The following is a 60,948-nucleotide window of genomic DNA, read 5'->3' as shown; positions in this document are numbered from 1 at the left end:
AAAATGAAATTTGCCAGTGAAACACAATAACATGAGAATTGTTCTTTATTGCAAATGAATGAAATGCTGGTTGTTTTCAGCAGGAAAAGACTATTTTCAAATGAATTATTAAGGCATGCTCAGCAAATAATTCACCAAGAAACAATCAAATTCTTTATAGAACACAGCTCTGTCTCTCTGGTGTCTTTTATATTATAGACATTTAATAGCATCATTCATTTCAATTTTGGAATTCCAAGCATTCAGACTACATTTGTGACCAGATGATGCCTTTGGAAGATCAAAACTAGAACACATTCTATGGTTTCCACAGGCAAGTCCAGTAAAAACATGTTTTAAAAATAGCTTTTATTAATAATTTTGCTTCCAAAATGTACTATACATTTTACATCAAGAACAGGTTCAGTGGTTAAAGAATATCCTCTTTTTAAGTAAAGCAAGTTAAACACTCTAATGTGCTGCAATATTCATGTGTTCTTTACCTTTAAAATCTAGTTTTCATAGTAAACTGGGTCTAACACCGTGCCACATTTTAATTACAATTTGTTTTTGAAGTCTGGAGTTAAGAAATATATTTTAACAATAGCATTTTAGCAAACGCTTTCCAATTATAGCAGATGAACCTTTGAAAAAGTGTGACCTTTCACTGCAACTTTGAATACATTTGTTAAAAACAAAAACCTGAACAACATAACTTTCACAACAGATATTAAAAATTTTAAAGCAAGCTTTATATCAAAATAACTTGTTTTGTGATATACTGGAACCACATAACACTTTTGGATAACTTCTAGGGAGTCTATGCATGCAAACGGCCAACATCAAGTCTTTAGAAGACTGCAGTGACATTAGGAGGTTATCATCATTAAAAAGGAGGGATGCCCGAGTGCTGCAGTGAGACATGTGGATTTTGGATTCCCACCAATTGGTTCCACAGAAAAGTAACAATAACTGTTGGATTTATTTGAACCAGAATACCAGGATAAATTAAATGATCCAGGTAGGTGCAGGTAATAGTCACTAACATAGCACAGATCCAAGCAATGCAGAAGAGCTTAAGATAGATGAAGTGTTCATAAGATGTTGGCAGGTTTCTTTCCCTATTTTAGAGAAAAAAGTTAGTAAGGAGTTTAACATAACACAAACAATATTTAATCATTTTAATATAATTTCTGTTTTCTTAAGTTTAGATTCAATCTGCATTCCAAAAAGCCATCTATGGACTTTTTTTGTTATATACATATTTAGAACTGCATGATGTTGTATTTAATATCATCATTATCATCTACTAATCTATAAACTTAACATGCCAACAGCAAATTCCGTCCAAATAATAACTACTAAAGTTATTAGTGATTAAGTTCATAAGATTACAAAACACACATTTCTGAACATGTTAGGAAAATCTGCACTTTGATTGCTGTGATTAAAGTATTTTTTCCACAAAAAAAAACATGTTGATGATGTAGTAGTTAGGGCCTGATAATGCAAAGTCTTCAGGATTTATTACTAGAAAATACACAAGGAGTCCGAGACACACAACACACTATTAGAAATGTCGACTGCTTACTGAAAGTTTAATCAGTTTTAATACATTTTAGATATTCTTATTTTTTAAAGGATAGCTTTAGTAATCACAAAAAGAAAATAAATTGAACTCACACCCCTTAGGGTTTTGAGTACAAAGCCTTTTACATTACATTTTTACATTTACTTATTTGGCTGACACCTTTATACAAGACAACTTACAACATTTATGACATAATTACACAGGTCAACAGGCTATTCTCATTAGAAATGATTTTATGTGGGTTTTGTAGTGTTTGTCATGCTGATTTCAAATCTGTGTTTAGTTTTTCTCTAGCACGTCCAGTTTTTGTGATGAAGCCAATTATATATTGCATAATATTTGTTATAATTAGCCTAAGCATATTACAAGATTAAACAACAATTGTCTGTATTTTTATGTTACAGACGGCATTAACTGCGATTTATTTCAGTCGTATCGATCATCCAGACAGTTTCTGTTATATGTGTGATTCATTCACGATGAAAGCACAACGTCTCCCAATTACCGCAGATTTTAAAAAGATACATAAATTGTACTTCTGCTGTCCACCTGGTGACCAGGATAAATCTTGGACCCACATGTCATCTGTATCAGTTGTACAACAGACTGAGAAACTGACTAAATCGTCAAAAGGCAGTGATACCATCTTCAATCCCAATGGTGTGGAGGGAACCACACCATCTCAACGATTCCTAGTTTTGCTGCGTGAACACATGCGGATTCACAGCTAAAACTAAGCAAAAAATTGTATATCCCAGTCTGTATTCTTCAATCAGTCCTCTCCATATTAAGCTAGGATTGATGAAGAACCTTGTAAGAACTATGGGTAAAGCAAACTCACTGGGTTTTCAGTACCATGTTGAGAAGTTTTCAAAAATAAGCATTGCAAAAACGAAGGAAGGGATAGTATAGGTTCATACATCCAAGTCCGTTTCACAGGATGATGGTTTTAAACAATCCCTCTCAGCAGCTGATCTAGAAGCTTGGGAGGCATTCAAGTGGCACTGTAAAAACTTCCTGGGTAGCCATAAGGAAGGAGTTCAGAATCTGCTTGATTCATACCAGAAACTGAAATGTCGTACGTCATTGAAAATACAATTCTTGAACTCACATCTAGAGTCCTTTCCAGAAAATGTTGGTATGGTGAGTGATGAGCAAGGAGAACATTTTTACCAGGACATTCAATTCATGGAGCATCACTACCAAGGTTTCTGGAATGAGAGTATGATGGCCGACTACTGCTGGATGCTATACACCGAGAATGCAAACACAATGTACACAAGAAAATCCTACTCTAAGTGTTTTTGAAGAAACAGTGGTAGGTAGCTGAGTGACACGGTTCAGTATATCTAAGCCACAGTGTGTATCTATTTGAATTAGCACTAAAGATATTGAAACATTTACTTCATTGGTGCTTACATTTTAGTAAAAACTACATACAAGTACACTGTAAGCTAAAATTACTCATAACTCAAAAAGTTGACATGACTGGAAAAGACTGAAAGCAGATCTGAAATCATCTTGAAAAACTGATATAGAAAATTGTGTTGTGGTCTCTGATGATTTCCAAAAAAACCTTTATTAACTTGTGTTCCATTTCTTTTGGTTTTCCAGTTGGAACACAGGCAGGTCAAGTGACTTGCTCATGGTCACACAAAGTCCAAAGCCTTTACCACTACATTACACTTCCTGTATACTGCACACATGATATATACTAAGGATAAAAATAATGACTGAACAATTTATGGTGACATTGTAAGTATTGTTTTCACTTAATACCCAAGTTTTAAACACTAAAAAACAGCTTTGTTAAAATTTTAACAGGAAAGATGATCAATAAAACAAAGAATGATTTAATCTTTAAACTCAGTTGGAATTGCAAGTCTCAGGCAAAAGCAGACAATTTTACCTTATTTTCTTGCCCAAAAAATGAAATTGAAATGTTATTCTACTTTAGAGATGTTAAATGGCACCTGCCATTCAGAGTAAAAGCCATTTAACTGGAATGATGTACTACTGTATACCAAAGTACTTGGTTATAAGCACAGACAATAATAAATACAACAACTGTCCTACATAGCAATAAACATTTTTTGACTCTGGCACTACACTACATTCATTTCACTCATGTAGGTAAATAGATGTAAATGTTCTAACACTGCCATCAAAGACAAATTAGCTATGTTAAGAATTTTGAGACAATAGGGAGGTACTAATTATGAAATAAAAGCAATTCCCTTTTCAAAGGCATGCAGAAACAACAATGACAAAGTATTTTGAATGAATTATTTAAGAAAAGTTAATTTTTTAAATAAAGACACTGCAATAAGGTATAAATAGACCATAATCTGTGTACTGACTGGTTAAGTAGAATAACCAGGTGTGTATACACGAACTGCTGTGCTACATCTTTAATTGTCATAATCACTGCACTAGCTGACTACATCAAGCTCACTGGAATAATAATTCAGTTAAATTAAACATGCACCCAAATCTGCAATAACTGCAGAGAACTTCAGCAGACTCTGACCTGGAGTTTTTCATATTTATTTTATTTTGCTCCCTTTCTAGTTGAGTTGAATCACCTTGCTCAATTCAGAGGAATTAAAGTACCATACCCTAAGTTTTTACCTACCTTCTGGTAATAAGGTGATTGTGCAGACATGTGCACATTGCAATTGACTTTATGTTTGCAATATTCTCAACTACATGTCAATCAAATTACATGGTAAACACTTCTTTGAGAAATCTGATGTTACACTCTTATCCAGCATTGTCTTAAACACAGATTTATACCCATATCAATGATTGTCACATAAAAAAGAAACTTTGTCATTGTATATGAAAATACAATTGGTAAGTAATTGCCATAAGCACAAGCTTACTTGCTGTAGCATAATGTTAGAATGCTGAAACATAATTTTACATCACTCTAAATTAAATAATTTTTTTGATCAAAACTCTGAGGTCTTTTCAAACAATATTTTACCTACTTGTTCGAAATGCAGTTTGGCAAATTGTATCCAGTTGGTTCTTCTTTGGAGTAAAAATTAATAACCTGCAGGGCATATTCCAGTATCAGTTATAATTGTGTTTAACTTATAGGAATTATTACAGTGAAAATTGTGAAAAAAGATCAAAAACTATTTACTTTCATGTCTCACATAACATATTATCAACATCATCATCACTTTAACTGCCATTTTCACAGTTTTCCCAGATTAGTTGGTTGACCATTAATCTTTTTTCTCCACTGAACATGATTTTTGCCATCCTTTGGGATGAAACTCAGTCTTTAAATATCATTTGACACCACCTCCAACCACGTTTTAGCCTCCCTCTTGACTTCATTACCTCCACTGAATAATCACCTGCCTTTCGCTACACATGCCCAAACCATGTTAAGTCTATTTCTCCTCAGCAATATCCACAACTACAGTAACTCCACAATAGGTTTTTTTCTTAACTCAGCAACTACCTTCTTCTCTCCCCATGACATTCCACACATCTATCTATCATTCTCATCTCTATTTCCAGGTCTACCTCATGTTCTGCTTTCATGGTCCATGCCTAATTACAATTTCTGTGCTCAAGAATTTTCAAATGGCTTTTTTTTTCCCCAAATCAATTTAGTTATGCCCCCTTCCACCATAACGTTTAGCTTGCATTTGATAATGTAGTTAACTGTGGGACAAAACTGCTTCCAGTTCTGAATGATGCATCTTCTCTTCACGTTATGATTTCATTCTGAGTAAAAATTTGAGTTATGTGTGTTGTTTTATTAAAATATTTAACAATGTATATGTTTTTTTCTGTTTTTATGTGTGAACGGGGATTGCGGATTGAGTATTGGGGGCATGTCCAGTGCAGAGTGACTACCAACCTTTCCCCTCTCACTTTGAGACAGCACTGCCTCTGCCTCTGCTGCACATGACACACTGAAAACACCCACCTATTTCATGTATTGCCTTGGTCTTTCCTGCTTTTACCTTAAAGCCTTTCGCTTCCAAACTAGCTTTCCATTTCAGTATCTTCTCTCTCAATTCCCTTTCACAAAAGTTAATAATCAATTAATATGAGATCACTAGCATACAAAATAGCTTGCCATACATGGTGATCTTTTAAACACTACCTTAACACACACAAATGATTATTAAAGAAGTACCCTAATCTGTTAAAATTACTTTCTTAACTATAGTGACAAAGATTATTCCATACACAGCTTGACCCTAAACGATAAAAAAATAGCTTTCATGCCACTGGCTGTATACACAGTAAACAAAGTTAATTTTATACTATTGTCATTTTACTGAGTAGATATAAAATGTCCATACTCAGGTGAAAATCCTTAATTAGTAATTTTTCTAATATTCTAATAACAAATAACCAATTAATAAAACTTTGCCAATCAGGAATAAAATATGCTGTGTGGCATATGGCCGGTCGTTTATCCCGGCCCATACCCCCAGGCCGCCAGATGGAGCCCTCCCTGCAGCATGGAGGTGCCCCGAAGACCAGCAGGGAATCCTGGAAAATGGTTTTTATCCAAAGCCCTGTTGGATACCATGGGGGCCGCAAGAGGACACTGCAGGGAGGAACAAAGACTATTGGCCCTATGCCCTGGAAGTACATCCAAGTCACATGGACAAGGGGAATGAGGTGCTTCCGGTGAAGAAAATGACTTTTGATCTGACCCGGAAGTGATAGGAGACCACATGGACTGGGGATTGGAACACTTTCGGGTCAGGGATAATAAAAGGATTGTGGGAGCTCCCAGGCGGCGAGTTGAGCTGGGTGGAAGGGTGGCAACGCGTCTGGGAGTGGAGGATTGTTTATTAGTGATTTGTATTGTGATATAATGAGTATTGTGGAGAGGAGGGTGCTTTGTGCACTGTGCAATTTGAATAAAGTCTACTTTTGGTTTTTATCTGGTATCTGGCATATTGGACAAGGGTTCAAGGGAGCGACAGCGCCCCCTATCTGTCACAGCTGATATTTCTAATGGAGTGCAATCTGCCTAAAATTAAGAAATCAGGAAAATGAATGTATATACAAAGTCTTCTAAAATGCAAATATGGTCTGGAGTAAAGGTCTTAAAAAGGAAATCCTTCAAAAGTTCTGCAACAGAATATGTAGCAGCAATTCTCCTATGTCCATACTGTATACACATTAATGTATTTAACATGCCATACACCACTTACAAGCAGCAATCCTGCACCTTGCTCACTTCTCCGTTTTTTATATTAATACATAAAAATTAAACATTGATAGCTGAATTAAATTTAAGAAGATTAGGACAAACAATATTGCTCGGGTTTTTTTAAGTAATAACTTCTGATTCATGCTTTTTAATCTATGAGTATGGTGCATTCTATATGAAAAAGAAAAAAAAGAATAATTGATCTGATGCATTTCACATTTTTCAGAAAGTGTCCATTCATACAAAAATTGTTTTACCTTTGTGTCTGCTACACAATCCTCCAATTCTTTCTCAAAGTCACATAATGAATGATCTGTTTGTTGATCATTATCATTTTCTTTTTGCTTCTCCTTCTCCTCTTCCTCAATGCCTCTTATAGTTTGACCATCTTGTTCTGCCTGCACACAGTATGCATACACACAAAACAAGATTATCTATTATCAAAAGTCCAGAATCTTTACAATTCCCATTTTAGTCATGTCACTTAACATGTCAAATCATTAATCAGTTATACTTATATTGGTCATTAAAACTGGAGGCTGGTAATTATTTCATAATATAATCCATCAAATCTTAAAGGTGTACCCCACCCAAAAATCATATTTTTTTTACATATTACTTACCCAATGTAAGTTGTAGTGACGGCTGACAAAAATTTTTAATCTCAAGTTTTCATGGAATATGAAGATAATACGTTTTCTGATAGAATGTGCACATATACACAACAAACCTGAACCACTGCAAACAACACACAAATGTCCATGAAAAAAAAATCTCACATTGCTTGTGTCACATAGTTCAATCATCTACTCATTTTTTGCTGAAATATTGTTTAAAAAATCCTTCTGGAAAACCACAGCAATGCATGCAAAGGAAATGTGTTCACTCACGAGCGAGTTTTTGAATTGAAGACAAGACTTTTGACCAATGAAGGAGCAGAAGAGGCAGGTTGATTAATATATAACAATCAAAACAATAAATAAAAATTTAAATTTACTGGTAACTCTATATTAGTTTTGGGTGATTTAGCTAGCATGTGTTAATAGCAATGAATGATGTCCCATGCAAGATCAATTCATGCCTTGGACCCAATACAGTCAGATAATGCTCTGGCTATAGTAGATTGTAAAACTAGATTACAGTAAGTGAAAACTGAGTATGATCTAGGGCTGCCAGAAATATTAAATGTAATCAACTAAAAATTTCAGTTGAATTGTACTTTCTTAATCTACTAGCTATCCCTGACTCTCCACCACATTGTGTGCTGGCATGCTACAACTCTATTGTTTTTGAGTTGGCTAATCATGGTGGCAGATGTACCATATTCAGTGGAAGAATGTTTCCCCAAACACTGGGAAAAATTATCTTCTGTGTGGTAGTATTTCACCTGAATATCAGAGAAAGTGGTTGTTAGATAATTTTGTGGTGTTCTACAACAGCACTAGCTGAATGCATGGACACCTAAAGAAGAAACATGATAGATACACCATATAACTCAGAGCTCTTTGACAATAGTTCTTTTAATGTTGTGAAGCCAGTTAACTTGAAAAATTCATGTTAGTGACTAGCATCAGGGCAAAAGGTAGACCCACAGAATTTTTTCAGACATAGTAGATAAAATTGTCTGCTAAAATAGGCTTATCAGTTGCCACTATTATTACTCACAAGTGCACTGAAGTAAAATAACAACTCAGTACATAGGTTAGGCAAATACAATAGGCTAGTCTATGAAATACACTTGCTAGCTTTATTTTGGGCAGAGTTGTATTTTCATCATTGCTCATAGATTTATGTAAGGGCTGACAACTTGTCTATATTTAACTTTCATCTCATAAATCCTAAAGAAAACTATTCATCAGAGGCTGTCAAAATTGAACAGAACCAACACCCTATATAAACATAGATCAGCTTTATACAGTTTGTATAGTAATTTTGGGGTATTTTACAGTCATTAAATTGTAATTAAATCACATTCAATAAGCGATCAGGCCGACTCGGTATGATGATTTTTTTTTAATCCAGCACATTTGATCCAAACTGAAAGTTTTTTCGAGCAGCAACATTAAGATTGCAAATGCGCAAACCATACAGCTCCGCAAAATCCTTGTTTTCAGGTTAAAATGGCATGAATATAAGCACATTTCAACTAAAATTGTTCTGGGCTCATTGCACTTTTTCTGCTAAATTGTACTGGACAGGCTGATGAACACCCAGCAGCTTTTAAGTCGCCAGAAAGGAGTGTTCCAGAAGAGCTAAATGCACGTTATCCTATATGCCGCTTACAAAGTGCTGTGAGGTGTAAAGGTTTTAGCCCATTTTTTTCTTCACTTCCTATGTCTGAAACAATATTTTTTTAGCAGTGGATTTTCTGAGTGAATTCACTTCCATATAGAACAGAACCATTTGCACAGGATTTTTGATGGTTTGGTAATACGCACATACTGTAGGTAGCAACCTACAAATTAAGACATCTAGTAGGTTGCTTTTGAAAATGTGAAAAATTGCAGCCTAACGTAATAATGAATTTTAGTTATATACTGTAGAAATTTTTCCATACTCAAAGTGCTCAACATCAAGAATTTAAAATTAAAGACTGGATTTACACACGTATTGTCAGTCCTGCACGTCACTGTTTTAATAAAGTATCACATATTCTTTACAAGCATAATGTATAGCCACTTTATACCAAATATGCCTAGCATCTATATTCATGATACCTATGAATAACATCTATTTCAATATAAGTTGGATTTTTTTTCAAATACATGTAAAAGTCAGAGTAAATCCATTTTAACACTGAATCAAAGAAAAAAAAGCCCGATTATCTGGTCTTGTTTCAAGTTCGACTGCTGACAATAAGATATGTTAAGTCCACGGTTAATCAAATATATCATTTTTTACTTTTAGGCTTTTTTGACTTAAAATATTTTATTAATAACAGTGTTGTCTTATTTGTCTTCTTGTTGAAGTTATTTTGGTTTTGTTTTGCCATATCCTGATTCTTTCAAATTCTACTGCATATATCAAATTATTCAATAAATATTCAAATACAGCACACAATCATAAGCCTCTGAGTTATCTGGGCAACATTAGTAGTTAGATTAACTGATAAAATACTGTAGTTAATGGATTTGTTTACAAAATATAATTTATGGCATCTCTAGATGGCTGACATCTGTGATTCTGCATTGCATGTTTTATAACATTTCAAAAAGTCTGATAACAGTATAACTTAACAAGCTACAATACATGTATTTTAAGCAAATTATAGAAAACAGCACCAACATTAGACAGAAAACATTGTAAAGATTAGTGAAAACTATGTAGCTAAGTTCAAAATCAAACTGTTCAAGTTTAAGATCACTATGCCAGTATTTATTTGTTTACTATAAGAGTGTAGACAAAGTTTTCGAGGTTGTCGATTTTTCATATTGAAATTTAAATATGAATTCAAATTTACAAAGACAATGTATTCTTTAATCTTGGACTGCAACATGTTTTTATTTTTTTAAGTAAACTGATCAGTCTGTTCTGGCAAACACCGGAAGTGTCTCTTTCCTGAACAATGCACAATGTAAAACGTTCTAGGACACTCATAAAAACAGCTAAAATCAAGAATAGAAAACCTTATGATAATGGCATACCTCTTTGATTTCCACTTGCAATGAACTTCCAGTTACCTCAGAGAACTCTGACCCCAATGCCAGGGGAATTTCCTGCAGACTATAGCTAATCAGAAAAAAAAAATATGTGTCTGTTGATCACAAATTCAAAAATACAAGCTGTTGGAATTCATACTACAAAGATGTCAACCTTTCTCTTTTAACTCCCCTGTAATGCACTATAGATTATGTGGGCACAACTAGTATTCATCTCCCCATCTACTGGACTTTTTTATGCAATATTGTTTTAGAGCAACTATTAAATTGATGTAACATAATTGGTTGTACCGATTCCTCCTGTGCCACTAAGCTGTTTAAAATAATTCTAAACAAATACTGTTGTTTTGTCAATTTCTAACTTCTGTAACCTCAAGAACTGCTTCATTTATCCACCACCAATGCCATATTACAAGGTTTTCTTTATGAGGCCATCCAGGCTGACAAACTTTCTAACAAATCTGGGCTTTATGGTAGCAAAATAAAAGTAATTTTAAATCAATTATTTCAGAATTTCTCACTGAAAGAACAGACCTTAATTAAACCAAGAAAATATTTCAAAAGATAAGAAATTTGATAAACACTAGTCGTTTTGACAAAAGGAGTCTAGATGCAGATCAGCTAGTACAGATTTACCCTAAAATATATATAGTTGTAATTTATAGCAAAAGTGCCTGTATCGAAAGTTTGGTTTAGTGTGAATACTTAAAGGATTTATCATTTTGTAAATTTTACTCCTAATTATTTAGAAGAGCCCCTATAATTTTATTTAGTTTGATACTGTAAAGTTTTTGCGTTGTCCATCATGAGAAATTCTGATTAAACATTATAAAATGTGACAATGTAAATGGAAGATTAATAACTTAAATTGCCACTGTATGCCTAGTCTCTTTACTAATTTCTAATAATGACAATTTTAAACAAGGCATGTACACTACTCACACCACCACTTTATGACCAGGAGTATGTGTGTGTGTGTGTGTGGAGGGGGTTGGGTGTCACAGTAAAATATTGATGATAATTGACAGATGCTGAAGACTTTCTGATTCTCTAATTCAAAAACTTTACCCAAGCAAATATATTAATTTATTTTGCTTTGTATTATTATCAGATGTCTCATGAATTGTGGTCAATGGGTTAACAATTATTTAACTTTGGCTAATTCTTCACAACTAAAATAGGAATATCCCAAGAGCTTCCCAAAGGCTACCTTATGTTAGGCATTGGCTAGGTTCTAAAGTGACACTTAAAAACACCACCAACTGAAGGACTTTGCATATTGTAAAGGTTGAGGCAAACTAAGTTTGACCCATTTAATAACACTTCTTATACATAATACAATTCCTTAAAAATAATAGCTGTGTTTCCTTCCAAATTAAAAAATATATAGATTTTTTATCTCACACATCTTTGTCAAAGAATGCATATATATATATATATATATATATATATATATATATATATATATATATATATATATATATATATATATATATTTTGTATATGAGCACAGTCAAAAATAAAAATAAAAGGATATCTAGAATTGTTTACTAGGCCTGGGTAAAAATATCGATTTTCTGATTAATCATTATTTTTCATTTAAATGATTTAATATCGATTATTATAGTCTCAAGGTCAATCTCATGAATCCTTATCCTGCTCTTACCTGGACAGGAGGCCCCGAGGGAACATAAAGGCACCCCTGGTTGGATTTAACACCTTCACTCACCATGAAAAGGGACAAGGAAGGACTGTCCCTGGAGAATGTTCATTCCCCCCACAAGTGAGCAATTGAAGATATGTGTAACATGTAGATTTATAGAAACACACAAGTCTTCCCACTTTATCTTTAATTTTGACTAATTCAAGATCATTTTAAATGTTCAATAGGGAAATAAATTTGGCTAACAGCTTAGATGAAGGGTGTCTACATGACGATTCATAGTACACGAATAGGTTATTGATTAACATTTATTATTTAAGAAGCAATATTTGATTATTTTATAATAAAATTATTTACAAGATGACGTAGAAGTTTTATAAAGTAGATGACATTAGTTTGTATTAAAATAAGAAGCCCCCCTTAATATGTGCGGACTCTGAAGTGACAATTATTTTGAATGAGCGCAGAGGGAGGTCAGAGGAATGGTGAGGGTTCAGGGAGTAAAATTGGTGAAAGTGGATGAGTTTAAATACTTGGAATCAACAATTCAGAGTAACAGGGACTGTGGAAGAGAAGTGAAAAAGAGAGAGCAGGCAGGGTGGAATCGGTGCAGAAGAGTGTCAGGAGTGGTTTGTGACAAGACGGGTATCAGCAAGAGTGGAAGGGAAGATCTATAGGGCAGTAGTGAAACCAGCTATGTTATATGGGTTGGAAACGGTGGCACTGACCAAAAAACAGGAGACAGAGGTGGAGGTGGCAGAGTTAAAGATGCTAAGATTTGCATTGGGTGTGACAAGGATGGACAGGATTAGAAATGAGTACATTAGAGGGTCAGCTCAAGTTGGATGGTTGGGAGACAAAGTCAGAGAGTCGAGATTGCATTGGTTTGGACATGTGCAGAGGAGAGATGCTGGATACAGTGCATCCAGAAAGCATTCATAGTGCATCATTTTTTCCACATTTTGTTAGGTTACAGCCTAATTCCAAAATGGATTAAATTCATTTTTTCCTCAGAATTCCACACACAACACCCCATAATGACAACGTGAAAAAAGTTTACTTGAGATTTTTGCAAATTTATTAAAAATAAAAAAATTGAGAGAGCACAAGTACATAAGTATTCACAGCCTTTGCAATGAAGCTCAAAATTGAGCTCTGGTGCATCCTGTTTCCCCTGATCATCCTTTAGATGTTTCTGCAGCTTAATTAGAGTCCACCTGTGGTAAATTCAGTTGATTGGACATGATTTGGAAAAGCACACACCTGTCTATATAAGGTCCCAAAGTTGACAGTTCATGTCAGAGCACAAACGAAGCATGAAGTCAAAGGAATTGTCTGTAGACCTCCAAGACAGAATTGTCTCGAGGCACAAATCTGGGGAAGGTTACAGAAAAAATTCTGCTGTTTTGAAGGTCCCAATGAGCACAGTGGCCTCCATCATCCGTAAGTGGAAGAAGTTCGAAACCACCAGGACTCTTCCTAGAGCTGGCCGGCAATCTAAACTGAGCAATCAGGGGAGAAGGGCCTTAGTCAGGGAGGTGACCAAGAACCCGATGGTCACTCTGCCAGAGCTCCAGAGGTCCACTGTGGAGAGAGGAGAACCTTCCAGAAGAACAACCTTCTCTGCAGCAATCCACCAATCAGGCCTGTATGGTAGAGTGGCGAGACGGAAGCCACTCCTTAGCAAAAGGCACATGGCAGCCCGCCTGGAATTTGCCAATAGGCACCTGAAGGACTCTCAGACCATGAGAAACAAAATTCTCTGATCTGATGAGACCAAGATTGAACTCTTTGGTGTGAATGCCAGGCGTCACGTTTGGAGGAAACCAGGCACTGCTCATCACCAGGCCAATACCATCCATACAGTGAAGCATGGTGGTGGCAGCATCACACTATGGAGATGTTTTTCAGCAGCAGGAACTGGGAGACTAGTCAAGATAAAGGGAAAGATGACTGCAGCAATGTACAGAGACATCCTGGATGAAAACCTGATTTCTCAGTTTTTTTATTTTTAATAAATTTGCAAAAACGTCAAGTAAACTTTTTTCACGTTGTCATTATGGGGTTTTGTGTGTAGAATTCTGAGGAATAAAATGAATTTAATCCATTTTGGAATTAGGCTGTAACATAACAAAATGTGGAAAAAGTGATGCGCTGTGAATACTTTCTGGATGCACTGTATATTGGGAAAAGGATGTTATTAATAGAGCTGCCAGGTAATAGGACAAGAGGAAGGCCTAAGAGAAGGTTTATGGATGTGGTGAGAGAGGACATGCAGGTGATGGGTGTAACAGAGCAAGATGCAGAATACAGGACAATATAGAAGACGATGATCTACTGTGGCAATCCCTAACAGGAGCTGCTGAAAGAAGAAGAAGAGAAGATATTTTGCTCCACATCTTCCAAATACTGATGTTAACTCTTCTTTACTAATCAAGTATTTCTTCTTAAATGTCATTCAGTGCATATGCATATGTTGTGAAGTCACTTTGCAGACACCCTTCAAATAAAGCGTTACTGTACAAACCTGGTCAGTGAAACCAAATGTGCTAAATTGGCACCAATGCACACATAGTAGTGGTCAGTGGAGAGTGTGGCTATAAAAGTCTGTCAGAGTTTTCAAAGACGCAGAAGCCCTGTTGGGACAGATGCAATGCTGAATCTACGCCAAAAGAAATGCCTAAAGAGCTCCAGAAAAAGGGTATGCAATCATTAAAGACCTCACTGAAGAACTGTAAAACAACTGTATTGTAGCAGTGCTACCGCGGCAAGAACTCCAGGGGATTACCCTCATTGGATGACGGAAGTGGGAGCAGGGGCTGCTGGGGATGAGAAAGGACAGCGGGAAATTTGAAAAGGGGGCCCAGCAGAGCAATGGGAGATCTGTGTTTTTGTGTAACCTGTCTGACATGTCTATTGAAAAGTCAATCATGCCTTGGATCGTTTCCCATTAGGATGAATGGACTGTCTCGTGCCTGCCTGTCGTGTGTACTGTATTGTGGTGCATTAAGGGTTAAGAGGAACAAAAGGGAAAACACAAAAACACTCAGCTGAAGATGCATCACAGTCAGTCAGCAGCAAGGAGAAATGAATAACGCTGCAGCGGTCTGGTGCTACTAAGATTCACACCGTCGAGAAGACGGCAATTTATTTATTTTTATGGTGGAGATTCCAGGGACGAACCCAGCCTTGACCCGACCCACACGCACTCACAAACAGAGACAAAAACAAAGCAATCTAGTAATCAAACAGCAAATAAAGAATGTAATGAAAACAAATGAAATAAATGAAAACAATGATACCACCCCTGATCCCCTTACAGCGATTACACATTAAATACAACAACGCACCAACAAAACACACACAGTAAATCATGAAAAACAGCAACAGATGAAATGTAATGATGAAAATAGATAGTCCAGAGATCTGTACGTTGAATGGGAATGTAAAGATAGTCCTACCGCTAGTTCCTGAATTGGTGAAGACAGGTTCAGAAGCACTACTCCCTTTGCAGGATGGCCATGAATCCACTTACAATCCTCACGTACACAGGCAGATGGCAGACAATGCAGATGCCAAACACGAAACGATCCAGGACAAAACGAATAAGTACAGGTGCAGTGGTAAACATAAACCAAAAATTATACTCCTAGGATAGCCTACTGAAACTATATTAATGATATCTCTACAATTGCTAACTAAGGCTAGTGTAGGAAAGATACAGAAAAAGCCAACAGTTTATTCTGAGGCACAAGGAGGTGACTTAAACAGCTAATTTCTAATTGTTTTAGGCGTCACACGACTTTATTTGGGTACATTTTCTAAGAAGTATTCAGTGATGTCCATATGAAATACAAAACGTATCACATCAGCTAAATCCACACTAAAAATCAAAAGCTACTGTTCAGTCAGATGCCTCTGTTATAGCATAATCAGTCATGCAAAGTATGTAAAATATGACTACCATTCTTATTATTATTAATTCACAGAACTTTACAATTGTATTTATTATAAATTGTTTTGGGTTTAATTTTTAAATGTGTGTACATTACACAATAACATTTCAGGGCCCAAGCTGAAGCTGAAGATATTTCTCCATCTATTGCCGTATTTATCTGACTCCATATTATGTAGAAATACTGATATGCCACATTTGTTTGCTATTCAATATTGCTTTTAGCATATGGTATATACTCACAGTGTTAACACAGAAGTACAATAGGATAACTGGCTATGTAGATGTTCAGCTTCACACTTTAGTTCCTTCAAGGAAAAAAAAACAAGCAGGCATTACATTTTGTATTATAAATGAGACTACAACTTCTGAAGATGTTATGTCCTCGGTCATCACAGAAACTGAAACTATTTCTTAATATGTTCAGAAAAAAGTTGTAAAGAAAAGTTCTTATATTTCAATACAGCAAAATGATTAAACCTTCAATAATGTATTTTTTCTTAGGTCTAACACAAAATATGCAAACATTCAGCTAAATACATACTGTAAATATGTAAAGCTGAGTTTCTCATATATTTGGATTTGTAGTCTTGAAGGAAGAATATATTAGTTAGCAAAAAACCAGTAGGCACAAAATGTACTAGCATTACTTCAACAAATAAACATTTTTCACCGCGATGTGTGCCAACCTAAAGGAAAACGTATCTTAAACCAAATCTAATGAAGAAGAAAAATGCAACTGTATAAAGTAATGGGCTAAATTTTACTTGATCTGTACTGTTTAGTTAACCGTCACCTGTAGTACATCCAGCTAGAAAAAATTTAAAAAGTGGCAAATAAAAACAAGTTACTCCTATTTGCATCAGTCTACATGATTGTAACAATTGTAGTGTAATGCCTGTTATGGCAGTTACGGTAATTTCAAATGAAACATGTACAATAACAGTACAGGTAGTCATCAACTTACAACCACGTTTGGTTCCGACAGACTGTTCAAGAGTCAATCTGGATGTAAGATGGACCAGTATTTGTATTCAAACTTGACCACATGTATAGTACTGTATAATAGGTCATATTGTTTGTTTTATATCCTTTTTATCATCATTATTAGAACATTGTGTCGATTTTCTATGATTTTTTTGTAAATTGCTTTTTTTACTTTATTATTTAGTAAACATTTTCAATAATATGTAAGTTTATAAGAAATTATTTTTAAAAAGTATTTGATGGCGAGAGCATGATTATTAAATTAAATGTGTCACATTGTGTAAAACCATATGTTATTGCGGCAACACCACAAACCTGGTAAAACAAATAGAAGTCAGTCAAGTTGCTAAACACATGGAGTTACAACAGAGGCAATCAGAAGAGAGAACAGACACTCAGACTAAAAAGTCTGGCACGGTTGGCAAAGAGATTTCCAGAAAGGCAGGCAGTGTGCAAGTAATGGTAGTACCATAAACCGATGTAGGGTTGTTGCAAGTATTGAACAGGAAAAAAATCAATGTTTTTAGTGGGGAGTATATTACATTGATGAATGCACATATTTAGTACACATTTTCAAACTTTCTATATTTATTATGTCCATTTTGTAAAAAAAAAAAACTAATTATTACTTGATATTAGCTTTACACAGGTAACATTATTATGCTTGTCTTCCCCCCCTCACCTGTAGGTGTGGCTAGTGATAATGGCATCTTGTAAAATAAGTTTATCAGCTGTCCACAAGTTGCACACTATTGACAGTGATGCGAGTTGTGATGTTGAGGAGCCTCTCATCAGCAGTGATGATGAGGTGAATCTGTCTTCAGGCAGTGCAATTGAAACGGACAGTGAAACTGAAAGTGATTCTGATGAATATAAATGTGCCACTTGCTTGGTATTTACATTGCACTTTTAGTGTTTTGCATGATTCACAGCAGAAAATAAAAATGTCATTTTTTAGCAAAAAAATGCAATGCTTTTTACATGTTTTTTGAAAAAAAATATAACCCTAATGGTTGTTGTTCCACACATTGTTTGCAAGAACTGAACATGTTTAATAACTTCAGCTAATAAACAACCAAAGTCGTCTGACCTTTGGCACTATATACAATTGTCTACTAATACAACATCTTTAATATGTGATTTTTTGATGTCCACATATACTATAAGTTTTCATAGAAGAGTAACCATTTTTGTAAAATGACACTCTGGCTGCATCGGTATTGGTATCAGTTTCAGCAATACTGGCCTCAGCATCACTCGGTATTGGGTGCAAAAGAAAATCAACAGTATCGCCTATCACTACTTCACAAATACTTTCTTTGGCTGTGTTATGTTATGTCATCAATGTGAGCCTCTCCTAGTGTTCCTTGATTTAACCATGAGAGGAGGAATTGTATCGGCAGAGTTTCAGCACCCATATGTTTTCTGTTTTAACATTTCAGCCTGTTAATAATAAACATTAACAGCTAAAGGAGTTTGGTGTGGTTTCATTACTCCTTCATGGCATTTCATACGAAGTGGCACATCAAAGAAGAAGCTCCGGAGGTTAACCGGATTCAAAGCCAGTCCACAGCAATGCAGTGTGCAGTATACACTGGTTGCAATGGGATAACTTAAAGTCACATGTGATCGCATTTGCTTTCTTTCCTCCCTCATACTGCTTAATCACCTTCACTTTTCTTTCCTCTATTTGTAAGACAGAAGACTTGACTATTGAATATAGTCTACACCATTGCAGGTAATAAACTGAGATTGAGATGAATGAGTCATGGCAAACAGAGCTGGCGTGGCGAAGACTGTCATTTGCCTGCCATACATAGTAGCTGATGCATTGGTTGTAAGGTCATAATGTCAATGCATAAGTCAACAACTACCTGTAAAAGTAAAAATTGTTAAGTTCTCCTGAACTTTCATATTTAACTATTTTGCAATTTAAGTCAACTTTCATCAACATAATAAATCATCACATTGAAAATAATTCTAGTATTTAAAATACAAACTGAAAATAATGGACTCAACATATGCTTAACTCCAGTTAATATTTGGTAACGTGAACTTTAAAAGAATTTCCAAGCAGTTTTCAAGAGCAAAAGACCTAAAAAGTTTTTTAATCAAAGGACAGAGCAGTGGGTGGGCATCAAAGGTTCAGCTCTCCAATGGTTTAGGTCCTATCTCTCAGATAGAAGTTTTCTGTCAGCATTGACGACTTTACTTCCACCTCTAATGCCCTCCCTGGGGGGTACCACAGGGCTCCATCCTGGGACCTCTTCTGTTCACCTGGTACTTGCTGCGCTATTTTCCGGAAACACAGTATTTCCTTTCATCTTTATGCAGACGACTATCAGGTTTATTTCCCTCTGAAGCACAAATGTCCATGTTCTGTCCAGCCCCTGCTTGATTGCCTTATTGACATAAGGAATTGGATGGCATTAAATTTTCTAAATTTTAATGAGAACAAGACAGAGTCTTTTTTATAAACACACTTTGACTACCTGGCTTTTAACCCAGTATGATATGTTGGCTATCTGTATAATTTTTGTTATGAATCTCTTCAGCTCTTATGTGTTTCTGTATCTTTTACCCTTTGGTTATTGTATGTTTGATATGTTTGGTCAGCCTTGATGTTGTTTTTAAAGTGCTTTATAAATAAATAAATAAACTATATGCATTTTAAATTCCAGTACTTTTAAGGGATACTGCAGAATTATTTAATATTATGATTATTGTACAGTGTCAAATCATTTCTTATAGTAGAAATTGTTTGTGTGTATTGATAATAACAATGGTTTTCATCTGTTATCTTTTGCTTTTATTTTGTGTCTGTGTAACAATGTCTCATGCTGTATTTCCTTCTGGGATAATAAAAGAAAAAAAATGTATTTTTATGACTTGGCCCTAGAAGCAGTGCACATCTAGCCATAAAACGTTTTGCCTGTTCCTTCTGAAACTAATCACAACCTCTTAAAATGGAGAAGGAATACCAATGAATAATCAGTTGTCATATCTTGACATGTACTTCTCAGTTTCCCATTCATTAACATTTATAATACTCCACTATGGCTATGAATTTCTGTTTAGCTGTCACAATGTGGAAATATCAGTCTTTGATTAAGTTCTAAGATTCTTGCAAATTGCAGCATGGCTTTTCTCCAGAAATGCTGAATCAAATATGCAATTTGAAAATATTCTGTTTTATGTAAACCTAATTTTAAAGATTTCTATACTTTGTCTTTACTTTGACACTAAAGGTTATTTGTTTTTTTTGTGTTGATCAATGGAAAACCTGACATATAATAGAGTAACATGTATAAAAACCAAGGGAGATTCATTTCCTATTATTGAAGTTGGAGCTATCAGTTTTGTTAAGAACAATTACCATGATGTTAAATTATAAAATTGCCCTTTGTGGTCTTCTTTTAATAATCACATTTATAATTAAGCAAGTAATGTGTCATAGTTGCTAAACTGCTGAAGTTTAAGCCTCATTGTTATTGGCTTGCTGTATTTTTGACTGTAAGACTCTTGAGAAAGTAACTCAACCTAGATGAATTGTAACTGTAATAATAAATATACTGTATACACACATATTTGCAAAAGTTCTCAAACCATAGTTATTTCAAAATTAGTTTTAACGTGATTTGGCTTCTTGCTGCTCAGGTTTGTTGGATAATAGTTGTCTGCTGCAATTGTTAAATAGTACCCAGATTTTCAATTGGATTGAGATCTAGACTGTGAGAGGGCCATTTTTGGATATAATTTTTTTTGTTCTGCTATTTTAAGGTTACTTTGGATTGGATTTGGGATCACTGTCAATGTTCCCTCTAAGCTGAGCGCGTGAGCGATCGCACACACGAATTCAGAGCGTCACTCATACTTCCCGCACGATCGCTCATTCCGACGGCGTTGCTCGTACTTATCGCGAAAATTGGTGCTCATAAATTTTTGGCTTAAACAAAATGTCGCTCATAAACAATGTTTTTTGCTCACTATATGCTACTCCTTAGAGGGAACATTGTTCACTGTCCTGCCAAAAGTTTTACTTTTGTTTGTGCTTTATATTTTTGTGAGGCCAAACCAGTTTTATTTTGTGCTTGTATTTACACTATCCATATTTGATTCTTTCCTGCCTATTCCCTGTTAATGAAATTCAGCCAAGCAGTATAATGCTACCATCACCATACTTCACTTCCTGGTGTTTTCTGAAATGTTGCCAATGTTACCACTGTGCAAAGCATATCTATTTGAATAATGGTGTAAGAGCTACAGTATATCTGACCACAAAACCTTCCACACCATCACAACTTGGACTCTCGTATGCTTTTCAGCAAAACTTCCAATATTCTGATGGTAATAAATTACTTTGTGTGACCCAACCAACACAAGTCAGCTGTTGATGTGGAGGAATAAGGATTTTTTTTTTAGGCAATGCCTGGGAGTACTGATGTAGTATTCATTTCCTATTAATTCAACAAACAGTACCCAGTGGCAGCCTCAACCAATGTGATATTGATTTGTACCTTGTTTAAAGAATTCACTGGTAGAGGATAATTGTTAGGAAATTGTCTTAGGCAATTGTTTTAAACATGTGTTATCTTATAGCTGCCATAATACAGTGACTGAATATTTACCCAAACAGCTTATTTCTTTTTCTTCTTATGATTTTTTAACATTATGTCTCATTAAAAAATAATCTTGAGTTTCAGTGCCTTTATATTAAAAATAGCACAGAGAACAAAATTTCAATGTAGGATTGTACACACATTATATTGGAAGCGAAGGTATGTGATACAGTTTACATATTTGTAGCTAGAAAACCACAAAGGAGAGAAAATGAATCACATACATTAAAAGTTTTTTATTCCTATGCTTTTGATTCCTACCAGGAATCATCATCAGAGGAATTAAACTTACAAGAATCCAAGGCAATATATGGCCAATCAGGAGGAGAGGGTGGGTGCATGGAGGGAGGGAATTAAAGTCTTATTTATTATTTGCATGTTCTTTTTTTCAAAGGCTGCATATGCTGGGTTCATGTTAAAATGTCTGGTGTGGATCCCCCAGGACGGAAGAAAATCCCTTACCCGTCCAGTATGCCATAATGGAAGAATGGTGCACTTAAGGACATTACCCAGCTGGGATGCCTTATAATGCGTGTCCTGATTGAGATATCTATAGATTGATAAGGAATACTAGGATTTCTCAAACTAAATAAGGAGAAAACAGACATTTTAGTGATTGAAAAAAATGGATTTAATGAGGTTATTAGAAATACACTTGATCCATTAGGATTAAAAGTCAAGACGGAAGTAAAGAATTTAGAAGTAATTATTGACTCTGACCAGAATTTTAAATCACATATTAATCAGATTACTAGGACAGCATTTTTTCACTTAAGGAATATATCAAAAAATAGATTCCTTATAACTTTGCAAGATGCTGAAAACTGAAGACACATTACTTTAACATGGATTTATCATAGCTTCATTTTAGTTTAATCCTGATGCTCTGTATATTCAATTAATTGTCATTATTATTCATGGTGGCTCTAAAATCCGTACTAACCCCTACTTTCTCTTCTGTTCTTTTTCCGGTTTTCTGTGGTGATGATCTGCGCCGCCACCACCACCTATTCGAAGAAACGTGATGTCCCTACATTGATGGATTAAAGGACAGGGTCTTCATGTATAAATGGTGCATATGCACAAAAATGTTGTGTACCACAATTTCCATGCTCAGATTGTGATGTATAAAACCTAAACTTGGTGTAAAGCCAAGCACATTTTCACTGTAGCTGAAACCCTGGCGTACGCAAGTTCTCCGCTCGGTTTGGCAAACTGGCGCCACTCAGCGTCAAAGCAGTGCTACTGTTCCAGTGTGTTTTCCCTTTCTTTTGACGCGGCTTTATCATATATACTGAAATTAACCACATATTGTTTATTAGTTTAAGGCATCTGATTGTATTTAACCTGTAACAATATAATGGTCCACAGAATGGACAAACTATTCTAAATACCATAGCTGCTTTAGTGTTGCTACTCTCAGTGCACCTTCTTCTTCTTCTTTCAGCTGCTCCCGTTAGAGGTTGCCACAGTGGATCATCTTTTTCCATATTAGGGCTTGTTTATACTTCAGGCTCAGAACGCTTACGCATCCGCATCATGGCTACCACGCATTCCCAGTGTTCATTTGACGCGGCCTCTAAGCAGGTCCTCAGAAATTAACGTGACGTGTGCACGAGTTGCAGTACCAGCAAAAAGTTGGGGGACGCAGTGTGCTAAAAGTTGAAATGTGACATCAGAGTCTCTGATTACTATCTACATGTGACAGAAAGCCGCTTTGCGGATCCTACGAGATTGATGTGCGCGCTTCAATGTTTGGTGAATGGTTCGATGTGGTGAAGCAAAATGAGGACATACAAATGCATTTGTGTTTCTTTTATATTCAAGTGTCACATATTCCCGATCGTAATAACACAATACATTTTAATATTCTCACATACCATCTCATGTGCCGTCTTTTTTTTCTAGGGCTTCCTCCGGACCTGACAGCAGCGGCAAACAGCAATAGATCGCCACACAGAACACATTAAACGTATGATATTCCAGCTCTCTGCAGATTTAGAATCCTAAGATGTATACTTGATATCACTTTCATGATGAAATGCATTAAAGTATGTATGTTACATTTTACAGATAAATCATTAATTTCATTTAAATAATGAATATTGTTGATATTTACACACATGGGGTGACACAGTGGCACAGCGGTAACACTGCTGTCTCGCAGGGAGCCTCGTCTCTGGTATTCTCTGCATGGAGTTTGCATGTTTTCTTTCTGGGTTTCCACAGTGTGCTCCGGTTTTCTTCCAAAGATATGCAGATTTGGTGACTCTAAACTGACGCTAGTGTATGCGACTGCTTGTATTCAGCTTGCGATGAGCTGATGCTTGTCCAGGGATTGTTTCATCCTCGTGCCCAATGCTTGCTGGAAACGACAAATCCCTGGATTGTTGGATTTAATCATTAAACATTCTTTTCAGAGATATTGCGGTAAGGTATCATTGGAATTTAATGGGTGTTCCAGGCAATTTTCAACACAGCGAAACCAAACCTGTTCTCACTGTGATGACATCTCACACTGCCACCTGGTGGATTCCTCTAGATTTCTGTAAAGTACGTGCACAAGTATAAACAGTAAAATGCTTGCATAGCCGGAGCGTCTGTTGCACCATGCGTCACGTTGTGTTAATTACAAACCCAGCCTAACTCTCACTGCACCACTCAGAGTATTTATATCACTGTATCTGAGTGTGGAATCACAGCTCTACAGCATATGTTTGCATTCTTTTAATTGTGAGACGCAACTGTCATCTCTATCTTGTCATGGAGCACAGTTTAAACTTTTGACTAAAGGGTGTTATTTCATGTCTAGAGGGCTCTAATAATGTTAAAAAACATATTTAGAAGTTCGTAAACAAGTTTTCTATGCTTTAACTGCGAAAATATTCGATTTATAAATAAAGAATCCTCTTTGCAGAAATTCCTTTATCGCAGTAGAGTCTGGAACAGATTAACCGCGATAAACGAGGGTTTACTGTATTCATTTAGGTTTTTACTGAAAACATGGATGACAATGGTTTTGATGGCATTTTTTGAAGAAAAAAAAATCTATGATACTATGATAAGCTGCAAGGGGTTACACAAACAGTAAGCAATATACTGTGAGCAGTTCTCTCCCTGCTTCTTTCTGTTTTAATCTGGCTATTATTATTTGTAAAGCAATTTGAGCTACACTTCACACAAATGTGTTGCATAAATATATGTTGTTATCAAATACAACAATGTGGTATATTGTCTAGGTGGCAGGAGATTTACCTGTCAGACTTAATTAATTTCTTTCAAAAGAGTATATTTCAGATTTGTGACCCCTCTTTGCTCACATCCTAATATCGTTTAGGTTTCTAGTGGGCCCAAAAAACCACAGGTTTGCCACTGTCTCCAAAATGGCTTTATAGGGGACATTGCTAGCAGAAGTTGGAAGGTTCCTGATAGATAATTTTAATTAAAAAAATGTATTAATTACTGAGGGGAAACTGTCTTTTCACATGAGCTTTAGGAGTCAGAGCACAGGATAGTCACTGTATGCATGTTCTGTATATAAGATCTACAAAGCAGGGCTGGAATGAGATAGCAATTTGCATAATGAACCCATACTGGTAGGTCTGCTCCAAAAGAACCATGTCTCTAAATAATTTTGTTATATTCAGATGGTTTGTCTTAGATTATTTTTTGTTCTTTCAGTATTCTTATGTTTTTTTACTCAACCAGTAAAAATTGTTATAAAATATCTATTTTGCCTGCTACAATTGCTCATTGTGTCCCTGGGCAACGTTGATTTAAGCAACTGAAATCACTGGCCATGTCACATTTACCAAATACATGCCAGCCGTCCAGCACTGCTGTGCTCGTCCCATTTTCTGACAGTCAATACTGGAATGCCTTAAAGAACCTGTGCTGTATGAAGGGTTAACAAGGTCTTAGCCTTTTTTTCTTTTTTACATTCTGTCATGGAACATAAAATAGAAGACATAAGACATACAAACCTTTCTTTTGCTTGTGAGGACCATAACACCCACCTTCCTTATTCCTCATTGCTGCATTATATGCATTTTACTTCCAAATGAGTATTCTTTGCCAACACTCATGTACACACCGCCCACCCCTACAACCTGTTTGATTTAGTCAGGGTAAGCTGTAAATTAGCTGAAGTGAGTCAATGGGTATGTCACATTATGTGACTGTTTTAACGTATGGTAAATTATTTTGTTAATCATTTTCACTTAGCTGTGAAATCATCCAGACCTAGTATTTTCTATATCTCTAGTAGCATGTGGACATAGCACAACAATCATAACATAAGAAACTATACTGATTAACAATTCTATCTTAACATTATAAGGTGTAGGACAAAGAGAGCATTGGTTCATTTCGCTAGGTCTTGAGCAGCACCCTAATCTGCATTCAAAAAGAAATAATGCTGCAGCTCTACAAATATTTGGCCAGTTTGCTCTCTTCGTTTCATCTGATAACAAAGGTGTTAATAAAGGATGAGCTGACATGTCTGCAAAGACACCTACAGTCAGAGGATACCTAAAGGGCCATTAAAATTAAGTGTGTAACCTCTTGTAACCCAGTCTGAAAAGAATGCAAAGGAAAACATGTATAAATATAAAGATTACATTAATAAATCCATTGTGAAAACCTCAAGTCAGAATTCTTCCACAAAAAAACAAAGTAGAAACCTTGATTAATTGTCTACAGTGGAAAAAATTCAGTTGAAGTGTTTTGAGTGTTACAGCCAGTGAGCACACACATCCGAGACAGTTTTAAGTTCTGGTGGAACAGACAGCACTTTACTGTTCTCCACTTATTTGCCTTGTATGTATTCTGTTATACATGATGAGTCAAGAAAAAAAATAAATGAGAAAATCTAAAGCTCTAGTCTGTATTGACTTTCAAAGTCCAAAGTGATCATGTACAACTGTTAAGCTCATTACCTGAATTAGTAAATTATAATTCTCTAATTTCTCCGTCAGTCTGGCTTCTACATTTTCCTTCTGTGAGAAAATAACAAACTGTAATATTATAGTTTCGTTCACATTGCTCTTTATAGGATTTATGATGCAACAACTTCAGAACATAACAAACTAATTACAGTTCTAAACTGATAATCCTATTAGAAACACATTGTTTTTATCAGTACTGGAGTCTTTTAATAAAATCTCATCAAGATTACTTTTTTCATATACGCTACATTTTCCAAATAATTAAAATAAAAACAGTTTGCAAGTATGCTGAATTTCAACGTGTCCTGTTTTATGCAAAAGAGATGATTTTTTACTAACAAAACCAATATCGTGTACCATTGTTTATGACGTTCTTTTGTTTTTAAATACAATATGGCAAATGTAATAACAAAACATGCAAATATTATCTCAGTTTCCTCATCCAATTCTTCTTCTTCTTTCGGGTGATCCCATTAGGGGTCGCCTCAGCAGATTGTTTCCACATCCATTACAGATCATTATTTAAACCAGATTTTTACACAAAATGGAAGCCTGACTGTACAATTAAGTGAGTACACGAAATAACGGCACAAGACTATACACCGATCAGCCACAATATTAAAACCACACAGGTAAAGTGAATAACATTGATTGCCCCATTACAATGGCTCCTGTCAGGGGCTGAGATATTTTGGGCATCAAATGTACAGTCAGTTCTTGAAGGCGATTTCTTTGAAGTAGGAAAAATAGGCAAGTGTAAGGATCTAAGCAACTCTGACAACAGCCAGACTGTGAAGGCTACACAACTGGGTAAGACGTTCACCAAAATGGAAGGCTTTTCCTGGTATGCAATGGTTAGTACCTAACAAATGTGGTGAAAGGAATGACAACCAGCGAACTGGCAACAGTCATGGGTGCCCACGGTTCACTGATGCACGTGGGAAGAGAAGGCTAGCCCATCTCATCCAATACCACAGAAGATAGCACAAGTTACCGAAAACCTTAATGCTACCCATGAGATAAAGTTGTTAGAACACATAGTGCAACACAGCTTGTTGTGTTATGAGGCTTCATAGCTACAAACTGGTCAGACTGCACATGCTGAACCCCTGTCCAATGTTAAAAGTGCCTACAATGGGCTTGTGAGCATCAGACCTCTATCAGCTGATTAATGCGTTCTTGCCACACTGAAAACATCTTTCAGGAATGGATTGAGAATCATAACAAAGAGATCTAAATTGAGCAAATTTCAATCTGATCGAACAACCGTGAGATGTACTGGAATGACAAATCTGGTACATGGTGGCCTTAAAGATATAAAGGATCTGCTGCTAGTGTTGTGGTTCCAGATAGCAGAGAGCACCTTCAGAGGTCTTGTGCAGTCCATGCCTCGACAGGTTAGTGGTGTTCTGGTGGCATAAGGCGGACCTAAATAATTTTGGACAGGTATTTTTAATGTTTTGGCTAATCAGTGTATATCTTGAATAGTTAATTTAATAAAATTATTATATATTTAATACATTTATTCATTTTCCAATTATGTCAGATTTACCTCAGTAAGTTGTTCTTCCTTACTGGCTAAATTTCTTTGGATGCTCTCCAGAGAAACCTGAGAAGAAATTGTGAACAAAATCCTTTTGCAAAACTGTAAGACAGAATGAGTTCACTTTTTAATTGTGGCTTAAAAACATAGCTTTAAACTTGTTTACTTGGTACATTGTTACTTTTTATATTCCCTTACATATGTTTCTTATTGAACCATTTTGATACTTCTTCTTCACTCATTCTCACAATTACCATGACAGACTCTCTGATGTTGCTGCCACTATTAAATGTTCCTGCTCACTTCAAAATCTTATCGTGCTATTAATAAAATTAATTTTTATGTTTCTGATTTTTTTTATTTCTATAGTACTCCTCCCTCCCTCTGCTAAATACTGGTGTGACGTCAGGTCTTTCCTTTTATATTTCTTATGGATTGGTAAGAGACCATGTCTTAAAATTTTATTTTTTTACACTATTAAAGTGATAGTGTTGGAAAGCGTCTTTATGATTTAGAATTCTATCACTTTGCACCCAGTCTGATCTCGGCTTTGTCCCACCTCCCATTCTCGTGCACAATTCCCCATGGGATACAATATGGTCTCCTCATTACGTTTGTAAGGCTTGTTACCAGTCTCTTTAAAATCAAAATCTTCCAGGCTCTCTAGGATCTATATTATCCTATACTACTGACATATAGTATCATGTTGAAAAACATGTTGCTCCTTAAATGAGCTGGCATATTTGCACTCATATCATTCACATCCCTGAATTTTCCAACTTGGTATTGATTGGGAGCTGGCCTAGATAGCTCTGGTCTTATGATGTTCATGAAGTGCTCTAAAACTTCCTGGTAGACAGCTGCTGTCTTTATAAGCTTGTTTTAACTTTCCTAGTTTAACCTTTCTTTTTTACTTGACTCTCTGGTCAGTGTTCAGGATACAGGGCATTTGTTTATCTAATTCTCATCCTTCCAACCCTTTTTACTTGCTACTTCATTTCTTTTCACCTGAGATGAATCCTGCCTCCACTCTTTGCCATGTGCTTTGCAAATCATTTTATAAACAAATAACCTCTGATTTCACTCTGATTCAATGATCTCTCTCCACTGGCTTACCCCTATCTACTAAGGTAATATATTCAGGAATGTTTGATTTTGCTCCACTGACCTTAACCCTTCCCTCAAAAACACTTTCTAATGAATCTTTCCTCTAATCCCATTTGCTACCTTTGTTCGCTAGGTTTGCCTACCACCTTTTTGTTCTGAGACAGTGACCATTTCTGTTCTGTTTGGGTACAAATTTGTCACTATATTTCCTAATCCCTTTCTGTATATCACTCCAGTGCACAAGACCTCTTTTTGTTGGTGCTCTCTCTGTATTCTCACTTTTGTCCTGGCATTCTTAAAGCAATTTAGCCTTTGACTCATGAAGGAAAACCCCAGAGCTTGTCAATTTTAATAACTGGCATTGCTCATTTTTCAACTTCATCTGCCTTGAACTATACTTATTGAAAATCAATTGGGCTTCCATTAATTCCTTTGAGAACTGGTCTGCCTCAGCTAGGTCAATTACAGAATAATCATCTGGGCTCCACTAACACTTCCTTTGTCATTCTTCTAACCTCCTCAGGCAGTGTAGTTGGTTTCCTATTTCCCTAATGTTATCTTTACCATTATCCATACATCTGTATATGTTGTTTTGTTCCAAGTATCTAACTGGGGTATTTATGGGAATAGGTGGGATTACATTGGAGTTGGCAATGGATGACATGTGGGTTATACCATTCTTTCTTAACTGGCTTGTCTTCGTGTTTCTTGTGAACAACTTTTCTGAATTAATAAAAAACTGACCACAAAGAAGTTCCCTGATATAAATGTTCCAGTTAATGACATCTTTTTGAAGCATAAGCTTAGTATTTTTAAAAAGTTAAGGTTATTTTCACCAATCAATAATTGTTTGCTATCAATTGTTTCCTTTAACAGCTACAATTGCAGCCAATAGGGCAACATTCCAGAAACAAAAGCATTAAAACCTATTAGGTGTACCCACTTTTATACAACAGAATGCTAATTTTTACAATGTTAGAATCTTTCTTATTACTGAATCCATTTCAAGTCATTACTGATTTACATTTGATTCTCTCCTTCTCTTAAAGGTAATAGCTCAGTTCAGACTTATGAAACATTGTAATATGGCTAATCTGAAAACTTAAAGTAACACTACCAAATTTAATTGGGCATCAAGGGAAGAAAATCCATGCAAGCACAGTTACAACATTCAAACTACATATAAACGATAAATGAAAATGTGATTCAAAACCTGGACACTGGGAACTACAAAGCAGCAAGGCTAACAAATGATAATTTGATTATAATACAATCAGTCTTAAATTAGAATGCATAAATTGGAAAAGAAACAAAAACTGAAAAAGTTTCCCGTTGACCAGTCTACACTGATTGACTATATGAGACACGCTCTTTTTAAAATTCCAGATTTTTACACGCTAACTTTGGAATTGATTTAAACTTTAGTTGTTACACTTTATAAATTCAGTTTTATCAGTTCTGGGACTATTAAGACTCATGAAATTAATTGTAATTCCTTAATTTGCAGGTGCTACCTGTGTTCCCCCCAATCAGGATAATGAAACTAGTTTGGAAAGAGTTGAAGTAAGTTTCATAGACATATGACTATTTCCTGGTGACTGTACCAAGGCTTTTGTGATTTTTGCAGAGGTAGAGTTCTTCTTAATGAGATTTTTATTTTTAGTGCAGTGCGATCATTTTAAGGGGAAGCTAAAGATCATGAAAGAGTCAGACATCATCACCATACTAAAATATCTAACAGAACAGGTTCACAGCCTAGATGCAGTGAAGAATATGAACCAGCAATCTCTTACTATGTCTAGACAAGTAAGAATTGAACAAAGCAATAAAACATAAACAGATCACCCTTAAACTATTTGAAGCTGTTTCATAAATGGCTTTTATGTGTTGTTTTTCCAGAATGTTTCAAGAAATGGAAGCATCAAAACAGGTATATATTAGGTAAGCTGATTTGAGTTCAAATTAAATACAATTAAGTTACATAGTCTATTACAGTCTTGTTAAATATAGAACTGCAGGGTGCTCGGACTGGAAGTAAGACTTCCATTGTACTCTGTATATGCAATAATACTGCTGCGCTGCTACTAGTATTACTCCTCTACATTTAATATAAAGGCTATAGCAAGGATAACACTTAAAACCAAGATATTGTTCTCCAGTTCTTAAACCATTACAATGACGTTTAGTATATTTTTGACACATAAATCTCTAAACGACTTAAACTTCCCTATCATACAGAAAAAATTACACCTAAATCCCACTACATAGAGTACACTATGATCATTCAAAATCATGTCAGATTAAAATTTCAAAAGTAAATAGAATTACTGTAACAGACAGTGCCTATATTTATAGAGTAGGTCTTTCAAACTGTGAAATGACCATCAGGCCTTTCAGTTTAAGAACTTAAATCAACTTATTAACGTATTACAGTATAGGCATGTTGGAGCTGAAGCTGAGGCTAATGCACATTGTTTTAATGATTACATCATATGGTCAGTTTGACAGTTAAGCACTTCTTTTTTTTTCCTCCTCTCTATTCTCATTAACATGCAACTGCACATGGTGTACCTTGAAAGAATGAAATGTCTTTGACAAGCAAAATGACATTCATTTAAAAGTTTGGCTAAGGTAGGGCCAATGTAATCTGGGAACAAAGATCTTTTGACACTTAACACAAATTTGTTACTTAATAAAACAATATATATTTCTGGATTTTTTTTTCTTTCTTCCAAAATAACAATTTGTTGTGTACTGCAATTTTGAATATGCTGTATTAGAAATTAAACTGTGGCCTATACACGGAAATGTGCTGTATAACATCAAATGGAAAAGAATGAACACTCTATTCTTTCACTGCTGTGGAACAGGTGCTTTCAAAATGCAGTATATACAATATCTGCTTAAACAAGAGAAATCTGGGCTATGACAATGAGTTAGTTTTAGCAAAGACTAAACTATTGTCTAAATCACTTTTAATAGGAGCGTAATCTTTTTAAGTAAAAACCGAGGAGTATGTCTATCTACTGCGTAAATGTGGGAGTCTGCTGTCAACATATAGTATAAAGTTGTGATTTATAATAAATCTGTGCGTTATTTAAAGTAAGTCCTTAAGTTTCTGATTCGCTATTTCATATATGCTGCTGTAATTAACATCTTCATATATACCTCAGTAATTATTGCTATAGCAGTAACACTTGTATATTAAATGTATATTAATGATTCACCAGTGTTCTTTCGATTATTGGTAGTATTTGTTTACTTCTGAAAGAATTGCTTCAATTAGCAAAGTGTAAAGAAGTTTTAATTACTTAAACAAGTGCTTTACAGTCCTAAATCTGTGTATTTGCTGCTAATATTGTATTACCTTGAGGTCTCGTTTCTCATCACTCAGTTCATCAATCTTATACTTCAGCAGGTCCCTTTCTGTTATCAGTGCACCACTCTTAAAGAAAAATTAGAATTTTTAGACTAGAATGCAATTTTATATTTGCCTCTTAGAAGAAGAAGACAGGAGATTTTACAACTGTAAAAAAAGCATCATTAGACAGCAATTTTACCAAATGATTTGAGCTAAAAGTACATTAAATCAAGTCAAACTTCAATTTGTGATGGGATATAAATAGTTTTTGCAATATAATCCAAACATTTCAAACCTGAATAGAATTCTGGGTTTAACTAATAAAAACAATAATCTCAATATTCAGTACAGTAAATAATAGTAAATATTTGAAAATTACATTACTCACTGATGCAAGGAATCATGCAAATAAATTGTTGTGTAGCATGATAGTGTATACTGTATTTACTGCTGGCCATTAAAATTGTAACACTGGGAAAAATGCATATTGGTCAGACGATTGCAGGATGGAAATTGTCATGGTAGAGTGTGAAAAGTTACAAGCACAGCACATATATAAACAACGTGTGCAAGTTATGCCCCACGGACCTCCCCAGAGTTGATATAAAAGACACCAGCAAAAGGAACCTCAATGAGTGACTGCTATTAGCGAAGAGCATGATAGCCATACTGTACATTCATCTCCTGGACATTAAGCTAGGGACACTGGCACTCACGTTGGAAAGAATCTGAACTCAGTGATGAGAGTATTGCATCAGAGGGTTGAGAAAGTTAGACCTGTCAAAGTAAGTGTTCTGGAGTTTTCCAATGCACAACGAAAGGGGGGGGACAGACATGTTGTGCACAACTCAGTGAAGGACCTAACAGTTCAGATTTGTCACATGTCAGTGGTTGCCTTCACATATTGTCCCATTTGCAGCAGCAGGGCCTCCTCATTCTCTGCCATTGCTTTGGATGCCCATGACCTTCAGCCACAGGCATCTCCGACTATAATGGTGCCAGAACCGTTGAAAACGGCAAGATGTCTGGCTTTGCATTGTATTTTCAGACAAGTCTTGGTTCAATTTGCTGAAACATGAAGGAAGGATCCATGCATGGGGACACTACGGCAAAAGGATTCTGGAGGTGTGTATTTTGAAGAACCATATAGGCCCAGCACAATGTGGTATGGTATGGGGTGCCACTGGGTTCCACTCCTGTTCTCACCTCATACATACTGCCGGTACATTTAGTAGACACCGATACATCACAGAGGCATTGGATGTTGTTGTGGTACTCTTATCTGAAATGACTCCCTGGTTCAGTATTCCTACAGGACAATGTTTGACCACATATTCCTGGATGACTATCATGTGCCATGTTCACTGGATTGTCTCCCACTGAACATTTCTGGGACATTACTGGATGACATCAGGTGTGCATAGGAGTACCATCAGTTACCATGGATAAACTTTAGGCATGTACTGAGGTTGTTTGCCATCCTATTCAACTGTACAAACACACATCCAAAAGTCTCTTTCTGTCTATGCCAGCACATGTACAGGGTTATTTCGATCAAAGGTGAATACACAAAATATTGGATTATTGTGTGTTTCATATTCATGGCCGAGCTGTATTTCTAATTAGGTATCTAATCTAATTATAGTAATCTGATATATAAATATTGCTTTGATATCTCATGTCTTTCTCAGTGTTGCAGTTTTAATGCCTAGCAGTGTAACAACACACTAAAAGTGTCATGTGACTTTCTATGGAATACATATGTTTAACATAGGCAGAGGGCGCTGTCATTCCTTCCTCAAACTACCAGATTGTACATGGAGAACCCTAGAGTGAGAGTTAAGCTCTGTAGGCTTGGTTACCTTTAATAACATATGTTAGTCTACATTAAGAAAACAAGAAAAAGAGTCCTGTTTATCAAAGAATAACCTGCAAGACACCACAGTTCTCCAAAAAGAAAAACAAATCGTTTCTAATCTGAAATTTACTAAAGACCTCCTAGATGTTCCACTACAATAATAAAACAGTGTTGTGCGGGAAGATAATGCAACAATTATACACAAAACACTGCCCCAAAGCCAAGATTTTTGCAATCATTGTTGAAACAATCAGTTCTACAGTGCTGTATCAGTGTCAGTTGACTGTATTAAGAAGATCAAATAAGTCAGATTCATTAAGCAAAACCATAAACCTAAACACAGGAATAAATCATCAGTAATTCAATTGAAGGTGAAATGTGGTCAGAAGAAGCATGTGCACTCTAACATTGTCCCACCAAGCAAAAATCCACTATTCAACTCTTTTCACAAGTTAACAACAAACAACAGACTCCTTTAAGTATAAATTTAGAAGTCACACACAAGCATGGTATTGCACTGGATTTACATCAGTGTATTGAATGTCTGTACTTATGGATAATTTCTCTGATTGTTTTTCAAAACTGATATTCTGCCTTTTATCAGCGGGTAGAATGATAGTTATTAGTAGAAAAAATGCTTTGTTCAGATTACTGTAACATTAAAATATTTTATTATTTTAAAATGTGAAAAGGTAAGCACAATTTTGTTACTTCTATTTTTCTAAATCCTAAATGTAAACACATACTTTTAAAATATTCACAGATTAATTATTTTGACTTTATTAATCTAGTTATGAACTGAACTATCAACCATCCTACTTGACAGCTCTCACCTCTTCGCGAAGGCAAACCAGCTCCTCAGTAACCAACTGTAGCTCTCTCTCCTGTTTAGGAAAAAAAAAAGTTAAAACTGTTTTTTAAACAAAACTGAATGCATTGTAGTTTTACTGTACATATTGTTAATCAAGTAATCTCTTTTCCCTTTCTTTACAAATTACACACGGTCTTCTCTCTTAGTAAATCAGAAACAACTAATGGTATTATATCTTCCTGTTGAACCACAGTGTTATGATAGCTGGCTACAGATACTTACAAGTAATATGCTTTTCTTCCATTCAAATTTAAAAAAACGAAATGACCAAAGGTGACTTGCTAAACATTTTATAAATTAACAGAAAACTTTTTTTCTTCTCACATGAATAACTATAAGTTGTATCTTTTTTATCCAGTACTCCAAAAAGAAAAACAAATTGTGTCCAATCTGAATTTTAATAATGACCTCCTGGATGTTCCACTACAATAACTAAACTGTTGTGTGGGGAGATAATGCAATAGTTGGCAAATTTAAAGAGTATTACACACAGAACACTGCAAGCAACCACAGAATGGAAAGCCAAGATTTTTGCAAAAAAAAAAAAAATGCTCTGTCAATTTTAATGCTTATTATTATTGTATTCAGTGTCAGCTCTGGTGTAAGGTCATGGCGATCTTTCCATGTAGCTTTGTAAGCAAGGCAAGCAAGTGTGTGCAAACCTATTATCACATGCATACGTTTCTTTTACACAAATAGTGTTTATCTGAGTCTTTCAAATTTCTTCTCTGTGTTAGGCCAAACAAGGACAAAAGGTCAAACATTTTAAGCATTTTTAAGTTTTCACAAGTAAAATAATATTTAAATTAAAACAACTGGTCATTCTCTGGTTCCATGCTATTTATCATCCTAAATAACAGGTGCACATTTTCTCAAGGTTCATGAGTACTTTACATGGAGATGACTGACTGGGTAAAAGAAAATTGTGTCATTGCGGTGAAAAGAAACAATTGCACAAAACATGTGACAAGTTTACTTGTTCAAAAGTCAATCAAACTCAATCTCACTGTTGTTGTGAAGAAGCAGCACTAACCACAGTGCCACAATATCACCTTTGTTTGTTAATCAATACTTCTAATTAGATCATTTATTTTTCCAGATTTCACAATGCTAACCATTATTCCCCTATAAAGCTATTCACCAGATGCTGCTTGTGGTGAGTCAGATTGCTGTTTTCCTCTTCAACAGTTTTGGCAATGCCTTTCAAGTCTTCCAGTTCATCTGAAACACATTTTGATTGTTCCAGCGCCTGTTGAGAGCTGAAAATAGGAAACAGTACAAACATTGTAATACATCTTGAGTGTATTTTATTATTTGCTTATTTACAATTTTTACTTTTTACATATCCTACTGTGTATTAGGAAAGAGATTCAACAGTAAAATATAGCAAGTTTGTTAAATTTGTTGTCATCATTATGTAACATTATGCTTAGAAGTATTAACTATGAAGAGGTTGTGAATGCTCAAGATGTCTGCTTGGTCCCTGCTAAAAAAATATTTATTCACAGGAATCACAAATAACAGGATATATCATAATGTACATAAAAAGGCCTATGTGTTTTCCTTCCTGTTAATTACACTTGCAGTGTTAAATGTATTAGCATATTTATTGAAATGGCTTATTACATCCATTTTTTGAACCGGAGAAAACTGCATGTCATTTACTAAAATACTATGCACTTACAGATCATGACCTACATTGTAACCCTACACATTTTTGCATTTGGTTTTATTTTAATTGGCCTGACAACATGAGATGAAAATAATTTTCTTAGCCATCACTAAAAACTACATGGGGTAAGTAACATGTTAAGAAAAAATTATATCTGGGTAGAGTATTAAAAGTACATATTTATGTGCAAACCCCATATATAAAAGTGCTTTAGAGATTCAACATGTGTTTAGCTTATTGTTATAACGGGCCTATATATCTAAAATATGTCAGTTTCTCTTTTAAGTTTCACACCCTTAATAATAATCATCAGTAGACAGCTATGTTTACTGTTATGAGCGCCCCAGACTTCTTCAATATAAACAGTGTTTAAATGTTGCATTTTAATTTAATTTTATTCAATTACAGAGTCAATGGGAATAAAAACCTTCCCTCAATAACACTATACCACAGGGTACATATACAGTGCATCCGGAAAGTATTCACAACGCATCACTTTTTCCACATTTTATTACGTTAAAGCCTTATTCAAGAAGAATCCAAACTCTCCTCTTTTAAGTCAGTGGGAAACCGATGTGTTATATTATTTGAAATTGGAAAAAATCAAATACTCAGTTAGAGGATCTGTACAGACCTTTTTCAAAACATGGCAGGATCTAATCAGTAATATTTTAAAATAAGTTCATAAAGCACAGAGAATTTTTTTTTTAAATTAGGTATTTTTACAAGCCTTAAATTTAACGTTATTTGGCTTGCTCTCTCTCTCAGGGGTGGGGATCGATCTGTTCTTAACTCAATTTTTCTCTTTGTAAAAATCTTGATTGCTTTGTATGGATTGTAATAAAATTAATAAAAAAAAAAAAATAAAACCTTATTCAAAATGGATTAAATTCATTTTTTTCCTCAGAATTCTACACACAACACCCCATAATGACAATGTGAAAAAGTTTACCTAAGGTTTTTGCAAATTTATTAAAAATAAAAAAAAATGAGAAATCACATATACATAAGTACTCACAGCCTTTGCTCAATACTTTGTCGATGCACCTTTGGCAGCAATTACAGCCTCAAGCATTTTTGAATATGATGCCACAAGCTTGGCACAGCTATCCTTGACCAGTTTCGCCCATTCCTCTTTGCAGCACCTCTCAAGCTCCATCAGGTTGGATGGGAAGCATTGGTGCACAGCCATTTTAAGATCTCTCCAGAGTTGTTCAATCAGATTCAAGTCTGGGCTCTGGCTGGGCCACTCAAGGACATTCACAGAGTTGTCCTGAAGCCACTCATTTGATATCTTGGCTGTGTGCTTAGGGTCGTTGCCCTGCTGAAAGATGAACCGTCTCCCCAGTCTGAGGTGAAGAGCGCTCTGGAGCAGGTTTTCATCCAGGATGTCTCTGTACATTGCTGCAGTCATTTTTCCCTTTATCATGACTAGTCTCCCAGTTCCTGCCACTGATAAACATCCCCACAGCATGATGCTGCCACCACTATGCTTCACTGTAGGGATGGTATTGGCCTGGTGATGAGCGGTGCCTGGTTTCCTCCAAATGTGACGCCTGGCATTCACACCAAAGAGTTCAATCTTTGTTTCATCACACTAGAGAATTTTGTTTCTCATGGTCTGAGAGTCCTTCAGGTGCCTTTTGGCAAACTCCAGGCGGGCTGCCATGTGCCTTTACTAAGGAGTGGCTTCCGTCTGGCCACTCTACCATACAGACCTGATTGGTAGATTGCTGCTGAGATGGTTGTCCTTCTGGAAGGTTCTCCTCTCTCCACAGAGGACCACTGGAGCTCTGACAGAGTGACCATCGGGTTCTTGGTCACCTCCCTGACATAGGCCCTTCTCCCCCGATTCCTCAGTTTAGATGGCAGGCCAGCTCTAGGAAGAGTCCTGGTGGTTTTGAACTTCTTCCACTTATGGATGATGGAGGCCACTGTGCTCTTTGGGACCTTCAAAGCAGCAGACATTTTTCTGTAACCTTCCCCAGATTTGTGTCTCGAGACAATCCTGTCTCGGAGGTCTACAGACAATTCCTTTGACTTCATGCTTGGTTTGTGCTCTGACATGAACTGTCAACTGTGGGACCTTATATAGACAGGTGTGTGCCTTTCCAAATAATGTCCAATCAACTGAATTTACCACAGGTGGACTCCAATTAAGCTGCAGAAACACCTCAAGGATGATCAGGGGAAACAGGATGCACCAGAGCTCAATTTTGAGATTCATGGCAAAGGCTGTGAATACTTATGTACATGTGCTTTCTCAATTTTTTTATTTTTAATAAATTTGCAAAACCCTCAAGTAAACTTTTTTCACGTTGTCATTATGGAGTGTTGTGTGTAGAATTCTGAGGAAAAAATGAATTTAATCCATTATGGAATAAGGCTGTAACATAACAAAATGTGGGAAAAGTGATGTGCTGTGAATACTTTCCAGATGCACATTAGCACTCAATTATTCATACTGGGTCAATTTTTAATCACAAATTAACTTAAAATGCATATGTGTAGGATAATTAAAAAAATCAGTCTAAACAATGAAAATCCACATATACTAGGCAGGTCTCAGGAGCTTTTATGAAGTAGCATAAACCACTGCACAATTATACGGTCCCACAAAGAACTAAATAATGGCTAAACAGTACCAATCAGATCCATGTATCTTAGAATACGCCCGTTCTAACTCAGAAAATACATAAGCTTTCATAAGGCCTATTCTCCTCAGAGAATACAAGGTCAGAACCATGTATGAACCTCTACATGCATATTAACTACAGGCTATGAGTATGTAAGGACAGAAAAAGAGACGCACAAGACTAGCAAAAATTCAGAGGTATACAGAAGCTCAACATATCTCACTCCACTAATTCCATACGGAGACCACACCAGTCCAGTTGGCTGTTCAGCTTACTGCGTAAGACAAACACAAACACAAGACAAAGAACCACTTGCCATCTAGAAACACTGGATGCCTTGAGTTCTAGCAAGAAAAACTACTATCCATCTAGGATGTACTAGCATGACCTGTTACACTTGTTTGGCATTGCTTCTGGTTTAGACACATTAGGAACCTTAATTTACAGAATGTTCATTTATAAAGCATGAATTAAAGTGTAAACCTTCTCTCCTGCTTGTTCTGGTGCTCAAGCCTGTGGCTTAGGTCAAAGATATAAGAGAAAGGGGGAAGTATTTAGCCATAGTAACAGTCAAAGACTGCAGCTGCATCTTTGTGACAGGCTGTTGAGGGAATTTTTTAGGCCTGGGTAAAAATATTGATTTTCCAATTATCCAATTAATTGTTATTGTGAATCTCTAGTCTGCTCAATTACTACTGACAAAAGATCGATTTTGTGAATCTCTAGTCTGCTCAATTACTATATGTACATTTTTGCTCAGTTTCATTTTTGGTGTCCAATCCAGCAAATGTCACTAATGTGCTTGTTAAGGCTTTCTATGAAAAAAGCACTTTACTAAAACGCATAAATTGGTGGGTTCCCCTCAACTGAAATTAGTGCCTAAACTTAAATCAGGTGTATACTTTCTACAGATTCAAACAGTGTGTTGGTAAACAACAAGTGGATCAAAGGAAAGCCATATATAAGCTCTGCCACTCAGAAGTTAACAATTGTTGTAACACAACAAATTTAAGAAATTGTTTATCCCAACGTCAGCCATAACTGTAATTTCAATCTACATCCAAACTAGTAGAGCCTAAACAATCTGCACTAGAGGTGGTATTTACTGTAGCTCCAAGCTTCCATTTAATTTGCCTTGTGCCCTAAAAATAACAGAATTCATACCAATTTTTAACTGTAAAGATAACAGACCCTACAACGTGCCTCACACAGCAAAACAAGTGGGTGAAAGCAAGTGTTGTTGAAAATGAGGACTTTGACAAATGATATAAGTTTTGGAACTAAAGTATATGCTATACCAAGTAGAAAGCAAATAAGTGAAGTTATTGTACCTAGGCTTTATGAAGATCTTAAGCAAAAGCATGGCCACTTCTCTCATATCACCACATTAAAAATGACTGGGCACCTGTGGCAGACGTGTTGTAGACAAGAGTCATGAATGCCAGTCACACCGGGAGCAACCTCGCTGCTGAGACAGCCGGCTGTTGTTCCAAATACCCTTTTCCTTTCCAATGCGTTGTTTCATTGAAGGACCGCATCAATTACAAGTTTGTATGTTGGCAAGTCCAATAAACATTGCTTCTCATTAAGCACTTGGCTAGCTGTACTGCTACAGTGGAAAAAGTTTGCAGTGCACCTTAACCAGCCAAGAACGATAGCTGGTTCTTTATCTTTTATGTTCCACTCATCCAAGGTCACTGCCAATATACATCAGCTCTAGATTCCCATTTTAAAATGCTTCCTTTTAATCTGAGATGGAACTTTGAAGGCACATGTCTGATACTGATTAATGTGATTGCTGCACCTGAGCAACTGAAGATATGTGTAACCTGTAGATTACAGAAAGACACGAGTCTTCTACCTGTATATTTAATTTCGACTAATTCAAGATTATTTTAAATGTCCAACAGGGGAATAAAGTTGGCTGTTAAGCTGAAGGATGAATACATGGAGATTCAGAAAACAAGAACAGGTTACTGAATAACATACTTATTATTTAAGAAGGAGTATTTGATCATTTTATAATAATATTCACAAGATGATATAGATGTTTTACAAAGAAGATGTCATTACACTGTATCAGAACAAGGAGGCCCCTATAATATGTGTGGACTCTGATATAGTGATACATGGTAGCTAAATTATGGTGAATTCCGAACAAGTGCAGGGATGTGATTTTTTTTTTTATTTATAAAAAGATGTTAACTGTTTATTACTATTCAAATATTGCATTTTGAATGTCATTCCACGCTTATGCATTAAGTCACTATGTATTTCCATTCAAATGAAGTGTTATTAAAATTTGTCACATTATATTAATGTTCTTTATCCAAGGTTAAGTAATCTCTAAAAAAGCCAGTGCTTCAAATATATCAGTGCATGCTAATTCAATCAAGATAAAATCAATTATCAAATCAAATCGGGACATCAGTGGTGATAACCTAGCCCAAGAATTTGGGACATTGTTTAGATTTATATAATAAAAAGTCTTAAAGTGAGAATAGGATCACCTTGGGGCTTTACCACGATAAAACAAGGACTTTGGAGTCTTTTGAAAAGATTAAGATAAGTAGACCCATTGCTTGTTCTCCATTTAGCATATGTGAGTCTCTTTCTCTCTAAATTTAAGATATATACTGTATATATACTGTATTTTCAATGCATTGCAAGAGTGAATTTTTACTTTATATAACAGGTTTTATAATTTATTTTGTGGTACAAAAATGTTTATGAGAGCAAACAAAATATACTTATGAATTTCAATTTAAAACCTTTGTAAAAAGAATTACAACACCAGAAACCAGGGTTACATTTTTGACCCCATCACTTTCGATTTGTTTTGTATTTGCCCTGTGCAGCATCTTAAGCAGTATAGCATCTATGAATAAAATAATATTTCTTACGTAGCTAACAAGACACTGCAAAAATGATAATATAAAATTACAAAAGTGAAAAAGTAAAAGTATTAAAGTGTTAAAGTATACATTTACCATGTTTATACTGGTGTGTTTCTTTCTTCATAATTATTGAGGTGTAATTATAAATATGGATTACCATTTTAATAATGAAGTACTTGTTTCTTACCAAACGTATACTGTATGACACAGAGCAACACAGTACAAATCTTTAAAAAAGCCGCAAATGTATCAAATGATCATAAGTTCTTTGCCAAGAAGATGCTTAACAAATGTAAAAAAAGTAAGAAACATTTTTCTGTAAAGCTAACAAGTCTATTATTTAAGTCTATTGTTTACTAAGCAGCAATTTGTCTTTATCTTTTCTTTTTCCAATTAAACATGTAAGCTGCTGCACTTAAAACAAGTTTGCTGTTCAAACTGAAATGGTGTCTATTTTAACTTAAAGGATAAAATAAAATGGTGTCAATCCATTAAAGTAGCTTTTATTGCCATTTGTCTAATTGCACCGGAAGAATTCTCCATTTCCTTTTTTTCAGTTTATTACTCTACTTTCTTAAATGTAAAAGATAATGTAAAGGATAATATTCCAATCATCTCTCAGCCTCTTGTAAAAAATATGCCTTGACTTGCTTTGTTTACACTACAAGAAATTTGCTGTGAGTAAATGAGCACTTCAACTAAATTACATAAAGCCTAGAAAAGCTGGGGTTGAAAGGATTGTTTTTCGTGATTGTCCAATTTAGCGATCACTGATCAAGTCTTTCTTTGTGAAAATTGGCCAACTTAGACTGATGGCTGATCGACTGGAGCATCTCTATATGTTATACTTAACTTACTGTAATTGCTGTATTAAAAAACATTGAGATAAATTCTACAATAAATGAGCAGTATCTTTATTGTAAAAAAATAAAAAGAAACATTTTTCAATGCTAAATCTTTAATTTTTAAACTAATCCAGCATTTGGCAACTTCATATTAATAATTTTTTAAGTGGTTCCCTGTAGAGTGGAAATTTTACTGTGCTGTGTCTAAACAGAATACAGTATATGCAGTTGACAAGACAAGGTGCACATTTCCTTGCACTGTTAAGTGAAATTAATCATTACAATTATAATATCACATGCAATAATGATCAATAAGCAAGTTTGTCATACTCATGCACCCCTAAGTATAAATACTTCTGTTAATTGGTTACATATTTGCTTACCAAAATAGTTTAGGAATGAGGCACAGAGGAACCACTGAATATCTGTAAATCACCTTTAAACCCTACTTACTCAAATTCAGGGTGAAGGGTATATACAATATAAAAAGAAAATGCACATTATAAGGCAAAAAAATGAATAGGAACAACAAGTACGTGACACACAGTTAGGTACAAACTTAAGAGAATCCATAAAGGTAACAGACAGTGTAAACATGGTGAATTGAGCCAAACAAATGAAGAGTGCAAGTAGAAAGAAAGATATAAGTGAGTGACTGTGTACCACACAATCAATAAATGATCTGGGATGTCAGTTATTTGCTGTCTGTTCCGAAATCCAGGTAGTTGTGTTAAGGTTAGTTTCAGGTGAGGTACTGTATAGGCAGCATGTTTTAATTTTTGATACTTTGAATTAGTCTTCAGCATACCAGCATCTTGAAACAAACTATTCAGATCATGATCACTTACTTTTTCAGATGATGACGCAAGCTGGCTATCTGTTCTTGTAGGTGGATGTTGACCTCTTCGCATCCTTCCACAGTTTTTTGGAGTTTTGTGTTACGCTCACTTAGCTTTTCACTTTTATACTCCAGCTCTTTGATAAACTTTAGGAGTTCACTAGGATCTCTATGTAAACAAAACAAAAGACATGCCAATGGGGAAAAGGAATGAAAGCTCTCCAAGTAGCACTAGTAATTTCTCCAAAAAAACATACCTATATAAAAAAAAACACTTTGCAAAGCTGTAGTCAACAGGAGGAGGCCAGACATTAACACACATTATTTGTTTAAAGCAAAAAGAAACTACATAGAGAGGAATACACAAAAGTAGTATCATACTACAAAATAAACAAAACACAAATCCAAATGCCTGTCCAATTTTTTTAAATAAAGGTCTTCTGCCTCTATTTAAAATTAGGCAGACTGTGCTCCTTCTTGTACCCCTTGGTGTCAATGCGTAGGGTGTCCATCACACCTAAAATGCTAGAAAATATAGGCAATCACCAGGCTTGTCAATGACCATATGAGACAGCACCTATTCAAATGTTTGTTACAGAAACCATAGGCTCAGCAGCAGTCAGGAGATGTTGTCATGTCTGATATCTGCTTCCTGAGCAAGATATGGAAGGAAACAAGTACTTAAAAGTGTTAAAATGCCTGCCTCGTAATGATATGTCTGGGCTACTAGGCTTAGTAACTTAAAATACTGCCACTGGCCTCTGGATGAGTACATCTATAGGTTTCCCCTTGCCTTGTATACTCTCCTCTATATACTGAACATAGATACACTGACACTGTTTTGTAAAATTCTTTGCAAACATGAAAGCTATAATATAGGGAACATATTATCCATCAGAGAACCCACCAGAGTCCAGAAATCACAAGAAAGGTTTAGCATGATACAGTGGTTATCCTTCTTGCTGTTTAGCATCATCACAGCTAGTGCTAAAAGGTTACTATCTCCTTTATAAGTTGTATTGCACTAAATTAAAACAGAAAACATAGATTCCTATAAATATCATGACTGTTTATCTTGAAAAAAATTGTGGCCAGTCCATTTAAAATTTCTTTCACTGTTTTAAAAATGGATAGTATAATTACAATGGATAACAAAGGTTCTGTAAATGCAAAAGTTCTGTAAATTAGCATAAAATGTTTCAACAATGTTGAGTTGTGTATGCTATTGGACTATGTGATTCAGTAATGTCATTGCTGGACTTTTCATTGCTTGGAAATAGTTACAAAATACATGATTCTGTACATGTCCATCTCTTTTCAAATGAAGTTTAAAATGAGTGTATGTGGAACAATACATATAAAAAGAAAAGTTTTCTAAAAATAAAACAAAACAAACTTCCCAAAAAAGGCAGAGACAGACACCATACAGTGGATCAGGGATGGGCCACTACTGTCTGCAAAATGGATGAATACCCATAAAGTTGTTATGTGTTTTACTCTCAATAGCAGCTATGCTGATGACACTGTTTCTGAAAGCATAAAGAATGATTAAAGTGTTAAGAGGAGAAAGAACTACAACAAACACATATGCACTGATTGGGTATTACAGTACAATGCCACAAAAATAAAAAAATGTAAAAATGTTCTTCAATTATCTGGATATTGCCATTATGAACAGTTTTTTTTCTACACAGAAAACAAGCAAAAACCAAACAGCAGTCACCACTTTTCCATAAAATGTTCAGGGAGCTGCTGAACATTAATGAAAGAATTGGTGGAGCTTACCAAACTACAGAGTGCACCTCTGGAGCAGTCAACAAAGTGTATGCCATTATTTTGGGGGCAATTGCAAAAGAAGGCAGGAGAAGATATATGAATTATAGCACAAAGACTCCAATATTTTGCGTATAATTTAATGTTTCTCTGTTACTTGTGGTAAACAGAAATTGTTTCAGGGACTGAAATGAAAAATTACCATTTTGAAAAAAAAGTAGCATAAGAGCATGGCTTTATGTACTTAAATACACATGGTCTACTTGTTGCTTCAGAGTTAGATATTGTAGATAAATTCCCTATCAAGTAGAAAATTGTATGTTTTTCTAAAAATTAAATAATATTAACTGCAATACTTATTTTTTGACAATTTTTAATTGTTTTAGTTTCAGACTTAGACATCTACTCCAATAGCAAACTTTACAACATCAAACAGAAATATTAAGAAGTTAACTGAGTTCTTTTACACCTAAAGTTGTATTGCAAAAGCAATGCTTGGAAATATAATCATTACATGAATATTTGTACATATTTGTGCAGCCTTTGTGGCCAAATAGACTACAATATTTGATAAATTCAAATTTTATAGGCAAAATAAATATAGAGCTAGTGAAAAAAAAAAAATAATTATCGTATTTTAATTTATGAAATACCAAGAAAATCAGAGTAAATGCTGCTGACTTAACCTGAATCTGCATGTAAATTGGTTAATTTCAAGTAACAGAAAAAATGTAAAATTAAAAATACAACATTACTTTGGAAATAACACATTTCAAAACTGCATCACTAAATGGAACAATGATACATATATGATAACATTGATGGCTTCTAATGGAGTGCTAACTTGATAAATGCATGCATTACCAGATAGATAGATAGATAGATAGATAGATAGATAGATAGATAGATAGATAGATAGATAGATAGATAGATAGATAGATAGATAGATAGATAGATAGATAGATAGATAGATAGATAGATCTTAAAATTTGGTATGGGATTGTCACACATATTTATTTGGTAAGCAATCTCTCTTCATTACTGCAAGAGTATTCAATGTCTTTTTTAAATTACTATTTTTTATTTGTGCCTTATTTGTCACTTCAGAAATAGTTTATTTTTTCACTAGTTACGTGTTGTTAAGCTTAAATACAAAGACAGTCACCTTCCTGTTGCAGTTTTCACCAGAAGATGCAGCTGCAGAATTCTGTAATCTGACAGTCAAGGACGTGATCTGATTGCACAATGCCCTGTTTTTAAACTCCACTTTAGAAGAAACTTGACTAAACTTTGTCAAACTGGATTGTTTAGCTCCTTTTTGTTTGGCAAACTGACCACATTTAATAAGTGACTCAAAAACTTTCAAGAAAATTGTCTGTAAATATGCCCATAGCTAAGATTGCCAATTCTCAAGTTCTGAAAAGGAAATTTCATTAGAAAAATTAGAACTTTGTAAGATACCACGATTCACCATAAAATTCATTTATTCTTTTAGAAATTTTCTTTTGTTTTGGCAACAGTCCATGGTAATCTCAAAGCAAACTTGACTGGCAAACTAATAATAGCTATCGACATTCTCAAACCTGCTTACACCAAATCAGAGGAGCAGTGAATAAGGGCCTATCCTGCCAATACTGGGCACAAAACAGAAAAAGGGCCTAAACACAGTACAAATCTATCACAGTATCCAATCACACACATACATACACGCTCACAATGAGGCCATTTAACTAAACCTGAAAGGCTTTCAGAATGCAGGAGGTAAACTGGAGTACCCTGAAGAAAAGCATTGAGACACAGGGAGACCATGCAAACTACACACAAACAATCAGGTGCTGGATTTGAACCTAATATGCAGAATTTATAAAGTAACAGTGCTATTCAGTGTTCACTGCTGTGCCACTTAAGCTAAAAATATGTTTATTAAATTTTAACTAAATATCTTACTTACAGCTTTACATTGAATGCTCGGCTTTCTTAAAGCTGAAGAAAATTGTACACTGATGGGAAAAACTGTACAGTATGGATAAAAAAATGACAAATTTTCCTCTGCACATTTTATTTTACATTCTCTATATTTGTATGCATTTTCCTTGGAAGTATGACTTTTTTGGTTAAATATGAGTGTAAAACTACATGAAAGGCAAGAAATATTTAATTAAAGTTAAAACAGCAAAAATAAATAATTTGAAAACTGGTGGATAAGTTCATCTAATCAATTTTTTACAATACTGAAAACAAAAAGAATAATATGTGAGATTTATGTCTCTCCAACACATTTTCATTCTCCCCATAGAGTCTGAAACCCACCCTTGTGTTAAATTAAGATCCCCCACAATTTCAAAATTGAATCTCAAGCCCTGTAGATAGTATTTAATTTGTTCAAATGGGGAAATTTATGGAATTTAGGATTATAAAAATATTTTTTAACATGTACAGCCTGGATGCATGATGCCTACTAAGATGGCTGAGTTCTAGGAAGGTCACATGTGGAGCTAAAATATGGAAGATTTTTCTTAATTTTTTTTTTCTTTAATTTGTCACAAAAGCATGTCAAAAGGTCACCTTCTGTGCTCATCTGAGGTAAGCACTACCACCCCAGGACACAAGGGGACACCGTCGCTGACAGTATTGTCTCTTTTTTCCAGCCACAGCTCAGAGAAACTGCCCAATGAAGGCAACTGACTCCACCTATTTCAGTCTGGAGACTATAAAGCCAAGACATTTCTGGAAGGGGTTGTCTCATTTTGGGAGCTCCAACCTGATCCCGTGACCACTTTTCAGAGCTCTGATTTTCCCTCCACCAATTTGTCAAAATAGCCTAATTTTGTTTTGTGCAATATTGCACCACTGTGCACCTGTTTATTTTGGTGGACTGTTCAGTTATTAAAAGTGGCAGTCCAGCTGGTGCCTTAACATTTCTTTGGTGGAGGTATTTATTCCCTCAGTGGATGACAATTTCTTATGGTAAAAAATTATTTTTATTCACATGCACCAGAACTTTTTAATTACATTACACTTATAAAAAACCTAACCATTGCATAAAACAAGAGGTGGATGTATAATAAGGTATTGTCTTTCAAATTAGGATCTGCTTATATAGAAATCTTCACTGACACTGAGGTAAAGAAATTTATACAGATCAATCATTGCAGAACACTAAAGTATATAACCATGCAATACAAAAAAAAATTCCACAAATCCTATTTCTTGTTTACTTGGTATTTGAAATACATTTAAAATCAAAGCTAGATACTGGTTTGTATTCAAAACACAGTAATAACGAAACCTTAAGAAAATAAGTACAGTAAATAACGAATTTGGAAGAAAAAAAAAACTTTCTCAAAGAAAAATAAAGAACTTAGTACATGCTAGCCTAACAACACAATGCCCTGAGCAATTTTTCAAATTTGACTTCATACAGGGCAATTAAAATCAGTTTCAATCACAATGTGCTTTAAAATGCTAAAAGAATCACAAAAATGTATTGAAAATAGCAATTTAACATTACAATAAAGAATACATTACAAAAAACACAAAAAAATCTGGGAAGCACATGTACTATTGTGTGTACAAGGGGCCATGAAATGGTTTAGTGCCCTATCCATGGCTGACACCAGTCTTGTACCTGATGCTGCCAGAATAGCCTATAGCTACTGGATTAAACTGTTTTTACTAGTATATATACAAAAATGAACCACTGGCAGTTAACAGTATGAATTCATATGTGTACCTGATAAATTTCACAAGTTTAAAAACAAACAAAAACCTTAGGATAGGATAGTAACTGGACAAAATTATACAAACAGATACAAAGCAAGAGTAACATACAAAATAACAAAAGGAGATATTATAGATTATAATGCATTATGCAAAATTGTTTAAATTGTAAGATTACAAAATATGATGATATTTAACAGAATAGGATAAAATAAAGGTTTTGGATAGAGCATTCAAAACTCACTGAGCTATAGTAATATTACACATTGAGTTTATTACACAACAAATATGTTGAATAATTAGAAGCCAGGAAACTTCAGTTTAAACATAAATCTACAAATAAATGCTAAAACAGATTCACCTGTAAGATTACATCAAGGAATAGTCTACCAGAGAATATAAGCCATGGAGACAAACAAGTATGTGCCAAGAGGTGCATAATGAAATTTTGAAAAATGAAAAGGCCAACATGATAAGATTCCAGTTGTCCAATAGGTTTATAAGGTGTAACCAACACAGTCAAGTATTTTGGAGTGGTGGAACAAAAAGACTGATACAGTCATTAAGCATGTGTTGAAGATGATTCAAGATTTGGTATTACACAAAATAAATGAGGAATAATGTGGTTAAAGTGATTTGTTAGATAACATTGTAACCACATTAGGTAAATATCATGTCACATGCCAAGAAAGATATAAAAAAGATGACATATTTGTTTGTGCATAAAGACAATAAAATAACTGTTAACAATAGAAATACTTTTATCAGTGTGTAAATATGCTTCCTCATAAATGTGTATTATATCCATATACAGTGGGTATAGAAAAGAATCACCCCCTTTAAAATATTCCAATTTTTTTGATTTACAGCCTTAAATGAAAACACACACAAATAATATTTCTTCCCAGCTTTACTTACTCAATGCAACCTGTAACATCCAAGTGAAAGATATCACAGCTACAGTTCAGAAAAATTACAAAAAATCAACCTACCTTTTGCTTTAATGACAGCCTTGAGTCTGTTTGGATACTTCTCTATCAGCTTGCACATCTAGATTGAGCAATATTTGCCCACTTTTCTTTACAGAACTGTTCAAGTTCAGTCAAATTGGATGGTGAGCATTGATGGACTGCTATCTTCAAATCTTTCCACAGATTTTCAATGGGATTTAGGTCTGGGCTCTGATTGGGCCACAAGAGGGCATTCACTTTTTTCTCCTTCAGCCACTGTGTGGTCAATTTTGCTGTGTGCTTCGGGTCATTGTTGTGTTGAAAGGTGAATATTCTGCCCATCTTCAACTTTCTGGCAGAGGGTAGCAGGTTTTCCCCAAGAATTTGACAGTACTTTGCCCCATCCATTTTTCCTTCTACCCTAATGAAAGCCCCAGGCCCTGTGGCAGAGAAACACCCCCACAACAGGATGCTACCACCTCCATGCTTTACTGTAGGTATGGTGTGTTGTGGATGGAAAGCTGCATTGGATTTCCGCCAGGAGTACTGTTTGGTATTGAGGCCAAATAGTTCGATTTTGGTCTCATCTGACCATAAGACCTTTTTCCACTTGCCATCATAATCTTCAAGGTACATTCTGGCAAAGCTCAAACGAGCCTTAATGTGGCCTTTCTTGAGAAGTGGCCTTTTCCTTGTGACCCTCCAAAACAAGCCACAATTTTGGAGCGCTTGTGAAATTGTTGTCACATGCACACATTGACCACTCTTTGCCATAAACTCCTGTAACTCCTTCAAAGTTGCCACTGGCCTCTTGGTAGCCTCTCTTACCAGTTCCCTCCTTGCTCTTCCAGCTATTTTTCAGCGACGGCTGGATTCAGGGAGGGTCTTAGTAGTACCAAACACTTGCCGCTTCTTTATTATGGACTTTACTGTGCTCTTTGGGATTGATATAGCCTTCTGAGATTTTTTTGTATCCATCTCCTGCCTTATATCTGTCCATAACTCTATCCCTGAGATATTCTGAAAGTGGTTTGCCACCCACAGTCAGTTGTTTGCTGTCACTTGCAATACCAAGCAAGGGAATGCTCCAGGAACAGCTGTTTTTATGCTTCACTAATCACACTGATTACAACTGATCACAGGTGGAAGCCAATAACCATGGTCCTTTATCCATCCATCATCCAACCCGCTATATCCTAACTATAGGGTCAAGGGGGGGTCTGCTGGTGCCAATCCCAGCCAACACAGGGCGCAAGGCAGGAAATAAACCCTGGGCAGGGCGCCAGCCCACCGCAGGGCGCACACACACCCACACACCAAGCACATAATCTCAGTATTTCTTGTTTTTTATTTTTTAAAATTCTTCTGAACTGTAGCTGTGATATCTTCCACTTGGATATTATAGATTGAATTGAGTAAGTAAAGCTGGAAAAAATATTGGTTTGTGTGCATTTAAGGCTGTAAAGCAAAAAAAAGGTAATATTTAGAAGGGGGCCATTCTTTTCCATACCCACTCTACCTCTAAATTATCAACTACAGTACTCACATAGTTTCTCTGTTAAAATCATAAGCACAATCTTCTACTTGGGTTGTACTCCTCACTGTTATCCCATCTGAGAAAAGGATAGTGAAGAAAAATTTCATTTAGATTAATTTATAATATAATATAAGCCCAGCATGATGCCAGATGACAGAAATAACTAAAATATTATAATGCAAGAATACAATTGTCAAGTAATGGTCTTAACACTAATCATGGTGATAGCCTGCACATCCAAGTAAGAATTTCTCTGAAAATTCCAGGTGCCTGGAAACAGTGTCTTCCAATCCAAGCCATGGGAAACTGATGGTTTAAACTTAACAGGTCTCCCATTAGCTACTCCTTTATGATGTATGTTCTCATCTACTGATTTAGAAAGGGGATCACCACTCTGCCCTCCAAAATCATTTACATTTACATGACTGTCTGCTACTTTAAATGGGGATGCCCCACAACCTCCCCCATCCTACCCCACTCTCCAAAATTATTCACATACACATAACATCTGTAGGTTTTAAAGGGGGCCCACCAATCATTTAAGATGCCTTCAAAACACAGTACCAGTATTTATTTTCTTCCACTTCAAGAACTAGAGAAAAAACCCCAAAAGTAAAAACAATTAAAATATTACACGGTCCACTGTGCTGTCTGCAAAAATCACTGCTGTTTGTAATAAGTTAAACATGATTCAGTTTATTAGTTGCCTATAGCTATTGCAAAAAGAAATGTAAGCTTGAACATACAATTGATGGAAAACATTTTGCAGTAATCCCTCGCTATATCGCGCTTCAACTTTCGCGGCTTCACTCTATCGTGGATTTTATATGTAAGCATATCTAAATATATAACACAGATTTTTCGCTGCTTCGCGGGTTCTGCGGACAATGGGTCTTTTTACTTCCAGTACATGCTTCCTCAGTTGGTTTGCCCAGTTGATTTCATACAAGGGACGCTATTGGAAGATGGCTGAGAAGCTACCCAATCAGAGCATGCAGTTAAGTTCCTGTGTGCTAAATGGCTCAGCAACGGAGCGCCGAATTCGATTCAGCGGTGTTAACATTCAGCAACGTGTTTCGCTATGTAAAGAGTCAACTTTTGTGCTCATCTTTGTGCATAGTCAAGCCCTTCATTATGGCTCCAAAACGATCTGCTCCTGCTACTGCTTCAGGGGCCATGCCCAAGCGGCAACGGAAGATTTTAACGATTGCCGAAAAGGTAACTGTTTTGGATATGCTTAAGGAAGGGAAAAGCTACACCGCTGTAGGACGCCATTACGGCATCAATGAGACTACGATTCTTTTTATTTAAAAAGTAGGAAAGGAATATAAGATCTACGGCCGCAGTGTCCTTTTAACCAGGGTGTAAAACAAGTTTTAAGTGAATGTAAGAAGGCAGTAGTCTGGACAGAATCTGCTTTAGGGATTTGGATTGAAGACTGCCGGAAGAAGAACAACGGCGGTGCTACACAGTCGCCTGAAGAGGCTCCTTTAGAAAAGCTATAACGCTCTCCTTTGTTGTGTAGTAAAATTAAACTCATTGTTATCGGACAAGTCTTCGTGTCATTGTTGGTGAGTAACCATAATTAATTTTCTACTTACAGTACTTAGTACATGTACGTACGTTTAGTGTCACTGTACACACATTTACTGTATACAATTTTTCTTGCATTGTACGTATTTATTGCTGGTGGCCTGTCTATCGTAATGGCTGCAACATATGTGATATCGGAGACACTCGATATTTTTAATATTTAGGTTTTACTGTATATAAACAGTGTGTTTACATACATAATTTCAATGAATCTTACCTAATATCTAAGAGAATACAAAGGGTTTATGCTGTATAACTGTGTGGGGAATATTTATAAACAGTGTGGGAGAGTTTATAAGGGCTTAAAATATATGAAAATAACCTTACAAACATATGGTTTCTACTTCGCGGATTTTCACCTATCGCGGGGGGTTCTGGAACGCAACCCCCGCGATCAAGGAGGGATTACTGTATTTATTTTTCCAGATGGAGCTCAGACAGATGAAGTGACACAGTGTCAATAGCAGGATTTGAGCAGGATTTGAGAACCCATAACCTCAGAGTATAAAATCCTAAGTCCAAAGCCTTAACCACTATACCACACTGCCTGCTAGTAATATTAGCCCCTGGTTAAAAAAAGGAAAAAAATACAAATATTGTATACAGAAAACTACTTAATTACAGAGTACTTCTGATACATTCGATTAACTGATGGCAAATGTAACTGAGGTAAACACCCACAGACATTGAGGTCATTTCAAGTTCTTATACTGAAAATTTTTAGCACATTAGGCAAAACTTGTTTGTGGAAGACCATACAATCTCCACATGATTAGAATTTAGAAATCCAAAACTGTAAAACAGCAGTAAAATCCATTTTTGTCATCATGCCCCTGCCTAAGAAACATACAACACAAAATAATAATGGTATCTAATGAAACACAAATCAATAAAGCAAATGATTCCTCAACTGTATTTTCCAAGGAATATGACTTTAAACATGGTAAAAGTACTTAGTAGCTCTTTTTTTTACCAAGTGTTGCACTTTCTAACAAAGGCAGTGATTCGACAATACCTTAGCTTTATAATGATAAGCATTATTCGTTGTAGAAAAAAAATCAACATTTTCAAAACACTATTTCTGTATCTGCAAATTAACACATATCTACTTCAGTCATTTTTGAACAGTTTTAGATTTACTGTTCAATCAGATGCTGCTTCAAAGTTCAAATCCTAGTTTGGTCACTATGTGAGTGGGATCGGCACAATCTTCCAATGTCCACATGCATGCCCACTACTGCTTTAGTTTCCCTAGGTCTAGAAGTGAGGTATGTACAGTATATAGGTGTGCTCTACAGCAGTCAGGCACAATGCATTGGACCATATGTTCCAGAGTTAGACTCCAGCTCCTATGACCTCAATTGAGACTAGTATTTGGGAATGTTTGTGAGTGTGGAAAGTGATGGACTGGCATCCTAACTTGGTTTAGCATCCTATCTTAGTTTGGTTCCTGCCTTGCCCTTGATGCATCTAGAAATGGACTCCATACACAGATATACTTGGATTTACTTGAATTGAAAAGGTTTGAAGGTGGACGGATAAATAAATAAATGTGGATAATAAAAAGAACAAAATAACTATAACCACTATGTGTAACATTTAAAAACAGTTATATATTACCTTTGCACAAAATTATAAATCCTATAAACTTACCAGTATGCACAAGAAAACAAGGTTCATCTTCTATGTTTTCTGTGAAGCCTGACCTACAAAAAAAAATAAAAGCAACAGACAAAATCAGTTGATACCTAGAATTATTCTCTGTCAAATTAAAAGCATGTCATAAGATAAAGTATATTAACCAAGTACAGTTCAAAAAGCAATGGATGCAAATTATAAAAATGACAATTACTTATATACAAATATCTAAGTAACAAAAAAAATTGAAGTTATTTTTATGATATTTAACTCTATGTTTTAAATAGTCGTTAAGATACTCCAGTTCCAGCCATACATTTGCCAACTCCAAGATGCAGATTCCTGTAATAACATATATCAGGTGATATGGTCTCATATCTGGGCAGCATTTTAGTGTTGTGCCCTTACAGTACAAATGTGAAGTCTCATAAAGTGAAGGATCTCCTCCCAGACCTGAATCAGGGCATCTGTGAGCTCCTTGGCAGTCTGTTGTAACACTTGGCGGCATCATTATGCAATGATACATAACGTTCCAAAGGTTCTTAGTTGGATTCAGGTCTGGGAAGAGTGTGGGCCAGTCAATGGTATCAATGTCTTCGTCATTCGGGAACTACAGTACATGCACACTCTCACCACAAAAGTTACTTCTGATTTTTCTTTTTCACCCCAAAAACTGTAAGTGTCAACATAATATTAGGCTCCATAGCCATAATATCCGGCAATAATTTAAAAAATCAAGCATAAAGCTCTTTTATGAAACAACACACTACTTTTACTTAACACTAGAATCCTTGAAGCCTACAAAAACATTTCTAATGCCAGGCCACCTCAAATTACTTCGTACCTCCTTATCAGCGTCTTTGTTTTGCAAATGTGTCGATCGGCACTGGCAGTAAGCAGCCTACTATCCCAACCCCCACCAAAGCAGATCAAGTCAGATGCAAAATTCTCAGAGCTGAATTCTCTTTATCTGGGAGCTAGGAGTCTGGAATTGTATAGGGTAAATAATATACAGTAGACCCTTACAAAACGACCGGCCTGACATGCGAACAACTTGATCTTCGACCAAAATTTTTTTTTTGATTTACGACCAACATCTTGCGTTACGACCCGAATGCGGTCACGAGTATCCGCTCGCGCAATTGTAAACAAACAGCCAAGAGTGTTTGCAAGTGGCAGTCGGAGTCTGGATACGTGTGTTTGTGGACGTAATTTTTCTCAGTGCAGTGATTTATATCATTTATTTTGATAATTACTATCAAAATAGCCCCAAAGAAGCTAAGTAAGGAAGAGAAGACAACGAAGGTAAAGAAAGCGATCACAATTGAAACAAAGAAGGAAATTGTGCATAAATATGTGGCATTCGTGTGACCAATCTCGCTAACATGTACAGCATGTCGAAATCCACCATCTCCACAATTTTACAACGAAAAGATTTGTATAAGGCAGCTAGTGTTGCTAAAGATGTTATTCAAATTAGTAAGTCACAATCAACAGTGTTAAACGAGGTAGAAAAGCTATCATTAGTGTGGATAAACGAAAGGCAGATGGCCGGTGATAGCCTATCTGAGTCTATCATTTGTGAAAAAGCTAGGGCTATAAATGTAGATCAGTTAAAGGATAAGCCATCAACAAGTGATAGTGGTGAAACATTTCGTGCCAGTAAGGGTTGGTTTCACAATTTTAAAGCGAGAACTGGGATTCATAGCGTAGTTAGGCATGGTGAAGCAGCCAGCGCTGATAAAAGGGCTGCCAAAAATTACATACACCACTTTGAAATGATAACACAGAGAAATGGCTTCTACTCTCATCAAGTTTTCAACTGTGATGAAACTGGGCTTTTCTGGAAGAAAATGCCCAGGAGAACATACATTACCCAGGAAGAGCAGAAAATGCCTGGCCACAAGCCTATGAAGGATAGGCTAACCTTACTGTTATGTGCCAATGCGAGTGGTGACCTCCAGATAAAGCCTCTCTTGGTTTATCACTCTGAGACCCATAGAGTGTTCAGAAAACATACAGTCATGAAGAATAGGCCAGGGGTCATGTGGAGATCTAATGCAAAAGCCTGGGTAAAAAGAGTGCTTTTTCTTGAGTGGATCAGGGAGGTTTTCTGTCCTACTGTTAAGAAATATCTAGAGGACAAAGGCTTACCACTCAAGGCTCTACTCATCATGGACAATGCGCCTGCTCATCCAAGAGACTTGGAAGAAGAGTTGGCTGAAGAATTCCCATGGCTTACAGTACTTTTCCTCCCACCTAATAAAACTCCTCTACTGCAGCCTATGGACCAGCAGGTTATAGCTAACTTTAAGAAGCTATACACCAAGGAACTGTTCCAGAAGTGCTTACAGATGGTCTCAGATACAGATTTAACTCTTACAGAGTTCTGGAAGAAACATTACAACATCCTTTCCTGTGTGAGGTTAATAGAGAAATCATGGGCCAATGTCTCTCTAAGGACACTAAGATCTGCCTTGAAGAAAGTGTGGCCTAAAATAATAGAGGAGAGAGACTTTGAAGGCTTTGTAGAGGAGCCTGAGTCCGCAACTGACCCTGTGGTTGATGACATTGTTGTATAGCTGAGTTCATAGGCTTGCAGGTTGACAGTGGTGATGTTGAGGAACTGGTGGAGGAACACTCAGAGGAATTGGCTGAGCAACAGAGAATGGCAGCTGAGGAGTTTTCTGAAGAGGAGGGGGAGGATCAACAGCAAATGTCCTCTTCTGAAATAAAGGACATCCTGAAAAAATGGACAGACCTACAAACATTTGTAGAGAAGACCCACCCAGACAGAGAAAAAGCTAATCATTGCATTAACTTAATTAATGACAATGTCATGTCATACTACAGAACTGTGTTGAAGAAAGCACAGAAACAGACAACCTTAGACCAGTTTTTATTTCCGAAAAGGTTGAGACCTAGTGAGCCAGAAGCAGGTCCTAGTGGGCTACAGCCTTTTCCAAGGAGAGAAAGGACACCAGAGAGCCAGAGTCCTGATGTTCTTATGGAAGGGGGCTCTCCTTCCAAACAATAACCGCCTTCCATTTCATTCTCCTCCTCCTCCGTTCCTGCAAGCCAAAGATGTCAACTTAAATGGTAAGTACAGTATGAAATTGTTGTTTCTGGTAGGCTAGGCACTTTTTCTGTTTGGTTAGTACATTAGAAAAATTATTGGTGTTTTTGGTAAACTATGCACATTATACAACCCTTTTTTATTATGAAAAGTTTAAGTAAGTGTTGCTGTGGGAAGTTTGGAACGCATTATGGGTATTTACATTATTTCTTATGGGAAAAATAGTCTTGACTAACAACCAACTTGAGTTACAACCAACCCTCGTGAACGAATTGTGTTTGTAAATCAAGGGTCCACTGTATTGTTTTTTGGAATACATACTGTTCATTAAATGTGTGTTCCATGTCCACAACAATCTGTGTTAATGTAGGATGACAGGAGATGTGAGGCAAGAAATGTTGAACACATAACTAAAACGGAAACCTTTTTCATGCTATAGTAATAATTGACAAAATGTTAACATGAATTGTATAATGTTTGAAGACTAAAGTCCAAATATCAAAGTAACACTTTCACAAAAGGTATAACAAAATAAGTGCCCTTTTCTTCAAGAATATAAGTGAAGAATACAAAATTGTTCAATATGAATGTTACTGGCAATGTGTAAAACTGAAGTCCAACTATCAATTGATACAAAGCAGACACATCTGCTTAGCTGGTGCAGAGGCAAGGACTGCTGCCTCTTGATCAAGTGGTTGCAGGTTTGATCCCGGGTCCTCCTTTCAACTACCATTTTGAGTAGTGAGCTGCTATTATTGTTATTATTATATAGTAAAAAACATGTAACAGCCGGTGTAAATTTATGGTACATGTAAAAGTTACTGCTAAAGGGATAAAAGCAGACGCACAAACGCAGCTCATATCATTTCTTCTTGGTGTCTTATTGAGCAAACAGACACTGCAGTGTCTATGGTAGATGTTACTTTTCCTCATACGCAGAAATGTACATTAACATGTCATTTGAACTATTTTTTTATTCAAGAATCAGAGAATAAAACTGAATTAAAAAATCGTTCAAATTAAGTTTTACAGTATTCAAGAATCCAAGCAAACAACTGAATAAAAAAAATAGTTCAAATGACATGTTGATATGTTGTTATGCAGTATTGAATTGATGATGATGTTGTATGTTGATGCTGATATGTTAACATATGTTAATTTACAGAAATTAACAACACAGATGAAGATAAAATCCTTGACCATAAAAATATAACCCACACATTTAGAGAGTACTATAAGTCCTCAGATTCTACTCAGTTTAAAGACGGTAAGACACAATGAGTTTTTTAACATATTACAAATACCACAGCTAAATACACTTAGTGCAAAGGAATTGGATAAACCTGACAAACTCAGAATTACTGGGTGCCATAAACTCACATCTGAGTGGGGAAATAACAGACCCTGATGGCTGCCCAGATGAATTTTACAAAAACAATTTCAGATAAGTTAGCTCCACCATTATCTGCAACATTTATGGAAGCTAGAGGCAACAACATTTTACCTCAGACTTTTTGGCAAGCATTAATTACCGTCTTTCCAAAGAAAAATAAGGACTTACTACAATGTGCATCATACAGAACAATTTAATTTCTGAATAATGATGTTAAAATACTTTCCAACGTTCTAGCTAGAAGGATTAAGAAAGTGCTTCCTTCTGTATATCACAAGACCAAATCGGATTTATTTAAGGCAGACACTTAGCTTCTAATCTTCTGCATTTGTTTAAATGTAATATACTCACCCATAAATTCTAACACACAAGAGATGTTATTATCTTTGGGTGAAGAAAAAGCGTTTGACATGGTTGAATGAGACTACCTGTTCACCACACTGCAGAAATTTGGACTTGGTCCAAATATATGTGCATGGATAAAGCTACTTTATACTAGTCCAGAAATCTCTGTCTGTATTAACATTATCTCAAACTATTTCTAACTAAAACTTGGTGCTCGATAAGGCTGCCCTCTATCATCACTGCTTTTGGCAACTGCTATTGAGCCATTTGCTATTCACTTTCAAAATGCATTAGAGATAAAAGGGATTTTCAAAAAATTACTTGAACAGAAAATATCACTATATGCAGGTGATATGGTACTGTATATATCAGATCCAGAAACTTCCTTACCACTAGTCCTTAACACACTAGCAGAATTTGTGGAAGAAAATTAGACTTAGTGCTCACATAGTCATTTAGGATAGAGTGTTTTGATATGCTTTCCATATTAAAATATAACATTCATCTTAAATAAATGATATAAGGGGTAAATACATGTCAGAAACCTATATCAGAAAACCAGATCAATGTCAAGTGAAAAACAAAGACAAAAATGTAACACACAAAATATATTGAAAGATGACCAAGAGATGACTAAGAAATCAGCAGACATCAATGTAAACAACCAGAATAAACATATGTTATATACACAGAAAT

At 35.6% G+C, this 60,948-nt stretch overlaps 2 protein-coding genes across 2 annotated transcripts; one reads left to right on the top strand and one right to left on the bottom strand.

The window, feature by feature from the left end:
* Positions 1–719: 719 nt before the first annotated feature.
* Positions 720–55,946, bottom strand: LOC120543317 (protein KASH5-like). The gene is made up of 13 exons (XM_039776353.1): positions 55,852–55,946; positions 55,454–55,506; positions 52,217–52,283; positions 44,238–44,396; positions 36,481–36,598; positions 35,302–35,352; positions 32,617–32,694; positions 28,152–28,208; positions 16,291–16,355; positions 10,415–10,499; positions 7,028–7,168; positions 4,564–4,628; positions 720–1,100 (listed from the first exon to the last, which is right to left on the bottom strand). Exons 1-13 carry the CDS (start codon positions 55,944–55,946, stop codon positions 866–868), a joined length of 1,269 nt encoding a protein of 422 aa, XP_039632287.1. The 3' UTR covers positions 720–865.
* An 877-nt stretch (positions 55,947–56,823) lies between these two features.
* On the top strand, positions 56,824–58,020 carry LOC120543316 (tigger transposable element-derived protein 1-like). The gene has a single exon (XM_039776351.1). It carries the CDS (start codon positions 56,824–56,826, stop codon positions 58,018–58,020), a length of 1,197 nt encoding a protein of 398 aa, XP_039632285.1.
* The last annotated feature ends 2,928 nt before the right edge of the window (positions 58,021–60,948 follow it).

The sequence above is a fragment of the Polypterus senegalus genome, chromosome 13, assembly GCF_016835505.1.
Source record: "Polypterus senegalus isolate Bchr_013 chromosome 13, ASM1683550v1, whole genome shotgun sequence".
In the NCBI taxonomy this organism is placed as follows: domain Eukaryota; kingdom Metazoa; phylum Chordata; class Cladistia; order Polypteriformes; family Polypteridae; genus Polypterus; species Polypterus senegalus.
The sequence above is the reverse complement of the archived record's forward strand: the minus strand, read 5'-3'. Positions and strand labels throughout refer to the sequence as shown.

Coding starts and splice junctions, on each gene's coding strand:
- LOC120543317 (XM_039776353.1), bottom strand. CDS start 55,946: ATGCCGCCAAGTGTTACAACAGACTGCCAAGGAGCTCACAGATGCCCT. Junction 10,500..16,290: donor TGTACTTCTGTGTTAACACT/GTGAGTATATAC, acceptor TTTTCTGATTAG/CTATAGTCTGCAGGAAATTC. Junction 7,169..10,414: donor TGCAAGTGGAAATCAAAGAG/GTATGCCATTAT, acceptor TACTGTGTGCAG/GCAGAACAAGATGGTCAAAC.
- LOC120543316 (XM_039776351.1), top strand. CDS start 56,824: ATGTACAGCATGTCGAAATCCACCATCTCCACAATTTTACAACGAAAA.